Below are 72,089 nucleotides of genomic sequence, written 5' to 3'. Positions count from 1 at the left end.
TTAAGTAGTAGACAGGTTAAAAAAATTGTGGTAATTAATTATTCGATGTATTTTCACTTAATTTAAAATAAAGAAAATTAAGCTAATAACTGCACAAATGAACCCCGAACAAAAAAAAAAAAAAGATAATGACAAAAATTGTATGACATTTGCTTAAGTGGACGAGTAAACTGACCACTCGACCAACCCAAGTTGGTTACAGTATCTTTCAATTTGATAAATTAAAGAGTAATTTATAAAGGGAATTCACTATTTTGTCATTTCATTTTTTCTTTTTTTCGGAGTCATTTCTTTCTTTTCGTGTCTATTTTCAATCATCTATAAATAAAACCCTTTCAGCCTGTTTTTAGGTGATTCGCCAAAAAAGAATGAACAGAGAAAAAAGTTAAAATTAAGCCCATTAAGGCTGAACAGGAAGGTCCAAAAACGTGGTAATATTATTTCCGGGCCGAAACAAAAAGAACGTGGAAGGCCCACTATTACAAGGAGAGCCCAAAAGCCGAAAGAACGTGGAAAAAGCTATGAGATTGAGACACAGGGCCAACTCTGCTGACTTGAACGCTCTTCATACCTTGGACAAATTATAAAAATTTATCAGTGATACTAATTCTACTATATTGATATTTAATTGAGAATACGAATTACAAATCATTACTCGAATAACAGTGAGCAAAAATAGTAAATATTAGTGTTTTTATTCGTGATAATATACGAAATTATAAATTTTTAAAAATTATGTTGACCTAGTCCAAATATCATAGATTATTGCAAAAAGATTCACAAAGTCAAATGACCATTTTTTACAAAAAAAAATTATTGGGATAAAAGTTTTCATGGACCGAAGCGACTAAGTTTTTATAGACAAAAAAAAAGTCAAATAATAAATTTTTTAGATATTTTTTATATAAAATTTTATTGACTTGTTTAATTAAGGTTCAATTTGGGTAACCAAAGCTTCTTTTGATAAAATAACTTAAATAATAAATGACTCTGTTAAAAGTAACTTATAAATAAATTATTTTATGTTTGGATTTTTAACTATAAAAGTACTTATTTTATAGAAATGTGATGAAAAGTAGAAATATTATGAGAGAAGTCATTTTTCTTAACTTCTCTATAAGCTCCTAAATAACTTCTTAGAAAGTTGCAATTTGGTTTTGAAAATTACACCAGACATTAATACTACTACTTTTCATTAGTCAAAAGTTAAAAAAAGTTACTTCTAAAATTTTTCAAACGAGCCGTTATTATCATGTAAAAGATTTTAATTTTTTATTCGCAATTAATTTTAACATTTATTATTAAAAAAAGAATTTAATATATATTTTTTATATTTAGTTAGCTATTAAGTCTATTGTATAAATTAAAATAATTAATTTTTAAATATATTATTTAAAAATATAATTATATATTAGTTTAAAAAAATTTAAATTGATAATTATAAAATTAACTTAGATTTTTTTAGAACAATAATTAAATCTTAAGTTTAATCATAGTATTGGTATTATCTCCAAATTATATGTAGTAAATATATGAAGAAAAAGAAGTGAAAATATAAATTAAAAAATTAAAATTATATTATTTTATTAATTTTATTTTTATAAATGAAAAAACTAAAGAGAGATAGAGGCTAACAGACAAAGAAAGAAAAAAGATTGGAAAAAAGAGGGAAGAATGGAGCTTTTAATTTAAAAAAAAATATTTTAATTGTAATAAAAAATATTTTGTAACATATTTTAGTAGTTCAATTAGTAATATAACATATAAATTATAAGTTACAAAGTGAGAAAAATAGAAAAAAATAAAAAAGAGAAATAGAGAAAAAAATAAAAAGAGAAAACTCATTAATTTTGAAAAAAAAATTTATCTCATATGACATTTTAATTATTAAATTAGTACTACAATAAAATTATATTTTAATTTTAATTTAATTTTAATTATAATTAAAAATATCTTAGTTATAAAATTTAAACTAAAATTTATAATTAATTATTAATAATAATATATAAAAAAATTAAATAAGAGAATAAAAAGAAAAAATAAAATTCCTTAATTTAAAATAAATATTACAATAAAAAATGACATATAAGACATTTTAATTATAAAATTAATAATATATAATAAATAATAGATTCAAACTGACCAAGTACTTCAAGCCTATACACTGCTAGCTACAACTATACTATAAATTGATTAAATTCTGCCTCTGATCGCGAATTAAACACTGTTTTTGAAGCAAAGATATATCAAACCCGATTGCCATTATATATTTGTAAGAAAAATATTGTAAACTATACAAGTTTTGGTGCACAACACCGATACACCATTCTAACAAAAAGCACAACTTAAGATCTCGGCGTCATTGCACCAACAAATGTAACAATTGATGTTGTTACCAATTACCATTTACAGAAAAGAAGAATTTGTCAGGCCATCCATCAGGCTCACTATTCAGAAAAAACCTACCACCAGGAACCATGCAAGCAAGGAATATTAGAAGCCCGACAACAGCATGGTTGCGATTCGGTCATGTTAAGATTAAGTAACCAAAACTTTTTCTCTGCTTCAAAGCTGAAGAATCCTCCCAGGTAGTGCAGCACAACAAATCAACAAAGGTTGCCTTGCCCTACCTTCAAACTCTCAAATTGTGCTCTCGAAAGAAACTTGGAATTGCGCAAGATGCCTGGGTTTTGGATTGGATGAAGAAGCAAGACCCTGAAGTAACTTCACTACATCCAAAGTGTCGTCAAGAAAATACTTCGCCTTGCTCGGCTTCCTACCTACAGTGCAGGCAAAAATCTCTGGAGCCGCCGGTAATGACGGGCAGGATACTGACCTTAAAATGCTCTCAAACATGTCTTCATCAGACCTATCATCGCCAATGCACATAACAAAATCCGGTGGATTACCACCATTAAACATGGTTGATATAACCTTTTCGGCTACCAAACCTTTGCTTATTCCCTGCAGTGAGGATAGTAAAACATTGAAGTTAGTTCCAGATTCCTGCACAATTTAAATACAAGATCATAGGGAAGTAATTTCAAGAAAACATTACCTGTGGCTTAACTTCAACAATATGCTGGCCTCTCGTAACAACTGCTGGTTCATTTGCAAGTACACTTTCCAAGTGATCCAACAATTCCTTGGCTTGGCAGGAACCAAAATCCGGGTCTGCATCTTGATGATGCCACACCAAAGCGCTTTCCTTAATTTCAATGCTGGAACCATCAGTTGCCTCTGTATACAACTGCATGACAGGTTCTGCTATGTTTTTCCAGTCAAGGTCTGCAGACAAGTGACTGCATTCCCATTCAGAATCTCTATTCCACCTGCATGCATTAAGAAGAACATATTAGTGGTTTAGCTTTTATTTATTTTGCACTTCAATTCTTCTGAAATGGGGTTCAAAAGGTTCCCAATATCTGTAAGATTAAAATGATCGACCTTAAAAAGTAACCATGCTCAGCAGCAAGTCCCAGCAATTGGCATGAACTGAACCAATCACTCAGAGAATCTCTTCCCCTCCCACTAACAATGAAAACAATGTTCTTGGGATCACTAGACAGAGCGTTTAGCACAGATATGACTTCCGGGCTGGGGACTTTATTTATAGAAGAGTGCGGTACAACAGTACCATCATAATCAAGAAAGATGGCCCTTCTATTGGTTCGCTTGTAAGCTGAAACAACATGATCAATAGACAACTTCCTAAATCCAGGAGAAAGAGAAACAACTCTAAACCCTAGACCCAAGCCAATTCCCCAGCACCTTTTGGTGTAATGATCTTTGCAGGCTCTCTCCAAATCCTGCATAAAGCTGCGTGCCCAATATGCTACATCATGAGAACTGACATACCGATAGTGTTTCTCATGGCGCAATTGCTTCTCAGAATCATTCATTGTAAGGGCCAAGCTCAGAGCATCAGCAACAGCATCAATGTCCCAGGGATTGACCCTGATAGCCCCACTAAGAGAAGGTGAACAACCAATGAACTCAGACACAACAAGCATGCTTGTTCGAGGAGAATCAACTTTCCTACCCAATGCTTCATCTAGTTTAGCAGTTTGTTGCCTGCAGACAAGATATTTGTATGGGACTAGGTTCATGCCATCCCTTACTGCATTTACAATGCAACATTCAGCTACAGCATAATAAGCACTCTTCTCAAATCGAGGAACATGTCGGTCAATGAGTTTGACAGGCTGATATTCCTCTGAACCATAGGTATCATTAATCCTCTGGGCAATTAAATATGTTTCCTTCTTTGCTTCCTGAACATCCTTCCCTAAACCCCTTGCAGGATTTACAATTTGAACAAGGACAACTTTGCCCTGCATATCTGGATTCTCCTGCAGCAGATGCTCCACAGCTAGAAGTTTCAAACTGATGCCTTTAAAAATATCCATATCATCAACACCAACAATCACCTTCTTACCCTCAAACTCTTCCTGAATCTCTTTTAGTTTAGCAGATGTAGAAGGAAGATTTAATACAGATTCAAGCCTACCCATGTGAATGCCAACCGGCAAAATTTTGATAAATATAGTACGGCCAAAGTAATCAAGTCCTATATGACCTCGCTTAGATTCATAGTCCAGACCTAGCATTCTGCTGCAGCAAGAAAGGAAGTGGCGTGCATAATCAAATGTATGAAAACCAATTAAATCAGCATTCAGAAGTCCCCTCAAAATTTCATCCCTTACAGGTAAAGTTCGATAAATTTCAGATGAAGGAAAAGGACTGTGCAAGAAGAATCCAAGTTTAACTCGATTATATCTCTTCCTCAAGAAAGTAGGCAAAACCATCAGGTGATAATCATGAACCCAGACAAAATCATCATCAGGATTGATTATTTCCATAACCTTGTCGGCAAATATTTTGTTTGCACAAACATAAGCCTGCCATAGTATGCGGTCAAAGCGATCACCATGATCTGGGCACACTGGTAGCATATAATGAAAGAGAGGCCAAAGCTGCTGCTTGCAAAACCCAAGATAGAACTTTTTCTGGAGATCATGGGATAGAAAGGTAGGTACACAATTGAAGTCATCCAGTAATCTCTGGGCAACTTCTTCCTGCTCACTGGCATCTATATCAACCTTAAGTGAACCCACATAAATTACCTCCGTATCAGAAGAAAAACCATCTTTCAATTGTAGTAAAATTGAATCCTCATCCCAACTGAAGCACCACTTAGAATTTTCTGCATCTCTTTTAGCATGCAATGGCAGCATGTTTGCGACAATGATCTTCCGCTCCCGGCAACCAGAGGAGCTTACATCTGAATCCCCATCATTAGCACCACAACTATCAAGGTCAGAGATAATTCCAGGAACAGTCATAATCCTTGGAAGAGCTCTTGGGGTGCGAGGAATATCCAGCAAATCTCCTCCAGAAGCTAAGTCAAAGAGGTTAGCATATGATCTTGATGCCATGGCCAGTCAAGGAGTACCTTTCTTTTATGCCCTTCTCTCCTATCAAATCATAACTAAAATAATAAATAAATAAATTACTTCTTTCTAGGGTCCTAAGAGAAAAACAAGAGGCAAAGAAGCACACAAGTAAGTATTCTAGTGATCCAAACATGATAATGCCCAAAACAATTACTACAAAATACAATCCTCAGGGCATTCATGAACACTGTGATGATATAACTTCATGTAGATGAAGAAACATCCTCACTTTGCAACTTTACCAGTTAGCTAGTTTTCATCTTTTCCACTGACAGTCACTATTACCAGACAACCACTGTGGTTCAATTTTGTTCATGAGATATCCATTCACTCTAACAGCACATCTCAACTCTTAAAACCATCACATAAGGAAGAGAAGATGAATTTAAAAATGATAACATCGTTTGTTCTTATCCATATGCACACACCACCTCCATGAATAAAATTCTATTTCCCCCATAAATTAATTGTGTATAGAAATCATCTTTGCGACATTAACTCCACGGTTAAGAAAAATAAAACTAGTATAATTTTCAGCAGCCACAACCAAAGAGTTCAATCCACAAAATATAAAACCAACATAATCTGCCTTCACAGTTTAAAATACGTGTGAAACAGAGAATAATGATAAACAACCCTTCATTTCACATGATCTCAAATATGATAACCACCTTTCACAAAATACATAATGGTCCAAAAACCTCAATCCAAATCAAATCAAAAGAATCAATCAATTTATCATCTTCCCGTCTAGACCATTCTGCAAAAAAAATGTCACAAAACAGTGAACTTCAATGGATCACCAAAAAAGAGCACAAAAAGTTGAAAAACAAGATAAATAACTTGATCATGTGATGTGTATCCCAAAACCAGCACACACACAAAATAGCAGATTGGGGTTCAAAACGGTTAGATCCTTAAACGACGAAAAACACCGAATCAGCAGTTAGCACTTAGCAGTTCGAGATTCACAACCAGATTCAACCTAATAATCACCACGTTAATACGAGTAACTTCACTTCAAACGACGCCGTCGTTTTAACATCAACAACGATTCACACTGCATTTAACAACCAAGCAAGCAAGCAAAAGCAGAAGACGCAAACCCACTGAACCGGTAAACGATCAGCACCGTTTCGTTCCGGAGACGAAAATAACAAAACACACACAACAGAAAACCGTGTAACTGCCTAAACTTCACAGAACCATCACACCACTCGCACACAAATAAATAAATAATTCAACACACAGATAGGAACGGATCACAGAAAGCAAAATCAAATTCCAAGTAAATAAATAAATAAATAAAAATGGAGATAGAGTCAGAAGTCAAGTGTTCAGGACTCCGAGTCGAACCTTTCCGGCGATGGTGATGAAAAAGAAAGTTAGAGGCTGCGTTTTAGAGAGAGAGAGAGAGAGAGAGAGTCAGTGTTTGGAGAAAGGAAGAAAAAACGAGAACGGAAACTCCCGTAAGAGAGAGAGAGAGAGAGAGAGAGAGAGAGAGATTTTATAATTTTTTTTTTATATTGCATGGGTCACTGTAAAATAAGGAACTCGATGAGTGGATGGATAGAGTTTTTCTTTCTTTAATTTTTCTTTTCAAATTTTTTATTTAAAAAACATTTTGTGTCTGATTGACAAGTTGGATAGAAATATGAACGGATAGGCTGCATGTGTGTCCATTTAGCAGCAAACTTCAACTGCAGTTTGCTTTTCTAACCATGGTTCACAATTCATCCGCTTTTACTGTTTTGCCCTTTTCTTCTGAAAAATAAATATGCCACGTTATTATTTTTAAAATGTTAAATTATTTTATTGGTAATTTGGTATCAAATTTATAATTAAATTTTTATTTTTTCAGTTGAATTTTTATATTATTTTTAATTTTATAATTAAATTTTTTTAGTATAAAAAATTATTAAAATTAATTGAATTTTTTTTATAAATTGAATATATTTATAATTAAAATTTTAATTAGACTTTTGACTGTAAATATTTTGTGTTAATTTTATATTTTAATATAAAAAATTTTAATTATAAAATTAAAATAATATAAAAAATTAATTAAAAATTTAATAAAATTACAGAGACTAATAAATAATTAAACCTTTTACAATTACTAATTTGAAATAAGGTTTTATTATTTATTTATATATATATAACAATAATTAATTCTTTTTTATTTCATTCTTACTTTGTAATAGTTAAATATAATTTTTTTCTCCATACTATAGTTTATTGTGTTTTAAATATGCATGTTAAGATATTTTAAAATTGTTATTACAATGAGAATCAATTTATCTGTTATAATGTAACTTTCAATGGCCAGATTATAACTTTTCCGCTCCAATTAAATTATGATATTTCCATAACACTAAAGCCTAAAAGTGGTCACGGCGTATTACATTCTTTTTAAAGCAGCTTATATTATATTCTTTTTATATTAAAACATGTGTGTGTTTGGGTGTTTTAATTAAGGCAAGTGGGTTCCTTATCACCAAATGTAGTTGAAGTTGAATTATCTTATCCTCAGTTTTCAAGAACATCCAGCACATTTCATTTTGTCAGACCAAGCACCTATGACCTAACTATTCTCACGCTTATACAAGGACTTTTACTCTTTAATAATGGATATATATATATATATATATATATATATATATATATATATTAAACACACACTTTCTCTCTGTAAGTTTAATAATTTATATTTTTTTAGACAAACCCTGAAGGACTAATAGCCCTTAGTCAATGATTAACCAATATTACACTAAATTTTTTACTGAGAAGTGGTAGGAGCAGCAAATTTTGTAAATTATAGTCATTAATTAGTTATTAATAATATATTTAATGGTGTGAGATTTTATTTAATAATAAAAAATCACTTATTTTTATTTTGCTGACTAAGTACAAACTAAATTTTAACAAATCTACTGGCTCTAGACTTTTCATTTTTTATATTCTACGGATTTTTTTTACTCATCTAAATTAATAATTATTTGTATCATTTTTTTTACATCTCTATATTTCTCTTAATTTTTTTTGCAGTGATTGAAATTATATTTTTTAAAATAAAATAATATATTATTTTAATTTTTAATATTTAGATTAAATTTTAATTTAATTTTTAATATTTTAAATATCTAATTTATGTCTTAAAAATTTTAAATAAATTTAATATTATCTTACCGCTAAATTTAATACTAATAATTAACAAAATGAGTGACATAAACATTAATAATATTATTGATTAAATTATATTTTTTTATATATTAAAAAAATATAATCAAAACTTTTTTTGTGACATTTATTTTTTTAATTATTTTTTTTACAAAATTTTAAATTTTAATAATAATTATATATTGAGATAAAAATAATATTTTATTTATATAATAACTGTGTAATCTATTTTTTTCCTTAGATATTTCTGGCTTTCTGCCCTATACAGCATGTGTTGGTCCTTTTAATTATTGATTATTGTGGATTCCTCCTACTTAAATAATTGTCTAATCATCGGGGTCACGTTCGTACAACTTGCACATAATGGTGTTAGTTTCTAATTGCTCCCTTTTTTTATAAAATAAATAAATTTAAGCCAAACAAATACACTTGAAAATTTTGGTATATTATAAATTTATAACTACGTCTAGTTATAAAATATTATTGTTTCACACACGATGTGAATGACCTTTCGAAGTAATTCCGATTCTTGAACACATGAAAAGCCTTGGGCTACTTTCATAGTACTAGCAATTATCAATGAATAAAAACGTTAAATGTGACCCTTCATGGCTAAGATGCCTGAAGAATGTTAACAACTATATAACAAGCCCTTTTCTATTTTAGTTAAACAATCTTTTATCATCATAAATCAATATCACAACAACTAATCCTTATTAATTGTTGTAATTCCATTCCTATATAATAATAATAGTAATAAAATTTGGAAAAAATTGTTGCTTTATGTGTAAGAGTGGAAATGTACTAGAATAATTTCACTCTTAATAAATTAGACCTGTAATAAAATTTATTGGTCTAAACTTATCCTATAATTTATTATAGACTATTTATCATTGAGTATTAGATTGGACCGGTTGATAAATCTAATTTAGTATAAAATATGTTAAAAAAATTTAATAATTTCTAAAAGTAATAAAATAAAATAAAAAAATATTAAATATATTTAATTAAACTATTTCATAAATTTGAGTCTAACCTGTTAAAAAAAATTAAGCTTTTAAAATAATTAAAACTTATTTTTTGTCAGTCCAAAACAAAGCCAGACCAATTTGGATAGGGTTTTTTCACCCGCAGTCATGTGGCTCTTGACACTGCCTGCATGAAATGCATGCTGATTTAACAATGCAGCTGTATACTACTAGATACAGATAGATAGAGAGTATTAATTAATATGGTCCAATTATGGCTGCTGAAGATGGATAAGAGATTGATCCAAGTACTTTTTACCCAAAATATTCATTATTTCATACCAAAGTCATCATCACCATTCACCACCCATACTCATTGTTCATCAATGAAAGTCACATGTCACAGCCTATCTTAATTATTTATGGGTTTAGATAAGGCCTTTGATTATATTTTTTGTTTCAGTTTAAACAAAAAAAAAAATCAAAACAAAAATACCTATTCTAAATCAAAAATGATGATTTGCTGAAAACATCACTAGACTTGAATCAAATCACATGATTAAGATTATTTATAGCTTTATATCTAATTATTTAATCTGTTATCTTATTTACTTTTTTAATTGTCCAATCAAATTATACATACCAAAATCTTGAAAAAAATTCTTAAAATTTTGTTAATTAAGTCAACAACTTTAGACGTATACCTACCACCAAAATTTTGTAAAAAGTACAAAACATTTAAACAAGTTGTTTCACATATATCCTTGATTTAAAATAATAAAACTTAATTATATTATAAAAATATAGATAAATATTATGGTGTCTAAAAGATGGTGTCTATTTATTAAAAAAAATTAAAAATTATTATTTAATTTAAAAAATATAAAAATAAATAATTTTTAAAAAATTAAAATTTATTATCAAAAATAAATTAAGTAAAATTTAAGCAAAAACTCATAAATACATAGAATAGAATGGGCGAAAAATATAACCCCAAACTTAGTTAGCTCTATAGCTGTATATGCCTAAAAGCCTAACGCATCCAAATTAAATGACAAATGACAAAGGCAAGTAGGCAACCCAATTCATTATGAAAGATTTTTAGCATAGACAATAATTTATCATGTTATAGTAATGGCCTAATAGGATTCAAATAACTTTTTTTTTTAAAACAACAAAATTAGAATCAAAATAAATTTATATTTTATATTAATTTAATTTTAATACACTTTTTTCGATAAAAATAAATTTTACTTATAAATTTCATTATATATTATAATATTAATAAAAATAATTATTTTTGACATTTGATACATAAATAAATATTGAAAATAATATAAATAATTGTATAAAATATTTCATATTTTCAATACATAAAAAATAAACTCATTTTATATAAACATAAACATGTCTGGCAAATTTAAACCTACACCTAAGTAAATGAAAATTCGGTAATTGATTTGCCAATATACCGATTATTGTTGTTTTAAATAACTAGTGTATTTAATACTTATTAATTCATTTTATTTATTAAATAAATGTGTGTAATAATAAAAATATCATATTAATTAAAATGATAAGTGTTTTACATGCTAAATTGGGAGATTTTTAGCACAATTTTCAAAAGATTATATATAGTGTATTAGTTATATCATATACTATCTTAACAACTCATAATTCAGTGATTTTGTGACCTTAAAATGACAAACAAACAAATATTTGTCCCTTATAAAAAGCAGATGAATAAAAGTTACTTTTTTCCAAAAAAATATACTATCTTTACCCTAAAAAAAATATAACCTTCTTGTAAGGGCACTTGTGGTAATTATGTACAAATAAAACAGAAAAGGGTTTAATGAATGGAGGAATGAATGAAGTGATGAGCTGGTAGCAAGTAAATGACAGCTAGCTAGTTAGCCTAGGGTGAAAAAAAAAATAATAATAAAATAAAAAAGGAAAGAAAATAAACGAGGACAAAGGGGTTGCAATTGGTAATTACAATGCTGGAAGCTCTTGGAACGAGGGGAAAAAAAAGAAGAGCTTGCTCCTTTTATTTTTTTTAATTCTTGTATATAGTATAAAAATAATTTTTTTATATTGATTTATGACAATAAGTATTTAATAAAAAAATTATAAAATAAATAATTATAAAGTGACTTTGAGTAATTTTTTTTATACTACAAAAAAAATTTGAGTGTTGGGTCATGGAGAGGCTGAGTCAGCTCCAACACACGCCATTTCCTAGCTGGCATTTGTGGATAAGTTCAGGCCACACGCCTCCTACCCTACACACTTTTTCCCATTTTTATTTTCACCTACCTTCTTTCCTCTCTTCTTTTTAAAAGAAAATTAAAAACAGAAATTCCCAACGGATATTGGAATAAGTTGGACACCATTTTTTTTAAAAAAGAATTTAATAAGTATTTTAAAAAAAATTTACAAAATAAAAATAATTATACGTTTGAATATCTCATTTAATTTTTTTAATTTATCAATTATATTTAAATAAAATAAGATAAAAATATTATTTATTCGTTTATTATGTGAAAAAAATTTTAAGAAAAAATTAAAAAAATTAAAATATATATATAATTTATAACTTCTCAAAAAAATATTATTTATTTTTTTAATACTTTTACTTTTATTATTAAAAATTTATCAAATACACTAAAAAATAAAAAAATATTAAAAAATATTATTTTATCAATTTAATGGTATCTAAACAAGTACACTAATTTTAATATTTTTGTTATTATTTAATCAGTATAAATATTAAATTATTTTTAATAAATAAATTTTATTGCATACGTAAATTTTGAAAAATATGATTATAAATTATATTGATTCATGTATATAAAATTCTAATAAATATAAATATAAATATAAACTATATAGTTTTTATGTATACAATATCTATAAATATGAGTATAAATTATTACTAATATTAACAAAATGTAATAATAATTACTAGTCATATAACATTGTTCAAATAAAAAATAAATTATATTAGCCGCAAATTGTTTGGGATAATTGACATTCCGCTAATATTTGGTTTGATGTTATTTGCATCAAGAAGCTAATTGTCCTAATTTCACTTCATAGAGAAGGATTGTTTTAGAGTAATAATATAGTGAAAAAAAGTTGGGTGGAGAGTAAAAAAGCATTCATTTAAAATAAAAAATATATTGAAAAAATAAAAGCATCATATATAATGCATCTTTTTTAAGAATTTAGTTACAATTCGGTTAATTTCACTCCTTACTAAAAAATATTCCCATGTTTTAAATATGATTTCTTTTGTGACTTAAATAATTAGGTAGCTCTTTTAGGTGGAACTACCAAATTATAGTTTTCCTTTCTCCTGTGTAGATAATATGTACCCATTAATCCATTAATAATGCCCAATATCCTAACTTCTGGATCATCTTATTTTAATCCCTTTTATAGTTAAAGGAAATGTCACCAATTGATTGATTACCTTACTACAAGCATGCAAGTAGCTATTGTGCACCAAAGTGCCAATTTTAATGCATTGGCATTCTATCCAAACAAAACCACAATAAGGGGCAAAGTGTCCATTCTCATAAATTTAAAGAATTTAATTAAGTCATTTATTAACAAGACAGAAAAAATATAAATTTTTGTGAAATTAAAAAATAAATTAAATACATAAAATATAAAATTATAATAAGATTTAAATTGTAAATTATCATATTTAGTACAAATTTTATAAAATTGATCAACTTATTTAATTATAATATTATAAATTATAAAAATTAAATTAAAATTTTAGCTACCATGTTATTAAAGTTATTATTAGTGAAAATTTTTTTAATTTTTCACAAATATAATTATATATACATTAAAAATGTTGAGCTTTTTAACTTTGAATTTAGTTATCTTGTGCTTTAAGACACATTTTAGGAGGATAATAATAAAAAGAATTTTACTAATATGTATCTCAAAGGTACGTGATAAGTTTATTATTAATAAAAATTTTAAAATATTTTATTTAATAAATATAAAATAAATATATTAAAACTTTAAATTTTTTATATTTTTAATAAAAATATTTTTAATTTTATAATTTTAACATGTGTCTTAAATGTACAAAATAGATAAATTTTAATAAAAAATATTATATTTTGTATGTATTTAATGTAGTAAAAATATAATATATATATATATATATATATATATTTAATACATTTTAATAAAAAATTTATAATATTTTTAAAATATATTCTTATTTAAACACATGTTAACAAGATCCTTAACTTATTTAAATTTTTTTATTAAGACTTTAATAATTATATTCGAAACATTTATTAGCAAATTGTAAATTTAATTAACTTCTATGGTTAATATTTAAATTCGCCCTTAAAAAATTATTTATTTTTTAAATTAATCCTTTAAAAATTAAATTATTTATATTAGTCCCTAAAAGATATCACGTTAAATAAATCCTTCTATTAAAAATACCAATTAGACAATAATGTGTCACATTAAATAACATATAATATGATGACATAGCATGTTAATATTCCATGTCATAAAACCATTGGTTAATGTTTTACGCCAATAACATCTGACATGTCACTTGTCATTTTAAAATTTGACATATTACAATTTTATATAAAATCAAATTAGTTTCTCGAGTATACACATGAATCATTTTTAAATTTAAAAAATAAAAATAATTCATATGTATCTTTTAGAACTAATTTAACTTTATATAAATTTATGTCACATTATTGATATAACACACCAACTAATTATTTTATGACACATAATATTAACTTGTAATATTATCATATTATGTGTCACTAAATGTGACATGTTATCTGATAAAAAAATTGACTTATGATATATCTTTTGAGATTAATACGACTAATTTAATTTTGAAGGAACCAATTTAAAAGAGTAAACATCTTATCTTATCTTTGTTCATTTTCACGGAAGACAAGGCGCCCCTTGTAAAAAAATAAAACAGCTTTTAACCTTTTTATTTTATGACAATACGATTTATCTGTTAAAAAATCCGATAAATAATAATAAAAATTAGTTTTGTAGGGATTTTATTTGTAATTTATGTGAGTTTTAAAATTTCACAAACTATTAATAAGTTTATTTTTGAAGAATTTCTTCACCAGTGGTGGTTAAGTGGAGAAAGACCATTGTTAAATGATGTCGTAGAAAAAAATAATTATAATACGAAGACTTAAAAAAAGCATAAAATAAGAAATAAAATAATATAATATTAATATTGATGATATTTGTATTAATGATAATGATAGTAGAAGAGATAACGATGATGATAAAATATGATTGCATAATATATAAAAATAATAGAGGTAAAAGTGATAATGATGAGAATAAAAAAATAATGATAGTAATAATTATAATTAGTTATATTGTTAAAAATAATTTTATAAAAATTTAAATTTTTTACAAATTATAAATAAAACTCTCATAAAACTAATTTATATTATTATTTGACGAATAGTTTAACAGAAAAACTGTACTATTTTAAAATAAAAAAAATAAAAATTACAGTAATATTTTTTTAGATAAAAGATATATTATCTTTCATAAAATTAGACAAAAACCAAACTAAATCTTTATTTTTTACAAAAATCTCTCGAATATAAATTTAAATATTAATCCTTTATCTATATACTTTGTTAGACATATAACAACATATATAAATAAAAGTTAGGAGCTCATATTTTAGCATACTTACAGAAAAGAGAACAGATACACGAACCATCTTGCGAGAAAGGGCATGATAGCTAATGCTGGATTTTAATTTATTAATCTTCTTTTTAGTACCCTTAGTTTGATAATCGATGATGGTTGTAGAGAAGTTAGCTTAATCCGAAACATAGTTGTTTAGTTTTTTGTTTTTTTTTTGTTGTTTATTATTATTTGTTTTTTTTTTTTTTTTTTTGGGGCCTAGGTCTCGTTTTTCTATCCAATAAAAAATATTAATCCTTAATTCTTATATATCGATGGCGTCACGGTAATTAAGAGCAACATGGAGCCTGTTGTGTCAAAATAATTTCCCTGAGGTTCACCAAACTCACTAATTTCCTAACATTATTATAAGTAAAATAAAAAATAAATAAAAACAGGGCGTTCACTTTTAGCGCATTCATACTTTCGTTATAGCCTAGCCACTTACCCCATTTTCCTCGTCACACCAAGTCTACTTCATCCAGCGAACCCACGCGCCGTGTGTTTACGTGCTCACGCGCATCACCATCAAACACGAGCCCAAGCGAGTGGGGCCCAGTCACCATCAAACCCAACCCACGTGGCCAGCACGTGATATGAATGCCTTCATGCATCTCAATTTGATATTCTTTCTCATGATTGAAAATGAAATATAGAAGAATTATAACCAACGAAAAATATAAAATCTAAGAAATATATATAGATTTTTTTTCTGTTTAAATGTTTGCAGTTGAGCCAAACTTAATGGTTAATTTTTTTCATTTTTAAAGTTTTTTTATTTAAATTTTATATATTTTTATCTTTTATTATCTTTAAATTTAAACTTTTGATAAAACAAAAAGTACGAGAATAATTTATATTTAAGTTATGTAATAAATTTAAATATATTACTAGAAAATATAAAATATAAGTTGAAAAATAATTAAAAAATTACATTTTTAATAGATAAGAATTTAATTTTAATATGCTAATAATATAAAAAAAATTTATAAAATTATCTAACTATATTTATAATTTGAAATATTCTCGAATTTATGTTCATTGAGACTAGAGGATTGTCCAATTTAGCTTAACTCAAATAGGGCATATCGAGTAAGGATTACCTCTTCGCATCAGAAATATGGTGAATATGAAGGTATTGATGTTATAAGGTTTTTAACTCGAATGAATCTTTGTCAAAGTGACGATGCTAGTTAAAAATATGAGTTTTGATCTTAGACATTTTCATTACAACCTGTTTATCTATTTAGATATTGAGTGAAAATTTAAGTGGGAGCCTTCACCCAACGGTACTTTTAAGGTCAACTGCGATGTTAATGTTCTTCAGGGAGTGCAGTGAGTTGGTTTTGATTGTATTCTAAGAGATGATAGAGAGAGATGAGTACTGGACCATTCAGGTGCTTTTTCTTTCTGATTTATTTATCGTTGTGAGCTGCTAGCATCTTAGTAGGAGCTTATGTTAGTTTGAAAAACCTAATGCACTTAGTGTTATTTGTGAGACGGACTCATTTGATACTTATTTTATGTTGAGTATCATAACCAACCACAAAACAAATGAGGAAAAAGATATTATGTTACAATTCCAAGATCTTTTGTTTAAAGACTGAGAGGTTCGATTTCATCTGATTCGAAGGAAGTTAATAGTATTGTTGATTAATTGGCTAAATCTGAAACAAAAAATGAATCAGCTCATATCTTATAAATCAAGTCTTATATAAATTTGGAATAAATTCTAATAAAAAAAAGCTATTAATTCTAGCTAATTTGATTTGGTTTATGTTTTGTTTTTTGGTCTTTTAATCTTGGAGACATAAAAAAAGATAATAACTTTGTAAATAATAAATTTAAAAATGTATTATTTTAGTGATATAATAATATACGATTAACCATTTATCTAAAACACTTATACTAAATTTTCAAAATTTTGAATAGATAAAATGTCAAAATTGAGATAATTCATACTACTTGACCAAGTGCTGCCTAAAATTTTAAAAATAACAAAGTTAGATTAGGTGTCTTAAATATCAATCCACTATAAATTTATAAAAAACTATTGACAATATCCTGTTCTTAATATAGCAATTGGGAAAGATATTGACTATTATTAAGTAATAATATGTCATAAATTTAATTTTGATATAATATTAATAAAAATAATTTTATATGCATATTTAAGGGTTAAATATTTTTTCGTCCCTAAGATTTTGGGTAAAAATTAAATTCGTCTCCGATCTTTTTTTTGTTATTAAAATTATCATCAGCATTACTAAACGTTTTAAAATCATCATTTTCATAAAAACTAATAATACTTTAACAATTTTGCCTTTAAAACAAAAATATAAAACCTCTTTTCCGTTAGTTCTCTCTGTCTCTCTGCATCTTCATCATCTCTCTCTATCTTTCTCTCTCTCCACCACCATCCACTATCACCACTACCACCACCAATTATCCTTAACTCTTTCCACTTGAATTCCTTACCTAACACAACCCAACACTCAACACAAAATTACGGGTTTAGGGATGCGACGGAAAGTATAACGAGAAGGAAAGCTGCTGCTACTACCAATGGCTCACTATAGAGAAAGAGAGAGAGGGATTATTGCAGCGTTCGCCGCTATTGCTGCTGGTTCATCGCGTTGCCGCTGATTCATCGCTTCTACCATTGGAGCCTATCAAGTGTGGGTGTTATTCCAGTGATACCAAATTTTGCTTGAGACGACGCCAGTATTTGAAGCCATCAAACTCTTCCACACTCAATCAAACTAATTCCACCGCCGTTTAGCCATTTGTGATTCTCATTTTAAAATTAAATTGCTGTTGTCATTTGTTGTTGTTGTTGTTTAGATGAGAGGGTGGCTGACAGTGTCATGTATGAAGAGTTATGATTAGTATTAGAGTTAAGGGTAGTGATAGTGTTAGAGATGAGAAAAAAAAAAGATGTGAATTGATAAGGAACAGGGGATTAGTGGTAAGGGCGAGGAAGAGGGATTTTTTGTTTTTGTTTTAAAGACAAAATCATCAAAGCATTATTATTTTTTATGAAAAGGTTGATTTTAAAACGTTTAATAATGTTGAGAATAATTTTAATAATAAAAAGATTAAAGATAAATTTTATTTTCACTCGAGACCTTAAAAAAAAAATACTTAACTCCATATTCAATTATAAAATTACATTCATAAAAATAATTATTTTTTATATTACATTTATAAATAATTATTTAAATAAATAAATATAACATAGATAATTATATAAAATATTTTATATTATTAATACATTAAAATTAAACTCATATCTAATATATGAAATGTATAACAAAGTATTCTGATAAATAAATGAAATAAAGTACTAGATAAATATTATCTTGTGCTGAAGCAATATTATTATATAAAGAAAATGTACGAAAATAGTTAATATTAATTATATTTTATTATAAAATTAATTTTTAATTATTATTTTTAAATTTTAAAATATAAAATTTAATATTTAAGTTTTAAAATTTCATATTTAAAATTTTGAATTTATTTTTTAAAAAAATTAACTAATGTTAATAAGAAAAATTAATTATCTGCTTCAACTCATATATAAAATAAATATTGGAGAAAATATATTTTATATTATTAAATTTTATTAAAAATTTAAAAAATATTTATTAATTTTATTTTGTTTTAATTTTATTTTAAAAATTTTTATTTATATAAAATTAATTTAATGATAATTTCATGAAGATAACTTTTAAGATAAATAACACAAAAATAAAGTTTTGTCATTAATTCTTAATTACTAAATATTACAGTTAAACTCATCTTAAATTTTAAAAAAATGTAGTGCTCAAAAATATATTTGATGTAAATAAAAATTTAAAATAAAATTAAAATAAAATTTTAGATATTCTAAAATATTTTTGATAAAGTTTAGAAAAAAATATATTATATATAAAAATATTTAAAGAAAACTAAAAAATGTGCGACCCGTCTTATCCGGTCGCCGCGTTTGGTGGAAATGACGGTTAGAGGGAAGTTCTTTTGTTTCTCTGGGCTGATGTTTATCCACAAAAGTAAATGTAAGACTCGAAATTACGGAAATGACATCTTCAATTGCCTCTGTAAAATGTCAAACATACTTAATACCTAGGAGTGAATTTTTGAAAAAAAAATTGAATACTGTTAAGTGTTTAATCTTAACTTTTCATTATTTTTTTAATTTAATTTTGATTTCATTTATAAAATTAAAGATAAAAGATCATATTTTATTCTCTCAAGTATATTTTTTATTAGAAAGGATTCATTTTCCTTAATACTTATAGAATTTTTTTTATGAATAGAATATGTTTATGTAATTTTATGAATAAGAGACACTACTCGTAACTTTAAAAAAGGTTGCTATTCCAATAATGGATTGTATCCTAAAACAACCTAACTCCTCTAGTAATCCTTTTTTTTTATTTAATAATTTTGAATTTTAAGACGGATAAAATGTCCAACGAAAATTAATCTCTACTCAACACTTGAACTGTAGGATATGAATTATGATAGCATACATAGCTCAACAAAAAGTTTCAAATATTTGTCCCATTGACTTTTTTTTTTTTTTTGGTTGGCTTGCACAAATTCAGGACTACAAAAATTTGAAAGGGACAGGTAGAGGAGAAGGAGCCATTGCCTTTTGCATTTGAACAATAGAAAACACTGTTGTTTTGATAGATCATTAATTATTTTGTCCATTTTAGATACCGTTGAAATTGTTAATTAATGGAGTGACATGTGATCTGGGTATAGCTAAGTGGAAAATAGATATGGCGGCCAAAGCCAAATCTTTCTACTTTCTAGCTAGTTTCCATGCCACTTTTCTACTTGTGGTGTTCACAATTTCACATTATTCTCATTAATTATGATATCTGAAAACGATATAAATCTTATTATTTTTATTTACTTCAAAAATGTTTTTTTATATAATTATTTTATCAAAATTGATTCACTCTAAATGATGAAGATACTATATATAGTCGCATGTAGTGGAATCATGTTGATAATTATTTCACAAGTCACAGCATGTATTTATATTTATATTTAGTACGAATATTCTTGGATCTAGATTTGCTAGTTTTAGTATTCAACGAAGGCTAGAGGCTAAGAAATTTATTTGATATTATTTATTTTTTGGTTGTCCCGTTTTTAACTCTTTACTTAACAGTATTTCTTTACTTTTTTTTTTTTTCTTGACAGAAAAGACATTGTTTGCTGAAGAATAGTTATGTGTAGGTTTTGAACATTGGACCCGATGTTAATAGAAGAATTTGATTGGCTTTATACTGTTCGATATGATTTGATTATTTGATACGAATATTTACAAGGAAGGAAAATAAATTAATCAGTATGGTAAGCATATGCTAGTTTATTAACTTAACTAGTGCATGTTCCCGTCCAGGGCACCGAGTAGTAATACATAAAATTATATAAAATTTTTTATTAAAATTTAAATAAAAAATATTTATAATAATAATTATTATAAATATTTAAAATTTAAAAATATTAAAAATAATTAATATTTGTGTTAATCAATTTAAATTTGTTGAATGGTCATTTTATTTGTCTGCTTAAGTAAATATTTGGAGTTTAAATTTGGCACTGTGTGTACAACAATTCATTAGTTAGTGACAAATCCTTAATAAATAGAGTATCAATATGTGGTGGATTAGTCATCGATTTGCCGAGTTAGGAAATCCGTAGAAAAAAAATTGTATTTGTTTTTAAAATAGATTAATTTTTCATTAATAGCAATACTTATGAACTTTTGTCTTTGTTGAAATTTATTTTTGACAATTTTATTTGTTGGTATCATATTCATTCTTGAAATCAAAACAATATGATCAATATTGTTTACCTGTTAAAACTTTATATTTTATGAAATAATTTTTAAATTTTCAAATTCATAAACTTATATCATTACAAAAGTTATTAGATCGATTAATATTTCTTGGTAAAATGGTGTACTGAAATACCATCGTTAAATATTAGTTAGTGTGAAGAGAAACCAATAACAACTTTTGTTATTAAATATATAATTTATTCTATTGAAAAATAAACTAATATTTTTTAAACTCGTAAATATATTCTCTTCTAATTTTTTACACTATTTTATTTGACAATATTTATCATTAAAAATAGCAAATAACCATACTATCCTACAATATATATAATGTACAAAGTAATTTTTTATATTGAAATTAATTCTGGTTAGTGAGATAAAGTTTAAAATATTTTTTTTATTTTTTTACTCAAATTTAAATTTAGAATTGATTAACAACTCATTCTTTTTTAATTTCAATAAAAAAATAAATTGGTTAGCTGCAAAATATTCAGCATTTAATAATTTTAATCATTTAAATTTAATTACCAAAAATTAGGTTAAAAATTAATTAAACTTAATTATCGATAATATATATTATATTAGTACGTAAGTATAATATCCAATGTATTGATTATTTATTTTTTTGACAGAATTAATATATAATCTATTGAGAATTGATTTATTATCAACATATTTTTACAAACTTTGTAATATGTGAAAATAATGATTTTATTTTTTATTATTATTTAAGAATTTTTTCATAATTTTTTAATTATGTAATTAACTTAATCAATAACCTTTATTATTATTTTTAAACTAAAAAAATATCAATTTATACTATTTATATATTTTTTACTACTAATAAATAATAATTATTTATACTATTATACTTATTGTCCTAGAAAATGACTTAAGTTACTTATTTTATATGTTAAATAATATTTTATATGTTAAATTTATTAAATATTAAGATAAAAAAATTATTCAATAAATTATATAAATAGTCATTATAGAAAAAAAAATTATATATCATATATAATAATTCTTTATATATATAGTGTCATGTATATATTAAGATTATCTATTTTAATTATGTGAGTGATTATTGTTATTTTCACTTTTTCATTACATTGAAAAATAATATTTAAAACTACAAAAGAGATAATTAATTTTTTTAATTTGAATTAAAAAATATCTTATAAATATATCTAACTTTTACATATACTAAGTGTTATAATATTAAATAGTATAGTATTTGCTATAACAATGATTCAAAATATTAATCCAAGATATATTTGGGTCTAGTAAGACCTCAATGCAAGCAAGATCAATTAAAATTCATTGTTAGGTTTCTAAATCCGACTTAGGTTCATTACCTTAAAGGCCCAATGCAGATGAAGTCTACGTATCCCCTCTTAAATTGGTGCAGATTAAATCCTGTTGCTAGTTAGATATGGTAATGTGTACTAATCAGGAGAGCATGAGAAGCCCCATTTCCATCCTTCACTCCTATTAAAAAAAAAATGTTCCTATTCTTTCTCCGTCATTGCACATTCCTGTTTAATTATCCATTAGAGAACGCAGATCTTCTCAAGTATCTAGGAATATTCTTTGAAAACTTTTGACATAATATAATAATAATAAGATAATGATTTCAATATAATTCAACACAATTTATAACGTATTCGTTATGAAAAATAACATTTCAAAATAAGAAAACATAAAAATATATTCCAACATAATTATATAACAATTTTTTAGAATGATACTGAACAATGTAGTGACGAACTTGAGAAGCAGAAAAAGTGAGTTAGAGAGAAAAATGATCGAGGTTGAGAATGAGTCTTGAAGAAAAAGGAAGAATTCGAATTGGAGGCAGAAATTAGGGTTACTAAATTCAAGAAATAAATTTATGTATATATAAATTAGAATAAATTAATAATTTTATATTCGCGTATATTTAATAGGTTCTATGGGGTGGATACTTATGTCCATGTCCCCTTTAGGGATGGCAAACGAAAAAGCCCGCCTTGTCTCGCCAAAATCCTGCCATCTGATGGGGTAGCCTGCCCTGCCCCGCCTAGTAAGGCGATTCTGAATTTCTCCCCTGCCCCGTCTAATGGTAGTCTGGCGAGTTGGTAGGATCTTCTTTTTTTTATAAACCATTAAATATTAAATAATATATATAATTTCACAACAATTTCAATAAATTTATAATTTCTAAAAACATAAAAAATGATCATTTTTAAATTCACACACATTAAAGTATTTATAATTATAAATATATAATAAACATAATTATAAACCAATTTTTTTGAAACAAAATAATAAAACTAATATTGTCCAAAGCAAAATAAATATTGTCCAAAATATATAATTAAACATCTTCAAGTTTATAATCAATCAAACATAAAGCATAATCCAGAATATAACTTAGAACATGTTCAATTATTATCTTCATCTTCTTGTAGATCAATAACATCATAGAAATTCATTAAAAAATGGCCCTGACAAAATAAAAGTTTGGCTCAATGGGAAGCCTGTCCCTCCCCATCCCGCCCCGTCGAATCTAGCCAAAGCCCGTGGATTAGGCAGTGCGGGGTAGGTGGGCTTTTTAAATTTGGCGGTCTCAAATTTTTAGCCCAACTTGGCTTTTTGACGGATTATGCGAGCCAGCCCGATGGGTTTTGGCATGTTTGCCACCCCTAGTCCCCATCCATTTTCGCGTGACAGATCGTGAGGATTTTACGAGTCCCCATTTAGCCCCAAAACGCGAGTAATCCCTGCAAATATCTGTTTCAACTGTTTTTGTAATCATCCCTATTGCCAGCATTAATTGGTTTGTGACACAGAGCTATTCTAGTCACTCAATAAATTATCAGATAATCAAAGTTTATGTTATATCATTTTTATAAAGTCACATGTATCCTTATTATGACAATATTAATAGAAGATAAATTGATAAACACTAAGCTATTGTTTGGATATAAGATAGAAAATAAGAGGAAAGAAAATGAAAAGAAAAAAATGAAATAAAAGAAAATAAAAAGAAAAGTATATTTTTTGTGTGTTGTTTAGATGAAAAAAAAAAGAATGGGAAGAAATTAAAGGAAAATTTTTCTTTTGCTTGGATGGAAAAAAAAGTAAGAAGAGAAAAAATTATAATAGAGTAGAATTATATTAATATTTTTATATATTATATATAAATTACAATTTGAATGGTAACTCTGTATTTTTACCCATGTTTACACTTTTACATCAGTTTTTTTTTTTTTTTACAACTTTAAAGAGAAAAAATTTACATGAGCTCCACATACGCTTTTATGTTTTTCATTCAATTTTTTTGTTGATTCAAACAATGAAAAAATGATTTTTTTTTTCATCAATTTTCTTCTCTAGTATTTTATTTTCCTACAAATTCTTCTAATCCAAATAATGCATAAATAAGTCACATTTTTCATATATATAATAATAACTAATATCACATATTAGGTTATTTACGTTGATAAACCAAAGCCACCCCAAAATTATCTGAATCCTCCAAACCTAAAAACGTTACCTAGTTGCCTCCATTTACATTTCTATATAAATTGAATTTAATGAATTCGAATTACTTGAGATTGTGATTCGAAAATAAATTGAATTCAAAGAATTCGAATGATGCCATTCCCTACTAAATCGAATCTATAAATTTCGATTTATATAGTCCATGCTAAATCGAAGTAATAAAGTTCGATTTATACTCACTTAGTAGCAATTCAGCTCATTGTAAATCGAATCTCTTTCATTCGATTTAGTAGCATAGATATGTAAATTGAGACATGCACATAGCCTTTTTTACTTTGAGGAATATACATAAAATTAGTATGCAAATAGTTTATAAAGATGATTTACTCTCATATTATAAAAATTTTAGAAAAAAATATTAAAAAATTACATGTCGATTTATAAGATTTTTTTTTAAATTTGTGCATAGTTTATGATTAATAACTTTAAAATTATATATATTATTTATTTTATATATATTTTTTAATTTTATAGAGATTTATAATTTTGTAATTGGCGATGTTAGTGGTTATAGAGAGATTTTTACCTTTAAATAAATTATAGAGAAATTAAAAACAAAATTAGTTGTTATTTTTCTAATAATTCATTTAATTTTTAGTTTAAATTAAAATTAAATTATATATTCAATTTATATTTGTTTGTTTATCCTAATGATTGTATATAATAGATAATATATTTAAGCATGTTTTGAAAGAAACTATTGAATTTTATATAATTGAAAGTTAACTATGAAATTGAAACTAAGATGAAGTGAATAAACATATGAGTGAAAGTAAAATAAATAGTTAAAAATAAGGTAATAAAATAATTAAAAAAATAAACAAGATAGAAAAACAATGCATGTAGTTGATAAAAATACACTGTAAAAAAAATTAGTATAATTAATGAATATAAAAGATGAAAGACAAAAATCAAGATATATTTTTATTAAAAAATTCAAAAAAATATTGTGAAAAAGAACCTATTAATCAAGTTTTATGAAAATATTATAAAAAATTTAAAATGTTAGTAAATAAAATAATAACTTCTTTAAGAACTATTAATCAAAATACATAAAAATTTTGATTCTTAGATATAGAAAATAATAAGAGAATAATTCAAATTAAATTTATTTATTTTATTTTTTATATTATTTATTAAATAATTTAATATTTCTTTAATTTTGATCAAATCAAACAATATAATTGATTAGTTATAATTAATGTTGTTCACCCTAATGGTATAATTGAAAATATTAAAACTCTAAAAGTAAAATTAAAACTAAATATTAAGGATAAAATTAAAATAAAATTGCATTTGCTATCTTGTAAATTTTTTTAATAAAAATCTCATTTATACACCTTTAAAATACATCACTTTAATACAATGATATTTTTGTTAAAAATAAAAATTATGATAAATATCTCATATATTTGTTAGTAAATTATATATAAATATTTTTTGAAGCATATCATTTTTATTATATGAAAATAACTTAAATACCTTTAAATGTGATTATGATAATTCATTAAGTATTATATTTTTTTACAAATTTATATTTAATAATTTATCTCTAACTTCTAATTATAGTAAAAAATAAAATATGATGCCAAAAAAAAAACTAAAGTGACATAAAACTTCTACTAACAAAAAAAAATATTTTTTTAAATTTTTTAGACATGTATCTATTTTAATTTATATTAATTAATAACAATTAAATGTACAAAAAATACTAATTACTAAAGAAATAAAATTTAAGATAAATTTGTCCTGAAAAAAATTGAAATAAAATAAAAACTTTTAATTATAATCATTAATTATAATCACATATATTTACTTCAAGATTTATACTTTGAAAACTCAGTATATTAATATTTTGTTTTTTTATTTTTTAATTTTAGACTATCGCAAACATTAGTTACTTTTCAATAATGACAATACTTTTAGAAAAATAAACATAATTAAATGATCTTAAAATTATATAATAATGTTCAAAATAACAAAAAAATATATAATTACTTAAAATATAATATTTATGTAGTAACTGAAATTTAATTGTTAATATGAAAGTAACATATAATATCATTTCATAATCAAATAAGTATTTAATCAAAGAATTTAATACTTATATAATAATATTACAAAATAAATTAAAGTTTGAGTTTAACCATAGCAAGCGCTCAAATTTAAATTTTCATAAATTAATTTATTTTTGTTAAAGTGAATCGCGCAATCAAAAATTCATAAATTAAAGTAGAAAACAATTTATTTATAAATACAAAATTAAAAAAATTATTCTTAAAAGTTGAGTATGCAGATAAAAAAATAAATTATAACTTGTAAAAATTATTTCTAAAATTTATTACAATAAATAATAAACTGTAAAAATCATATATCTATATAAATTATATTATATTAAATTATACGATATCTAGACATTTAATCAACATAATTAATTAGTTTGTAACTTATTTGATTTAATAAATTAAAAAAATTGAATAACCCTTTTTAGAAATATGCCAATTTAAATAATATAGATTGAAGATATGAAAAATATAACTAAATTATATAATACAACATAATATTCCTAAAAATTTATTTTATAGCAGATCTAATGCCAAAATATTTATCATCATCTATGGTATAATCTAATTTCACAATTATTTAAACGTTGTTTTTATGAAAAAATCGCATTATTTATTTTGAAAAAATATTTACTCACTATTATAATTTAAATAGAATATAAAATAGATATTAAACCAATTTTTTTAATAATTACTCAATCACAAATATCCATCAAAGACATGAGATTTAAAAGCTTACAAAATAAATATAATACCTACAACTTTTATACACTACTACGATAAAGTGATTATTATAAGTCTTTTTAGCATAAATTAAACAAAACAACATATAATAATAAAGAAACAATCAAATCTAAAAATGTTATAGAACACCTATCATACATTAGGACTGTTAGTATTAAGGAAGCTTTAATATTTGTTCCCGTAATATTTCAGACTATAATATTTGTCAAACAAACAATTAATGAAACACTCGTCAATACCTTCTCATTTTGAGTACATTTATATATAAAAAAAGTTAAAATAGCAAACGCAATAAAAATGATGATTTTTATAATTTTGTGTGGCTATCTATATATAGAAGACCAAAAGACCATGATTCTAACAAAATTAATTTCATTTATTGCATTCAATTTGAATAAGTAAAAAATCATCTTATTTTAGTTTAGTCCTTAATTAACATGATTTAAATTTAGCTCAATAAATATCATTTAATTTGATTTAATTATTAGTACAAAATATCTCGAGAACCTATTTTATTCATAAATTTATAATTTTAATAATTAATTAAAATAATTAATTAATTAATACAGATAATTAGTATAATTAATTTAGTTTAATAAATTAAAAAATACTAATAGAATATTAAAAGAAATAAATTAAAAAATACTACCAAATTAAATTGATATAAATTATAATAAATTATGTGATATTTAAATATCTAATCAAATAAATTAGTTGATATAGTTAATTTATCATAATAAATTGTATTTAATGAGTTAAAAGAAATAATTTGCTAAATACTCTCATAGTCTCATAAGCTTGTCACGTCAACTCCATCATTAAGTGTAGAAACCTAATTTTTATATAATAGAATAGATAATAAATAGAGTATACGAGAATATGATATGTGACATATTTTAATTATAAAATTGGTATTATATAATAGATGAGTAAAGTATCGTTTTTATCCCCAACGTTTGGAATAAGTCCCAAAGTTGTCCCTAACGTTTCAATCATCCTATTTAAGTCCCTAACGTTTTAAAATTGACTCAATGTTCTCCTGCCGTTAGGGATCCGTTGACGGCAGGATAAAATTGAGACGATTTTGAAACGTTAGGGACTTAAATAGGAAGAAAATGTTGGGGACAAAAATGATACATAGAAATAAATTTTAATTTTATCCTTCAATAATATCAATTTTTTACTATACATAGTATTCAATTATTTTTTAATCACATCTAAGTAAATTACACTTAATCATATTACTTTCATTCTAAATAAATTATTTTTTTTTATAATTTTACTCTTAAAGATTTTTAGAAATCATGAAATGTTTATAGAATGACTAGTATATAAACTTTCAGAAAAGAAAAAAATAATATATATACAATAAAATATAAATTATACCTTTTGTCTCTCTAATGTATCAAAATTTCTTAAAATTATAAAAAAATAAATTTATTTAAAATGAAAGTAATGTAATTAAATGTAATTTACTTAGATGTAATAAAAAATAATTGAATACTATGTACAGTAAAAAAATTGATATTATTAAAAGATAAAATTAAATTAAAATTTATTTTTATGTATCATTTTTGTCCCCAATGTTTTCGTCCTATTTAAGTCCCTAACGTTTCAAAATCGTCTCAATTTTGTCCCGCCGTCAATTCTGTTAACGAATCCTTAATGGCAGGACAACATTGAGTCAATTTTGAAACGTTAGGAACTTAAATAGGACGATTGAAACGTTAGGGATAACTTTGGAACTTACTCCAAACGTTGGGGAGAAAAACGATACTTTACTCTATAATAAGTTTATTCTAAATCCTTATTGCTTGTTTGTTGCTAATTTTTACATAATTACTTAATAATTTACGCCTATAAAACTATCAACTACCTAATATTATGATTTAATTAATAAGAATGATGACATTAATATTTTTTCATAAGTCTTATTGTTATTTATAATTAGGAAATAGCCATAAATAAATTTATTTCCTTAATGAATGTTAATTTTGTTGTCAAATTCTATATTACCTTTAAAATTTTAGCATAATTGAGTATACTTTTTACATTTTGAAATGAATTTATTTGAAAAAATTAATATGTAAATTACATTATTACTATTATTATTACAAAATTACCTTTTTAACATAATTAGTGGTGCTTATTTGAACCATTAAATTTAACTTTTAATGATATTAAAGTCAACCTATTTTATTATCTTGTGCCTTAAAAAAATTTACACGATTGACATAAAAATATAACAATTGAAAAAAAATTCATTACAATGAGTATATTCATTTTAACAAATATTCTTCTATATAATACTATAAAAAATACATTGGCCACTTTGAATTGCTACAAGTCTATTGAGTTAAGAAATTAACTAAATTAATTAAGGATGACAAACATTATTTTATTTGGCAAAATAAATAATTAAATATTAATTATTTATAATTATATGCTGCTGATTATTTATGATGATATGTTGTAGGCCAAAAATAAATATAATGCAGCGACAACCCAAGTGAATGAGAGAAACATATAAATAAGGCTTGTGGGCTAAAATGCAAACGAAGCCCAAAAAAAACAAAGAATACAAGGCAACGGTTGAATGAAAAAGATCCGATCCAAGCCCAGTTCGTTGCCTCTCTCATTCAAACTCTTCCATCTTGCTCTCACCCAAAAGCAACGTTAACCTGTCCCCTCTTGGTCAGAACTCAGAAAAAGAAAGAGAGAGCTTCTTCCTTAAGCTATTCACTAAAGAAGCAAGAAAGAGAAGATTAAGCAAATGATAGAAGTCTAATCACCCATCATCAATCTATATCAAGAAGAGGTCAGAAGTTAAAAGTGATTTTCATTTCCTTCTACATGCATCTCATTTTCTTCTCTTCTACCCAACACTGCCATTCCAAAAATGGGTTACAAGAGAAAGTTAATTTCTGCTCTAATCTGATGTGTATTTACGGTCACAAGTGTATCTTGGGGACCAAGTTGATTTTCAATGGCTGAGATAGGGTTTTACCATTAGAAACATCTGATTATGATGTCAAATGTCTTTGGTCAAGTAAAAAGGAGACAACTTAAAAATCCTTAATTTGGGATAAATGAAGAAAGTAATCTCTGTTCACCACTGCTGTACATCAATGGTCAAGATTGTTTCTTGGAGACCAAGAAGTATCTCAAGGGTTCAGATCTGGGTTCACCATTGAAAATAATTTTCTTTGGTTCCCTGAGACTTTCGGTCAAGCAAGAAAAAGTCAGACTCAAATTTCTAATTTGGGGATTAACTGAAAAAGTGATGTGGTAAGCTGGAAGCACACAGCTCAAGAAACTGACCTAAGAAGAGAAAACTAGAGTTTGGTGAGTTGAGTTATGAGAAGAAGTTCCTCTACTTGGATAATGCTTTCTTTCAAAGAAGCATTCAGCCAATACTGAAGAACGGTATCTGAGGTTTGCAAATATGGTTTTACACATAGCGAAGAGGCTGTTGATGAAGTCAATCTCCTTCATGTTTTACAGATTGTGATGTACTTTTCTATGTTTATCTTTCTATAATTTCTTGTGAGAAAAGGCATTGTGAGAAAGCTCAATTAAAAGCCATGAGTAGAAAAAGGTTGAGTGATACACTTGAGAGAAAATGCTAGAGTTATTTTCTGATTTCTTTAGGTATGTCTATATCTTGTATCTTGTACCTGTAAGGTATCCCTTTCTTAATTGGGTTAGCACTAAGAGTGAAGAGTTAGATATTAGCATAGCCAATGTCAAGTTAGGTTAGAACTTGAGCGTGAAATTGGTGTATGTAATACTTTTAACTATAGTGGAAATTCCTCCATTGTTGTGGAGGAGACTGGACGTAGGTTGATGCTGGTGTTGGCTTTTATCTTCTCTGTTGTGTTTTGTTTTCTGATATTTATGAGATAAATTGTCTCATAAATTTTTGCTGCTGAGTACAATCAGAATCAGAATTGAAATTTTGTTTAAAAGTATCATAACAGCAACTTAAAAGGAAGGCATAGATTCAACCCCTTCTCTAAGAGCCTACCACAACCTTCAAAGTCAACTTCCATTCATAGTAGTAGAATGTCTAAATTGAGATATATTCATCAAATAAACAATTAATAAAATACACATTCATACTTTCTCATTTTGGATACATTTATACATAAAAGAAATTATACATAAATAAAAAAAAAGAAAAGAAGAGTTAAAATAGCAAGAGCTATAAAAATCACGATCCTTATAATTTTGTGTGGCCATTTATATATAGTAAATCAGACAACTATGATTATCTAACAAAATTAATTTGTATTTATTCACTCAACTTGAATAAGTAAGAAATTATCTTATTTTAATTTAGTTCTTAATGCATATGATTTGAATTTAGCTTAATATATATGATATAATTTGATTTGATTTGATTTAATTATTAGTTGAAAATATCTCAGTTACCTATTTTATTCATAGATTTATTATTTTAATGACTAATAAATTAATCAAATTAATTAATTAGTACATACAATAAATTTGGTTTAATAAATTAAAAGAAATAAAATAAAAATACTAACAGAATATTAAAATAAATAAATTAAAAAATACTACCAAATCAAACTGATATGAATTATAATAAATTATATGATATTTAAATATCTAATCAAATTAATTAGTTAATATAGTTAGTTTATCATAATAACTTATACTTAATGAATTAAAAAAAAAACAGAAAATATTATCAGAAACATACCACATTAGCTACATCCTTAAATGCAGATCTTTATATAATAGAATAAATTAAAAAATAATGACCCAAGTATGAAAAGTCCAACAAAATTAATGTTCCTCATGTGATCATTAGCATAGTAGTCATCTAGATAGTTGATACACCTATATTTTAGGTGTATATTATCTGCTTACATTTTTTTTTTAGTATTTTTTATTTTTAAAAATTTATAAAATTTTTTTATTGTTTTCATAATATATTTTACAAAAATTAAAAATAAAAATACAAACTAAACACATTCCTTTTAAAGTTATTCTATCTAAAAAACAAAAATTTTATATTTTATTCAAAATATTTTGTTTTTCAAAAAATTTTATCTTTTAGTTATACGAAATTTGTTTTGTTTAATTTGATGTAAATTACAAAAATGATAGTTAATAGTTACTAGTTAGCATTTAAATATTCCTATTTAGTGGTGAAGTATGCATGAATATTATTAATACTTTTAATACTTTTTTTTAATGGGTATTATATAACATTAGTAGATGACAGTTGTATAATAAAATATGAAGAGGCAGTTATTATAATTTTTATTTTTTATTTTTTTATATATAAAAGGTAAAAACTGCATTTAAGTTTGAGCTGAATACAGCTCTGATTAATTCCATTGTCTCATGAATCAGTTTGAAAACTTACATCAGATCAGTGCAATTTTTGATCCAGTGAATTCAATTGAATGTCTGCATCAAAATATCCTACCAGATTAACGAACAAAATTAAACAAATCATACTAGGCACTGCTAAATTCTATTCCCCAAGAATTTAACACTTACTCCATCAATGACAAGCAGAAGAGCTCACACATGAAAATTGTAGTAGATTTCTCAACATATTAGCTATTATACATAAAAAAACTATATGACAGCATTTCTCTCTGTCTAACCCTAGCTTTCTCAGCATCAATAATAGATTCCACAAGCTTCACCGCATTCTCAAGCTTTCCCTGCGAATTCACTGCACAATAATCAAGATTCTTCACGTGCTTCACCTCCTCCTTTGCCGTCACTATCCTCACAAGCAGCGACTCCACCGTCTCCGTCTTTCGATCCACCAGCCTTTCCACTGTCGCTACCTCACTCTCCGCCACCAGAAAAATAAACACCAGCACCTTCCTCAGCATCTGCGCACCCTGTATATCAACCCTAAGCACAATATCATAACCCTTTGCCATGAACTCTCTGATCTGCTGTTTCGGCACGCCTTATAGTCACTGTACACCAGTGCGTATTCGAGAAGCTCGTCGTCCTCCACCATGGAGAGAAACTCCTCCTTCGAGACGAAGTAGCAGTCCTGGCCGTAAACTTCCGTAGCGCGCTTCGGCTCGTGGTGGCGGTTATGACGTTCCGAGGCATTGGATGAGTGCATCCTTACCAACGCCACTGGGACCTCAGATGACGATTATGAGCGGATTCGGTTCGGGTCGGAAGGGTTCGGAGCTGAATGAGGATCCGAGTGAGGATTCGAGGGAGCGGAGGAGTTTCGGAGTGGTGGGCTTTGTAGATGGAAGGGATTCGGTTGGTGTCGCCCATTCTAGATGAGTAAGAGTGGGCGCGTGGGTATGGAGAGGCGCCTGAGGGAGTTGAGGAGGGTGGGTTTGGGTTTGGCAGTTATTAGTGGGAAGATGGGGAGGGAGTGAGGGAGAGAAGTACACAACCACCTTCCGAACATGGGATTAGGACTTAGGAGAGTGAAGGGCAAAATTATCACTCACTGTAAAGAGCAGCAAATATGATGCTTGCTTGGTTGTCTCCCTCCCTCACAGGTAATAATACTCACACAATACTAATGTCACAGAATACTCAATAAAAGAGAGAGTACTGAGAGTACTAGTAATACTTTAATTATGCGAGGAACTTTCTTAGCATAGGAATATTTTGATGTTGATTTTTCTTTTATTACCGTTATTGAAAGGTTAAGTTTGGAGGAAGTCCACCCTTCATGAGTGGAACGTAAAATATTCGAGAATTATTTATTAAATATTCGTATCCGATCTTTTGTCAATTTTATTTTTTTATTTTATTAATAAAATATATATTAGTTAGTTTAAAATTGTATTTATTATTAAATATATTTAATCTATATATATATATATGTATAGTTCTTATAATTTTATTTTATTTTTAAAAAAAAAAAGAAAGACAGAAAAAAGGAAAATTATGTGAACGAGTGCAAATTAATCAAAAACAATCTCCATGATCTTTACTTAAAGATTAAGAAATTTAAAGCTAAGGAGGGCGTACATTATTTAATGCCCCTTTAATTGAAGAATATGTTTCTTAATATATACTGCCATTCATGCGATTCATACGGCAGAAATGAAATAATTCCAATACATATATATAAGAGATGATTTATCTTAGAGTAAAATCGGTGCAACACTATATTGATAGAATTATACGGAGGTGACAATGGAACGATAGGAGCGGATTTTTACTTTATCCGATTCTGTTCTACTGTATAACAAGTCGTATAAAATTTGTTTCGTTTTTATTTATGAATAGTAAAACGTTGAATTTTAATCCGTCTTTGCAGATATTTGTCCCGCTCCTACTCATCCCTATAATTATTAAAATCTAATAAATAAAATTAAATTTCAAAATTTATATAACTATCATCACATACATATAAAAATTTAAATATGATACAATATTATTAATTATTTACTAATTATTTTACATATATTATACATATTATATATTAAAATGATATATTATATATATAGCGGGGCGGGTATTATCTAAACTCGACCTGCTCCGCCCCTCTCAAGAACCCTCTCTAGTGCAGGACGGATAATTACCTGTCTCGAATGGATAGGAACGGAGTAAGTACCCGCAAGTTCGGGTGGTATTGCCATTCCTAAAATTATAAATAATATAGTTTTTATTTATTGTATTTAAAATATATTAGACTTTTTTTTTGTGAGCGAAGTATATTAGACTTATACAAACATAAGTGAATATATGTATAGAATAAAATTAAATTGAAAAAAATTGACTTATGATATATTTATACATGTAATTATTTTTGTCATTATATATGGGTTTCTTTTGTCATCATATATGTAATGTGTTAAATTTGTCAGTATGCAAAATTATCCCATACTCTCTTTTTCTTATTGGGTTGTAGACAACGTGCATCAAGCCCATAACTTTATTGTTGATGTGAGAGTTACGTTGAACCTAACTAATCATATATTGTATGTAGTGAAAAAAAAAAACCTAATCATATATTGTATGCGAATAAATAGTTATTTTTTATCATAAAAAATCTAAAAGTTGACAAAATTAATTATAAAAAAATAAATAAATTTTATATTCATAAAAGATAAATTATGTTCAACAAAAATATTCAATCGTTAAATTTTTATTAACTTTATTTAAAAAATACATTAAATTCTAAAATTAATCTTATTACTAATCATTTTCAACTTTTAACCTCATGTTATTTTTCATGAATATAAAGTTTATTTAGTTTTTCTGTGTTCAATTTTGTTGATGTTCGAATTTTTTATGGTCAGAAATAGCTATTTACTCATTGTATGTTGATATCTACTACACATTTTTAAATTTTAATATTTAACTTCGCTTTCTCTCCTAATCCTTAAATTTTATCAAGTGTCTTTAACACCTAAATTTAGATATTTAAATAAGAGTTAAGTGATAACTAGATCATCAAAATTGTAACTTAGTATTTGTTCATACCATGGCCCAATAATAAAGGCCCAAGATCAAGCAAAAGACCTAATCCAAAGGGTTGGGCCTCACCAGTACCAATCTTCATCCCATGAAGTCGGTACTCACTACGACTTGTTCTAAAGAAGTCGGGCACGAGAGTTAGCTGGCGGATAAGCACTCATTCAAATGAGTAACTGCCCTTAGAATCTCTCTAACCACTTCTACGAGCCATATCCTAACCTCCCTAAGATAATGGGACGGTTACCACCCTAAAAATATGGCACTACTCCAACGGTAGTTATTGGTTCACCACTATAAATACACTGACACCCCTCAGGTATCTCTAAGTCCAATACTCTCTAGACCTGCTCACACTCTTACTAACTTAGGCATCGAAGTGTCTTTGCAGGTACCACCCCCATCTCCTCACAGAAACAAGTCGGACGGAGGCCCCCGAATCGCAGACCCATTCGGAATCCTCCTCCTTCACACATTTGGGCCAACCAACGCCATTTAGCCCATCAACCTCCGGTTACCCACCGTAACATTGGCGCCGTTGCCGGGGACCCGAGAGATCAACCACTAATGGCGGACAGATTCCCTGAGGAGGGTCATGTGGAGACAGATTCTGAACAAGAGAATCTGGACACAGGCAATAATGATGCAGACTTCACCCTCCACCAGGGAACTAATGATCAACACAGGGAAGGTACCTTCGGAGTAAAAAACCCGAAGGTAAACTCTTCAGAAGGGCGCGAATCAGAGAAAGAGGGATCATCCCATGTAACTGAACTCATGGGATTAGTCCACAGTCGCCTGGAACAGTTAGAACAAGAACGGGAGCGACAAAAGGAAACTGAAAAGAACCTAAAAGAGGAGATGGAACGACGAAAAGAGTTAGAAAGAAAACTCTTAAAGTTAGAATCCTCCCTCAAAGGTCGCAACTCCCGTGACGAACGAGAAGAGCCACCCTTAGGAGCGGAGGATCCTTTCAGCGAGGACATAATGAGGGCAAAAGTTTCGAGGAACTTCAAAAGCCCCGATATGGACCTCTATGACGGAACCACGGATCCAAAGCATCACCTGAGCAATTTCAAAAGTCGGATGTACCTAGCTGATGCTTCCGACGCTACGCGATGCAAAGCTTTCCCGACCACTCTATCGAAGGCAGCGATGAAGTGGTTCGACAGTGGTGCACGAAATTGTGATCATCAATGGCGCCATCAACATGGTACGCACAATTGCAATCTCAACTCTTTATCACAACTTCGCACAACTAACCAGCAAGTGTACTGGGTCGTCCAAGTAATAAACCTTACACGAGTAAGGGTCAATCCCCCAGAGATTGTTGGTATGAAGCAAGCTATGGTCACCTTTAAATCTTAGTCAGGCAGACTCAAATGGGTATAGATGATGAATAAAACATAAAGATAAAGATAGAGATACTTATGCAATTCATTGGTGAGAACTTCAGATAAGCGAATGGAGATGCTTTGTCCCTTCCGTCTCTCTGCTTTCCTACTGTCTTCATCCAATCATTCTTACTCCTTTCCATGGCAAGCTGTATGCTAGGGTTTCACCGTTGTCAGTGGCTACCTCCCATCCTCTCAGTGGAAATGTTCAACGCACCCTGTCACGGCACGGCTATCCAGCTGTCGGTTCTCGATCATGTCGGAATAGAATCCAGTGATTCTTTTGCGTCTGTCACTAACGCCCCACAATCGCGAGTTTGAAGCTCGTCACAGTCATTCAATCATTGAATCCTACTCAGAATACCACAGACAAGGTTTAGACCTTCCAGATTCTCTTGAATGCCGCCATCAATTCTAGCTTATACCACGAAGACTCTGATCTCACGGAATGGCTGGCTCGGTTGTCAGGCGAGCGCTCGGTTGTCAGGCGATCAACTATGCGTCGTGTATCAGGAATCCAAGAGATATTCGCCCAATCTAAGGTAGAACGGAGGTGGTTGTCAGTCACACGTTCATAGGTGAGAATGATGATGAGTGTCACGGATCATCACATTCATCAAGTTGAGGAACAAGTGATATCTTGGAACAAGAACAAGCGGAATTGAATAGAAGAAAAATAGTAATTGCATTAATACTCGAGGTACAGCAGAGCTCCACACCTTAATCTATGGTGTGTAGAAACTCCACCGTTGAAAATACATAAAAACAAGGTCTAGGCATGGCCGTGAGGCCAGCCTCCCAATGATCTAAGATAGCATAAAACTAAAGGTAGCTACCAAGATATCAAATACAATAGTAAAAGGTCCTATTTATAGGGAACTAGTAGCTTAAGAATTACAAAGATGAGTAAATGACATAAAAATCCACTTCCGGGCCCACTTGGTGTGTGCTTGGGCTGAGCAATGAAGCATTTTCGTGTAGAGACTTCTCTTGGAGTTAAACGCCAGCTTTTGTGCCAGTTTGGGCGTTTAACTCCCACTTTGGTGCCAGTTCCGGCGTTTAACGCTGGAAATTCTGAAGGTGACTTTGAACGCCGGTTTGGGCCATCAAATCTTGGGCAAAGTATGGACTATCATATATTGCTGAAAAGCCCAGGATGTCTACTTTCCAACGCCGTTGAGAGCGCGCCAATTGGGCTTCTGTAGCTCCAGAAAATCCACTTCGAGTGCAGGGAGATCAGAATCCAACAGCATCTGCAGTCCTTTTCAGTCTCTGAATCAGATTTTTGCTCAGGTCCCTCAATTTCAGCCAGAAAATACCTGAAATCACAGAAAAACACACAAACTCATAGTAAAGTCCAAAAAAGTGAATTTTAACTAAAAACTAAAAAATATACTAAAAACTAACTAAAATATACTAGAAACATACTAAAAACAATGCCAAAAAGCGTACAAATTATCCGCTCATCACAACACCAAACTTAAATTGTTGCTTGTCCCCAAGCAACTGAAAATCAAATAAGATAAAAAGAAGAGAATATACAATGAACTCCAAAAATATCTATGAAGATCAGTATTAATTAGATGAGCGGGGCTTTTAGCTTTTTGCCTCTGAACAGTTTTGGCATCTCACTTTATCCTTTGAAATTCAGAATGATTGGCTTCTTTAGGAACTCAGAATCCAGATAGTGTTATTGATTCTCCTAGTTAAGTATGATGATTCTTGAACACAGCTACTTTATGAGTCTTGGCCGTGGCCCAAAGCACTCTGTCTTCCAGTATTACCACCGGATACATACACGCCACAGACACATAATTGGGTGAACCTTTTCAGATTGTGACTCAGCTTTGCTAGAGTCCCCAATTAGAGGTGTCCAGGGTTCTTAAGCACACTCTTTTTTTTGCCTTGGATCACAACTTTATTTCTTTCTTTTTCTTTCTTTTTCTTTTTCTCCCTTTTTTTTCGTTTTTTTTGTTATTCACTGCTTTTTCTTGCTTCAAGAATCATTTTATGATTTTTCAGATCCTCAGTAACATGTCTCCTTTTCCATCATTCTTTCAAGAGCCAACAATTTTAACATTCATGAACCACAAATTCAAAAGACATATGCACTGTTCAAGCATACATTCAGAAAACAAAAGTATTGCCACCACATCAAAATAATTAATCTGTTATAAAATTCAAAATTCATGCAATTCTTCTCTTTTTCAATTAAGAACATTTTTCATTTAAGAGAGGTGATGGATTCATAGGACACTCATAACTTTAAGGCATAGACACTAAGACACTAATGATCACAAGACACAAACATGGATAACACAAGCATGATTTTCGAAAAACAGAAAAATAAAGAACAAGGAGATTAAAGAACGGGTCCACCTTAGTAATGGCGGCTTGTTCTTCCTCTTGAAGGTCTTATGGAGTGCTTGAACTCCTCAATGTCTCTTCCTTGCCTTTGTTGCTCCTCTCTCATGATTCTTTGATCTTCTCTAATTTCATGGAGGATGATGGAGTGTTCTTAGTACTCCACCCTTAGTTGTCCCATGTTGGAACTCAATTCTTCTAGGGAGGTGTTGATTTGCTCCCAATAGTTTTATGGAGGAAAGTGCATCCCTTGAGGCATCTCAGGGATTTCATGATGAGTGGGATCTCTTGTTTGCTCCATCCTTTTCTTAGTGATGGGCTTGTCCTCATCAATGGGGATGTCTCCCTCTATGTCAACTCCAACTGAATAACAGAGGTGACAGATGAGATGAGGAAAGGCTAACCTTGCCAAGGTAGAGGACTTGTCCGCCACCTTATAGAGTTCTTGGGCTATAACCTCATGAACTTCTACTTCTTCTCCAATCATGATGCTATGAATCATGATGGCCCGTTCTAGAGTAACTTCAGACCGGTTGCTAGTGGGAATGATTGAGCGTTGAATAAACTCCGACCATCCCCTAGCCACGGGCTTGAGGTCATGCCTTCTTAGTTGAACCGGCTTCCCTCTTGAATCTCTCTTCCATTGGGCGCCCTCTTCACAAATGACTGTGAGGACTTGGTCCAACCTTTGATCAAAGTTGACCCTTCTAGTGTAAGGGTGTTCATCTCCTTGCATCATGGGCAAGTTGAATGCCAACCTTACATTTTCCGGACTAAAATCTAAGTATTTCCCCCGAACCATGTGAGCCAATTCTTTGGGTCTGGGTTCACACTTTGATCATGGTTCTTGGTGATCCATGCATTGGCATAGAACTCTTGAATCATCAAGATTCTGACTTGTTGAATGGGGTTGGTAAGAACTTCCCAACCTCCTCTTCGAATCTCATGTCGGATCTCCGGATATTCACTCTTTTTGAGTTTGAAAGGGACCTCGGGGATCACCTTCTTCAAGGCCACAACTTCATAGAAGTGGTCTTGATGCACCCTTGAGATGAATCTCTCCATCTCCCATGACTCGGAGGTGGAAGCTTTTGCCTTCCCTTTCCTCTTTCTAGAGGTTTCTCCGGCCTTAGATGCCATAAATGGTTATGAAAAAACAAAAAGCAATGCTTTTACCACACCAAACTTAAAAGGTTTGCTCGTCCTCGAGCAAAAGAAGAAAGAATAGAGTAGAAGAAGAAGAAAATGGAGGAGATGGAGGAGGCTTATGGTTCGGCCAAAGGGGAAGAAGTGGTGTTTAGGGTGTGTGAAAATGAGGGAGTGAAGATGGGTTTATATAGGGGTGGAGAGAGGGATAGGGTTCGGTCATGTAAGGGTGGGTTTGGGAGGGAAAGTGGTTTGAATTTGAATGGTGAGGTAGGTGGGGTTTTATGAAGGATGGATGTGAGTGGTGAAGAGAATAGTGGGATTTGATAGGTGAGGGGTTTTTGGGGAAGAGTGGTAGAGGTGATTGGTGAATGGGTGAAGAAGAAGAGAGAGGGTGGTGGGGTAGGTGGGGATCCTGTGGGGTCCACAGATCCTGAGGTGTCAAGGAAAAGTCATCCCTGCACCAAATGGCATGCAAAAATGCATTCTGAGCCAATTCTGGCGTTAAACGCCGGGCTGGTGCCCATTTCTGGCGTTTAACGCCAAGTGCTTGCCCATTTCTGGCGTTTAACGCCAGTCTGGTGCCCTTTTCTGGCGTTAAACGCCCAGAATGGTGCCAGACTGGGCGTTAAACGCCCATCTGCTAGCCTTACTGGCGTTTAAACGCCAGTAGGTTCTTCCTCCAGGGTGTGCTGTTTTTCTTCCTGTTTTTCATTCTGTTTTTGCTTTTTCAATTGATTTTGTGACTTCTCATGATCATCAACCTACAGAAAACATAAAATAGCAAAAGAAAATAGATAAAATATAACATTGGGTTGCCTCCCAACAAGCGCTTCTTTAATGTCAGTAGCTTGACAGAGGGCTCTCATGGAGCCTCACAGATACTCAGAGCAATGTTGGAACCTCCCAACACCAAACTTAGAGTTTGAATGTGGGGGTTCAACACCAAACTTAGAAGTTGGTTGTGGCCTCCCAACACCAAACTTAGAGTTTGACTGTGGGGGCTCTGTTTGACTCTGTTTTGAGAGAAGCTCTTCGTGCTTCCTCTCCATGGTGACAGAGGGATATCCTTGAGCCTTAAACACGAAGGATTCTTCATTTACTTGAATGATCAATTCTCCTCTGTCCACATCAATCACAGCCTTTGCTGTGGCTAGGAAGGGTCTGCCAAGGATGATAGATTCATCCATGCACCTCCCAGTCTCTAGGACTATGAAATCAGCAGGGATGTAATGGTCTTCAATCTTAACCAGAACATCCTCTACAAGTCCATAAGCTTGTTTTCTTGAATTGTCTGCCATCTCTAGTGAGATTCTTGCAGCTTGTACCTCAAAGATCCCTAGCTTCTCCATTACAGAGAGAGGCATGAGGTTTATACTTGATCCTAAGTCACACAGAGCCTTCTTGAAGGTCATGGTGCCTATGGTATAAGGTATTGAAAACTTCCCAGGTTCTTGTCTCTTTTGAGGTAATTTCCGCCTAGACAAGTCACCCAGTTCTTTGGTGAGCAAAAGAGGTTCATTCTCCCAATTCTCATTACCAAATAACTTGTCATTTAGCTTCATGATTTCTCCAAGGTATTTAGCAACTTGCTCTTCAGTGACATACTCATCCTCTTCAGAGGAAGAATACTCATCAGAGCTCATGAAAGGCAGAAGTAAGTCCAATGGAATCTCTATGGTCTCATTTTGAGCCTCAGATTCCCATGGTTCCTCATTAGGGAACTCATTGGAGGCCAGTGGACGTCCATTGAGGTCTTCCTCAGTGGCGTTCACTGCCTCTTCCTCCTCTCCAAATTCGGCCATGTTGATGGCCTTGCACTCTCCTTTTGGATTTTCTTCTGTATTGCTTGGAAGAGTACTAGGAGGGAGTTCAGTAATTTTCTTGCTCAGATGTCCCACTTGTGCCTCCAAGTTTCTAATAGAGGATCTTGTTTCATTCATGAAACTTTGAGTGGTTTTGATTAGATCAGAGACCATGGTTGCTAAGTCAGAGTGGTTCTGCTTAGAACTCTCTGTCTGTTGCTGAGAAGATGATGGAAAAGGCTTGCCATTGCTAAACCTGTTTCTTCCACCATTATTGTTGTTGAAACCTTGTTGAGGTCTCTGTTGATCCTTCCATGAGAGATTTGGATGATTTCTCCATGAAGAATTGTAGGTGTTTCCATAGGGTTCTCCCATGTAATTCACCTCTTCCATTGAAGGGTTCTCAGGATCATAAGCTTCTTCTTCAGATGAAGCGTCCTTAGTACTGCCTGGTGCATTTTGCATTCCAGACAGACTTTGAGAAATCAAATTGACTTGCTGAGTCAATATTTTGTTCTGAGCCAGTATGGCATTCAGAGTATCAATCTCAAGAACTCCTTTCTTCTGATTTGTCCCACTGTTCACAGGATTCCTTTCAGAAGTGTACATGAATTGGTTATTTGCAACCATTTCAATTAGTTCTTGGGCTTCTGCAGGCGTCTTCTTCAGATGAAGAGATCCTCCAGCAGAGCTATCAAATGACATCTTGGATAGTTCAGAGAGACCATCATAGAAAATACCTATGATGCTCCATTCAGAAAGCATGTCAGAGGGACACTTTCTGATTAATTGTTTGTATCCCTCCCAAGCTTCATAGAGGGATTCTCCTTCCTTCTGTCTGAAGGTTTGGACTTCCACTCTAAGCTTACTCAATTTTTGAGGTGGAAAGAACTTTGCCAAGAAGGCATTGACTAGCTTTTCCCAAGAGTTCAGGCTTTCTTTAGGTTGTGAGTCCAACCATATCCTAGCTCTGTCTCTTACAGCAAAAGGGAATAGCATAAGTCTGTAGACCTCAGGGTCAACCCCATTAGTCTTGACAGTGTCACAGATTTGCAAGAATTCAGCTAAAAACTGATGAGGATCTTCCAATGGAAGTCCATGGAACTTGCAATTCTGTTGCATTAGAGAAACTAATTGAGGCTTAAGCTCAAAGTTGTTTGCTCCAATGGCAGGGATAGAGATGCTTCTCCCATAGAAGTCGGGAGTAGGTGCAGTAAAGTCACCAAGCACCTTCCTTGCATTGTTGGCATTGTTGTTATTTTCGGCTGCCATGGGTTCTTCTTCTTTGAAGATTTCTGTTAGGTCCTCTACAGAGAGTTGTGCCTTAGCTTCTCTTAGCTTTCGCTTCAAGGTCCTTTCAGGTTCAGGGTCAGTTTCAACAAGAATGCCTTTGTCTTTGCTCCTGCTCATATGAAAGAGAAGAGAACAAGAAAATATGAAATCCTCTATGTCACAGTATAGAGATTCCTTGAGGTGTCAGAGGAACAGAAAAATAGAAGGAAGAGGTAGAAGAATTCGAACTTAGTGAGATAGAGTTCGAATTGTGCATTGAGGAGAAGTAATACTCCATAAATAGAAGGATGTGAGAAGAGAGGAAGAGTTTTTCGAAAAAAAAATTTAAAATCATTTTGAAAAAGATTTTGAAGAAGATATGATTGAAAACTTAATTTTGAAAAAGATATGATTAAAAAGATATGATTGAAAAGATATGATTTGAAAAACAATTTAAAAAAGATTTGATTTTAAAAATTAATGACTTGGCTAACAAGAAAAGATATGATTCAAACATTAAACCTTTCTCAACAGAAAAGGCAACTTACTTGAAATGTTGAACCAAATCATTAATTGATAGCAAGTATCTTTGAAAAAGGAAAGAAATTGATTTTGAAAAAGATTTGATTGAAAAGATATGATTTGAAAAAGATTTGATTTTGAAAAATTTTGAAAACCTAAAAAAAATTTGCATTAAAAACAAAATCTTCCCTCTTGTGCCATCCTGGCGTTAAACGCCCAGAATGGTGCACATTCTGGCGTTTAACGCCCAAAGCTCTACCCTTTTGGGCGTTAAACGCCCAGCCAGGCACCCTGGCTGGCGTTTAAATGCCAGTTTTCCTTCTTCACAGGGCGTTTCGGACGCCCAGCTTTTTCTGTATAATTCCTCTGCTGCATGTACTGAATCTTCAGTTCTCTGTATTATTGACTTGAAAATAGAACCAAGATCAAATAAACAATGCATGCAAGACACCAAACTTAAAATAAGACACTAGACTCAAACAAGAAACATAAAGTATTTTTTTGTTTTTATGATTTTGTAATTAATTTTTTTATGCTTTTTCAAAAATTATATGAAAAAAAAAATAAAGGTTTCAGAATTCTTAATTAGAATTCCAGGAATCATTGCAATGCTAGTCTAAGACTCCGGTCCAAGAATTAGACATGGCTTCACAGCCAGCCAAGCTTTCAAAGAAAGCTCCGGTCCAAAATACTAGACATGGCCAATGGCCAGCCAAGCCTTAGCAGATCATTACTTCAATAGCAAGGTTGATAGAAATCAACAAGCTCTTGTGATGATAAGTTGAAACCTCGGTCCAATAAGATTAGACATGGCTTCACAGCCAGCCAGATTTCAACAGATCATCATGAAACTCTAGAATTCATTCTTAAAGAAATTCTGAAAAAAATACCTAATCTAAGCAACAAGATGAACCGTCAGTTGTCCAAACTCAACAATCCCCGGCAACGGCGCCAAAAACTTGGTGCACGAAATTGTGATCATCAATGGCGCCATCAACATGGTACGCACAATTACAATCTCAACTCTTTATCACAACTTCGCACAACTAACCAGCAAGTGTACTGGGTCGTCCAAGTAATAAACCTTACGCGAGTAAGGGTCGATCCCACAGAGATTGTTGGTATAAAGCAAGCTATGGTCACCTTGTAAATCTTAGTCAGACAGACTCAAATGGGTATAGATGATGAATAAAACATAAAGATAAAGATAGAGATACTTATGCAATTCATTGGTGAGAACTTCAGATAAGCGAATGGAGATGCTTTGTCCCTTCCGTCTCTCTGCTTTCCTACTGTCTTCATCCAATCCTTCTTACTCATTTCCATGGCAAGCTATATGCAAGGGTTTCACCGTTGTCAGTGGCTACCTCCCATCCTCTCAGTGGAAATGTTCAACGCACCCTGTCACGGCACGGCTATCCAGCTGTCGGTTCACGATCATGTCAGAATAGAATCCAGTGATTCTTTTGCGTCTGTCACTAACGCCCCACAATCGCGAGTTTGAAGCTCGTCACAATCATTCAATCATTGAATCCTACTCAGAATACCACAGACAAGGTTTAGACCTTCCGGATTCTCTTGAATGCCGCCATCAATTCTAGCTTATACCACGAAGACTCTGATCTCATGGAATGGCTGGCTCGGTTGTCAGGCGAGCGCTCGGTTGTCAGGCGATCAACCATGCGTCGTGTATCAGGAATCCAAGAGATATTCACCCAATCTAAGGTAGAACGGAGGTGGTTGTCAGTCACACGTTCATAGGTGAGAATGATGATGAGTGTCACGGATCATCACATTCATCAAGTTGAGGAACAAGTGATATCTTGGAACAAGAACAAGCGGAATTGAATAGAAGAATAATAGTAATTGCATTAATACTCGAGGTACAGCAGAGCTCTACACCTTAATCTATGGTGTGTAGAAACTCCACCATTGAAAATACATAAGAACAAGGTCTAGGCATGGCCGTGAGGCCAGCCTCCCAATGATCTAAGATAGCATAAAACTAAAGATAGCTACCAAGATATCAAATACAATAGTAAAAGATCCTATTTATAGGGAACTAGTAGCTTAAGAATTACAAAGATGAGTAAATGACATAAAAATCCACTTCCGGGCCCACTTGGTGTGTGCTTGGGCTGAGCAATGAAGCATTTTCGTGTAGAGACTTCTCTTGGAGTTAAACGCCAGCTTTTGTGCCAGTTTGGGCGTTTAACTCCCACTTTGGTGCCAGTTCCGGCGTTTAACGCTGGGAATTCTGAAGGTGACTTTGAACGCCAGTTTGGGCCATCAAATCTTGGGCAAAGTATGGACTATCATATATTGCTGGAAAGCCCAGGATGTCTACTTTCCAACGCCGTTGAGAGCACGCCAATTGGGCTTCTGTAGCTCCAGAAAATCTACTTCGAGTGCAGGGAGGTCAGAATCCAACAGCATCTGTAGTCCTTTTCAGTCTCTGAATCAGATTTTTGCTCAGGTCCCTCAATTTCAGCCACAAAATACCTGAAATCACAGAAAAACACACAAACTCATAGTAAAGTCCAGAAAAGTGAATTTTAACTAAAAACTAATAAAAATATACTAAAAACTAACTAAAATATACTAGAAACATACTAAAAACAATGCCAAAAAGCGTACAAATTATCCGCTCATCAGACAGCCTCCCCCCGAGGTCGGTTACCAGTTTTGAAGACCTCTCAAGGAAGTTTTTGATGAGGTTCTCTATCCAGAAAGACAAAGTGAAACATGCACCGAGCCTCCTGGGAATAAAACAGGAGGTCGGAGAATCCTTACGAGCCTATATGGAAAGGTTCAACAAAGCATGTTTAGAGATTCAAGACCTGCCCACAGAGGCAGTCATAATGGGGTTAGTCAATGGACTCAGAGAAGGTCCCTTCTCACAGTCCATATCTAAAAGACACCCCGTTTCTCTAAGTGATGTACAGGAAAGAGCTGAAAAGTACATCAATATGGAGAAAAACGCTAAGCTGAGAGACCTGAGTTGGCGACCTAGGCTCCCTCCCTCAACAAAAGAGAGGGAAAGGGAAACCAAGAAAAAGTAGGAACTCGGTTTCGAGAGACCAAGAAAATACCACTCTTATACTCCTCTAAAAGTTTCTATAGTGGATGTATACAGAGAGATTTGTAACACTGAAAGACTGCCACCCCCTAGACCCATTAAAAATAAAAAGGGGGGAGCCACAGCGACTACTGTGAGTATCATAAAATATATGGTCACTCCACAAACGACTGTTACGACCTTAAAAATGTGATAGAAAAGCTGGCTAGAGAAGGTCGGCTTGATAGATATCTCATAGAAAGGTCGGACGGTTATGGAAAGAGAAAGCGAGACGATATCGATAGAAGAGACCCACCGTCGCAGACTCCGGAGAGACATATCCATATGATCTCAGGAGGGTTCGCAGGAGGGGGACTCACCAAATCCTCTCGCAAAAGACATCTCAAAAGAGTCTACCAGGTCGAAGAGGAGTCATCCGACCTCCCTACCATTTCATTCACAAAAGAAGATGGGCAAGGAATAATCCCTGGACATGATGATCCAGTAGTAATAACTATGATCCTGGCAAATGCCCATCTCCACAGAACCCTAGTAGACCAAGGAAGCTCAGCGAACATCCTTTTTAAGCCCGCTTTTGACAAACTAGGGTTGGATGAGAAAGAATTAAGAGCTTACCCCGACACCTTGTATGGATTAGGTGACACGCCAATAAAATCACTGGGATTTTTGCCCCTCCACACCACCTTTGGAAAAGGGGAAAAATCAAAGACTCTGAGTATAGACTTCATAGTCATTGATGTGGGGTCAGCATATAACGCTTTAATCGGCAGAGCTACCCTTAATCGACTCGGAGCAGTGGTATCCACTCCCCACCTTTGCATGAAATTCCCGACTTCAGCGGGGATAGCAACGGTAAGGGGAGACCAAAAGTTGGCAAGAAAATGCTACAATGAAAGCCTAAATCTGAGAGGAAAGGGCGGAGAAGTTCACACAATAGAGCTCGGCGGTGCAAGGGCTAGAGAAGAGCTGCGACCACAACCAGGAGGAAAAACTGAGGAGATACAGGTCGGCAAAGAGGAAGGGAAAAATACTCATATAGGAGCCAACCTAGGGGAAACCCTAAAGCAAGGGTTGACTAAGCTCCTAAGAGATAACTCCGATCTCTTCGCCTGGAAGGCCTCCGACATGCTTGGGATAGACCCCGAGCTCATGTCCCACAAGCTCTCGGTTTATCCGGGATCCCGACCTGTACAACAAAGAAGACGCAAGCTCGGCCCAGAACGAGCCCTAATAGTAGAAGAACAAGTGCAGGCGCTCCTGGAAGCTGGCTTCATCAGGGAAGTCAAGTACCCAACATGGCTAGCCAATGTAGTGCTAGTCAAAAAACAAAATGGCAAATGGAGAATGTGTGTCGACTATACCGACTTAAATAAGGCATGTCCCAAGGACCCTTATCCACTGCCAAGTATTGATACCCTAGTGGACTCCAGCTCGGGGTATCAATACTTATCATTCATGGACGCCTACTCGGGATATAATCAAATCCCAATGTACGAGCCAGACCAGGAGAAGACATCATTCATCACACCCAGAGCTAATTTCTGCTACGTGGTCATGCCATTCGGATTAAAAAATGCAGGAGCCACATATCAAAGGTTGATGAATAAAGTGTTTGCCTCTCACCTTGGGAGCCTAATGGAAGTATACGTCGACGACATGCTGGTAAAGACCAAGAAAGAAGTCGACCTCTTGTCAGACCTCTAACAAGTCTTTGACACCATAAGGCTGCACGGGATGAGACTAAATCCCGCAAAGTGCGCCTTCGCGGTGGAGGCAGGGAAATTTCTAGGATTTATGCTAACACAAAGAGGGATCGAAGCCAATCCCGATAAGTGTAGAGCCATCCTAGAGATGAAAAGCCCGACTTGTTTGAGAGAGGTCCAGCAGCTGAATGGCCGACTTGCAGTCCTCTCCAGATTTTTGGCAGGATCAGCACTAAAATCCCTTCCACTGTTCTCCTTATTGAGAAAGGGATGTCAGTTTGAATGGACCCCTGAATGCGAGGAGGCGTTCCAGGAGTTCAAAAAGTTCTTAAGCCAACCTCCTATTCTGACCCGACCCGTATCTGGAAAAGACCTCGTCCTATACTTATCTGTAGCAGACAAGGCTGTCTCATCAGCCCTGATAAGAGAAGATGAGGTCAGACAACATCCAGTATATTTCATCAGCAAAGTTCTACAAGGCCCTGAGCTAAGGTACCACAAACTAGAGAAGTTTGCCTACTCCTCACGAAGGCTACGGCCTTACTTTCAAGCTCACACAATAAGAGTTCGTACGAACCAACCCATGAAGCAAATCCTCCAAAAGACGGATGTTGCAGGAAGAATGGTTCAATGGGCAATAGAGCTTTTCGAGTTCGACTTAAGATACGAAACTCGGACGGCGATTAAAGCCCAATGCCTCACCGATTTCATTGCAGAATAAGCAGGAGATCAGGAGGAAAAACCAACTACATGGAAACTCTATGTAGATGGATCCTCCAACAAAACAGGAAACGGTGCAGGCATAATATTGGTAGATGAAAGAGGAACCCAGATAGAGGTTTCCCTAAAATTTGAATTCCCAGCTTCAAATAATCAGGCAGAGTATGAAGCCTTGATTGCTGGATTAAAGCTGGCAGAAGAAGTCGGTGCTACAAAGGTGATGATATACAGCGACTCACAAGTGGTGACCTCCCAGATAAACAGAGAGTATCAGGCAAAGGACCCAAATATGAAGAGGTACTTGGAGAAAACTCTGGAGCACCTTGGGCGCTTTGCAGAAACCGAGGTTAAACACATAACTCGGGATCTAAACAGCAGAGCGGACGCCCTATCCACTGGGAGGGAACAACAGAAGCCTGATCCAAGAAACCCTTCAGGAACCCTCAGTGGTAAAAATAGAAGACAAACAAGAAGTCCTTGAGGTAGTCGGTTTAAACCTCGGATGGATAAACCCCTTGGTCGAATACATAAAATTTGACATCCTTCCAAAAGAGGAAAAAGAGGCCAGGAAAATCTGGAGGGAAGCACAACATTACACTTTGGTGAGAAATATTCTCTACAGAAGGGGGATATCAACACCACTGTTAAAGTGTGTACCGACCTCAAAAATCACCGAGGTGTTAGAGGAAATCCACAGTGGAATCTGCGGAAATCATCTCGGAGCAAGGTCACTAGCCAGGAAAGTAATTAGAGCTGGATTCTACTGGCCGACCTTGCAGAAAGATGCCACAGAATTTGTGAAAAAGTGCCAACCATGTCAAATGTATGCAAATTTCTACGTGGCTCCCCCAGAGGAGCTCATCAGTATCACTTCTCCATGGCCCTTTGCAAAATGGGGAATGGATTTGTTAGGTCCTTTTCCCCAAGCGCCAGGACAAGTCAAATACCTGATCGTGGAAATAGATTACTTCACAAAATGGATAGAAGCAGAACCATTGGCCACCATCACTGCTCAAAGAAGTCGGAGGTTCCGCTACAAAAATATCATCACAAGATATGGGATACCTTATTCCATTACTACAGACAATGGAACCCAATTCACCGATTCTACCTTTAGAAGCCTAGTAGCCAGTATGAAAATAAAACACCAGTTCACCTCGGTGAAACACCCACAAGCTAATGGGCAGGCCGAGGCAGCCAACAAAGTCATACTGGCAGGGCTAAAAAGAAGATTACAAGAGGCAAAAGGAGCCTGGGCCGAAGAGCTTCCCCAAGTGCTATGGGCTTACAGGATAACGCCCCAATCCGCCACTGGAGAAACGCCCTTCCGACTAGTCTATGGCGTAGAAGCAATGATACCAATAGAAATCAATGAACAAAGCCCAAGGGTAATTCTCCATGACGAGATCGGAAACATACATAGGCACAAAGAGGAGCTCGACTTGCTCCCCGAAGTCCGAGAAGATGCCCAGATAAGAGAAGCAGCATTGAAGCAAAGGATGACTACAAGGTACAATAAAAAAGTCATTCGAAGAACATTTTCCCCAAATGACTTGATCCTAATCAGAAACGACATTGGAGTCAACAAATCAGGGGAAGAAAAACTCGCTGCTAATTGGAAGGGACCATACAAAGTCAATGAAGTCTTAGGAAAAGGTTATTATCAAGTGACCGACCTGAACGGCACTGAGTTCCCGAGATCGTGGCATGCTTGTAATATGAAAAGGTACTACAGCTAAAAGCGAACTCTACTCCCTGATGTACTCTTTTCCCAACTTCATGATTTTTTCCCAAAATCAAAGGGTTTTTTCTGGAGGAGGGTTTTTAACGAGGCATCATAGTAGAGGCTAAGGGAAAATAGGCTATTAAAACCCTTAGTAGCAAGAAGGTACCTCCCCAATTAATAAAGATCTTTTTTCATTTACAATATCTCTTATAAACTCCTTTCTATTTTCTAAGTCTTTCTACGAAATGCGCCGACTTAAGCTCGACAAAACGTGAAAATCCCATGAACCGACCTAGATGGTTGTCAGGATAAAACGACGAGGTACAAGTCGGTATAATGAGGTTATAAAAGTTGATCGTAAAAAACTCGGAAACATCCCGACTCATAAGTCGAAAGGGAAAAACCGAGTAGAAAAGAAAACGAATCGCAAAAATGACCTAAGTCATAAGAACTCAATAAAGCAAAGTTGAGTATAAGGAATAACAAAAAAGAGATTGAAAAATCCTAGGAAAAAGTTTAAAGGCTGTCCTAAAGTCCTTAAACAAAAAGGCCCAGAAAAATAGACAAGCTAAAGGGAAAGGTTTTCAGAAAAAGATCAAGGGGATTTCAAAAAATTAAAATCAGAAAAGCATGCACGCATAAGGTAACTTAAACCCTTATCCAAAAAAGGGTATTTTGTTAATTTAAAACCCTTATTAAACAAGGGTATTTTTAATATTTTGTTGACGGCCTTAAAAGGCCAAAAGAAATTGTTCAAACACCACCAACAAACAAGATATAAAGAGTTTAAAAAAGGGGGGCTCACAGGCCGAGCCCCCATATAGCCATATAAAGTTATTTCTACAGAGGAGTAGACGGATCACCACCACCAGAGTCAGGAAGAGCGCCACCAGGACCGGGAAGAGAGGCAACCACAGGAGATGAAGAGGAAGTCGGAGGAACAACAGAAGAGCTCGGAGCGTCTTTAGAACGAGGAGGGGACTCAATATTCCTCTGCCCCCGAGTCTTCAATTCTGACTCGGAAACGATTACGGGGGCAGGAGGATCCACAATAGCACCATCGATGACGACTTTGTCAGGATCCAAAGGAGAAAAATCCAAGTCAGGAGCAATGACTCTGACTTGCTCCTTAAAGATCCTCCAAGCCTCCTCTGCACCATCAGCAATAGAGTCCTCCAACTCGGTATATGTCTTCCGAGAATTCAGCAGATTATTCTTTACAGACACAAGATCTTCAAATAAACTTTGATAGCTAGCCTGCGCTGTCTTCCTCAAGTCCATCTCCATGTTGCATCGAGCTTGCAACTTCCTCTCCTTTTCCCGGAGGTTATCTCTCTCCCCCTTCAACTTGGCAACTTCCTCCTTCAACTCCCTCTCATGCTCTTGAAACATAAGAAGCCTCCCTTCCAGCTCTTCGACCTTCGAGGTCATTCCCAAAGAGCTGAGGGGAACCTTCTCAAAAATGTCTAAGAGTTTACCGCAAACACCCGCCGCCTTAAGGCTCTCCTCAACCAGAGTGGTAAGGTGGCTCCGAACAGAAACATCATCCATGCTTATGCGAACATGGGGGTAGATGTTCTTTCGGACGAATACAAGAGCATCCGCCTTAACCTTGGAAGAGCCAGACTCTAAAGTCTTGTGCTTCTTCTTCTCTGGCTCAGGGGAAGGTCGGGCGGAGGGGGGCGGCTGAGAGAAAACCGAAGAAGAAATCACAATGGGCTGGGAAGGAGTCCCAACGTTCCGAGGAGGAGGATGAGAAGAGATAACCGCCTTAGCACCACCAGTCCTGGCGCGAAACCTTGCTCTAGCCTTCTGGACTCTCTGATAAGACTCTTGAGCATTTGTCTTCGCCATCTCTGAAAAAACAATAGATGATAGATTAAGCCAAGTCGGAAAAGTCAGTCAGACAAGTCGGAACCCTAAACAAACAAATGAAAACTACCTAGCTGTGCCTGAACAAAGGTCGGAGACCCCTGGAGAAACTTTTTAGTGTCCAAATATGGGGCCCTCCCCCACGCTTCTCGGAGGAACCCCACAATGGCTGCTTCTACCTCATCCAGGTCGTCCAGACCATATTTCTCGCAGGGAGAGGCCTCCAGCCAGTATAAAGGAAAACAGGGAGAAGAATTATCATCCAGAAAAAAGGGATGGTGACCCTCTACAGCTTGCACTTTGAAGAAATAATTTTTGAAGTCATGGAAAGATTCATCAAAAAGGGTGAAAACTCTCCGACCTTGTATGGCTCAGAAAGACACCCACTGTTGCTTATTGTTTAGCCCACTAAAGGGTTTGGTCATATGAAAAAGATAGAAAAAAATCTTCAAAGAGGTCGGGAACTCCAAAGCACGGCTAATAAATTGATAAATTTTCAAAAAACCCCAAGAGTTGGGGTGAAGCTGAGTAGGGGCAACTCGATAGTGATGCAAAACAAACATCTCGAAATCCGAAAAAGGAAGAAAAACACCCAAACGGGTGATCATACACTCATACATAAAGAAAAAAGGAGGGGTCGCCTCGTCGTCCCTTCCAAAACAAACCCGGTCTTCTGGACCCGGGACCACCAACTCATACTTCGGCTCATCTTCCTCAGAGGTACAAATTCTGTGGCGAGTACGAAGATGAGTGATAAACTCGGTATCGACCAAAGGTTCCTCCCCTAGGACCGTGACATCAACCCACAGAGAAAGAACATCTACGGAAGCCATTTCTTTTCTTAAAAAGGGTGACAAAAACCTACAAAGGAAAAGAAAAGAAAAATAAAAAACACGGTCTCTAAAGGGAGGGAATACGGAACTAAAGTCCACAAACCAACCTATCTATCTACAAATAAAAGCATGCAAATATAAGGCATGTTACGAAAGAAGAAAAGCTAACCTTTATCCAAAAATGAAGGTTGGAAGAAGCAGAAGTCTCCGAAACACAAGAGCACAGCACGAACGAGGGAGGAGGAAATTTGAAAAATCGCAGAAACGAAAAAATGAAAGAGAGGGAAAGTATTTATAAACATGCTAAGGGGTATAATGGTAAAAGCGGGGCAGTCATTAATGAGAATGCACTGTTACCAAGACCTACGCACATCCCTAACGGACACGACGCTTGATTAGACGTAACTGTCAGAACCAAAAGGACACGGAAAGTCACGTCGGTTTCAAACCATCACGTCGGTCCGCGGACAAGTCGGCTACGACCCCGAGCAGAATACTCGAACCCAAATCTTGAAAAAATTGGGCTCGAGTAGGGGCACTGTTCATACCCTGGCCCAATAATAAAGGCCCAGGATCAAGCAAAAGACCTAATCCAAAGGGTTGGGCCTCACCAGTACCAATCTTCATCCCATGAAGTCGGTACTCACTACGACTTGTTCTAAAAAAGTCGGGCACGAGGGTTAGCTGGCGGATAAGCACTCATTCAAATGAGTAACTGCCCCTAGAATCTCTCTAACTACTTCTACGAGCCATATCCTAACCTCCCTAAGATAATGGGACGGTTACCACCCTAAAAATATGGCACTACTCCAACGGTGGTTATTGGTTCACCACTATAAATACACTGACACCCCTCAAGTATCTCTAAGTCCAATACTCTCTAGACCTGCTCACACTCTTGCTAACTTAGGCATCGGAGTGTCTTTACAGGTACCACCCCCATCTCCTCACAGAAACAAGTCGGACGGAGGCCCCCGAGTCGCAGACCCATTCAGAATCCTCCTCCTTCACACATTTGGGTCAACCAACGCCATTTAGCCCATCAATCTCCGGTTACCCACCGTAACAGTATTAATTAGTTTTTTGAAAGAAAAAAAAGTATCAATTAGATCCTTCATGATAATAAATAATAGATATGTATGTCATTCCATTAATAGATAATGTAAAACGAAATAAAATTATCTATGTATTTCGTAATGGGGAGTGCTAGGTACCCCTATTAATTCATATTGTTCAAAAATGTTGTTAGTTACCTATACTTTTCCTTTCGTTATTTATAGTGGTGTGTGTCCCCTTACTATCACATGAGAATAGAAACAATGTAGTTTTAGACAATAAAATATTTATTATCTTTGAAGTTTGTATATAACATTTATCAACCGCTATCAATTTATTAAAATTTTTTCTAAAGCATGTGAAGTTTCGCTCCAAAAATTATTATTTATATAACAATCTTTCATAAATAGATATGTCACAATAATTAATAATACATATAAGTATCACCGTTAAATTTTATGTGATAAATTGATAGAAAAATACAACGTGTCTATCCTTTATTATTATAGAGAACTAAATTAATATTTCTTTTCTTAAAAAATTAACTATTCTAAAGTCAAAATCTTTAGGAATTTAATTGTCTCTTTACTCTCTAAATCATTTTCATTTTAAACATTGGACTCCAACTCAAAAAAAAGGGTATGGCATTATACTGACAAGTAAATCCCATTACTATGCTCAGTATCTTCAAAGCTTAGTGATTGTATGAGTTGCATACTTTCCTCTAAAGCTAGGGATATAAACATGTACAAATATATATGTATATATATAAGATAATAATACATGAAGTTTATTAAACATAGTACATCATGGAAACCTCTAAAGCTGATGCATGAGGTACACTATGTACATAGGAGGGTGCCCTGCTATTTTTCCTTAACAATTCATAACCAAAATTAACCAACAATTTTTTCAAAGTGCTGGAACCTGGTTTGGCTCTCATGTATGAATGTCCTATAATGTATGCCACCCCAGCTTCCCTAGCTTCCATTAGATCCTTCAACTCCTCCATTGCATCACTCTCCATCTTCTGCTTCTCCGGCACAATAAACCGTACCTTTTTCTTTTGTCCCTTATGTTCTAACGTTCCATTCTCATCACTCATAATAATGTGATGAGTAGAACTAGAACATGTGCCTACAACTGCCATCACATCATGATGATCATCCTTCTCACCCTCATTGCTTGAATTCCCGGTTCTTATGAACTCAGCTATGCTGCATACAAGGTCTTTCTCGAACTCATCGTCGTCTTTGTGGATGTCACGGTATCCATATCGGACGATACACCGGTAGATTCTGAAGTTTCTTGGCCCTACTCTGCCTACTAGAAACCGCTCCTGGGGTCTAACATGTGGAATTGGAACATGCTTGATGCAGAGGAACACCAGCACTTGGTGGAAAGCAGGTAAATTGGTTACAAAGTGTGAGAATATTGCTGGAATGCCGGAAACTAGCTCTGTGTGGACAAGCCCAATGCCGCCAACTCGGACAAAGCCTAAGCTTGGTCCAAGGCTCAGTAGCCAGTTCACTGAAACCTTGTTTTGGACATCCAATTCATACTTCTTTACAGTTCCATAGTGCCAGCTATACATTACTGAAAGAAACACAACTGACATAACAATTGGTACCCATGCTCCTTCAAAGAATTTCATAATGGAAGCTGAGAAGAACACAGCCTCAATTGTTCCAAAGAAAACAACAAAGGCCAGTGCTAGCAAAACATTCTGCTTCCAGCACAGTATAATTACCAGTGACATCAAGCAGGTAGTTACCAGCATGACTGAGATGACAGCCAAACCTGTCATGAGTTTAGTTGTTATGACTTATGAGTTTAGTTCACTGTTTTTTCTAAAAGCTTAAGCTGATAGGAGAAGGCACGTTTACCTGATGCATTGCCGAGACGCCTTATGTCTCCGAAACCAATAGTTACAGCCAAACACATCAGCATCAATAGCCAATTTATCTCAGGGATGTAAACTTGGCCATGAATCTTTGAAGATGTGTGAACCACTTTAACCCTTGGGAAGCAGTTTAGTGCTGAGCATTGCTTGATAATTGAGAAAGTTCCTGTGATGATGGATTGGCTGCCAACAACTGCGGCTAGTATTGCTATCACCACAACAGGCCACCTCAACTTCCCTGCAAAAACACAAGAAACTGAGACTTCCTTCCACTCTCTTCTTGTTCAGAATGAAAACACTTGTGTTGTGTTACCTACCTGGGACAGATACATAGAACCCAAACTCATACTCGTGTTTGATGTCGTGATGTCTCGAAAAATATGCAGCTTGTCCCATGTATGCTAGAGTTAAGCATGGATAAACCACAGCAGTGAAGGCAATCTACACAATTGCAAATGTATCAAACTTTGAATGAAGGTTGTACAGAAAAATATGATGGTAAGGTAGACATACCTTGATGGATAATGGCGAAAAGTGTCCAAGATCGGCAAACATGGCCTCTGATCCTGTCAAAATTGAAAGAGTTCGTTACAGCACAGGATAGATCTTTAGGATTACTTTATTACTTCCGCTACATGTTATAAAAACATAGTAATACTTCAAAACTCTGCATGAAGAAAAGAAACTAACCTGTTATGCATAGTAAAATTCCACCAAGGGACATCCACCCTGCTGTCTTTGTTTTCTTTATGAACTGGAAAACATAATATGGGGAGAGTGCTTTGTATACATGAGGGTTCCAGTAGTAAATGTTGTATATGCCGATGGCGGCGATGCAGAGAAGCCATGTAAGAACTATGGGGGCGAAGATGAAGCCAACCCTGTGTGTACCATAACGTTGAAGTGCAAACAAGCCTATCAATATCAAACATGCAGCTGGAACTTCTACATCTGCAAATTACCAAAGGCAAGGTGTAAAGTAACAATACAAATGCCTTATCATTCTTGAGAAATTGAGACCATAAAAGTAAATGATGATGAACTCACATCTGTGATGCTCCTTGGACACTGAAAGCTCAAGGCCAGACACAGCTGAGAAAACTGCATTCAATTCACGAAACCACTCATTTCAAAAACTTAATCTGGCCGGAGAAAAAAATATTAATGGTTATATCTCTAACACTCCCTTTCAAACAAAAACCTCTTCTGGGTTTGTTTGATTTACCATGTAATGAAACCACTTATCTCAAAAACTTAAGTTGATAGGAGAAAGCAATATTAATGGTTATATTCTACCAGAGACAAACACACTTACACCCCCCAAAATTTTCAATTTCTGATTCCCAAAAATAAAAAGAAAACTTGTCATAGTTACCAGAAATAGCAGGTTTAAGCACCCCAACAGCAACGACCATGCAACTTCCAATGAGAGCAAGAACCAACAGAACACCCTGCAAGAACTTGTGCTTCTCCAAGGTGTTCTTCACCTTACAGTTAAGGCTTCTCTCCGGCACATCGACGCCGAAGCAGCGGCTACTCCGGTACTCGGAGAGCTCCTCATCCTCCAGCTGGCAATTATGGAATGATCGAAGCCTGGCATGGCGGCAGAGCAAAGAGTAGAGTGCAAATGTGCCTCCTTCACCATTGTCATCAGCTCTAAGCACTATGAACACATACTTAACAAGAGTAACCAATGTTAAAGTCCAGAACACCAAAGACAGAACACCAAAAATCTCTTCATTGGTGTCAGTGTGACCAATGTCTTCAGAGAATGTGTTTCTGTACACAAAAAGTGGTGAAGTGCTTATTTCACCATACACCACTCCAAGGCTCTGATATGCCAGTGTCAGAACTGATCTCCATGATTCTTTCTGCTTCAAAGTTCAAACAAACAAACATGCTTGTTATACACTACTGATAACATTCTTCCAAAAAAAAAAAACTTGAACTTGTTTTAGGGTGCCCAATTACCTTATTAGAGTTTTGAAAAATCCTACTTTCCAGATCCATGATATGTAGTCTTACAAATCTAAAAGAGGCATCGCATTGTTCTTCTTCTAACTGAGTTTAAAAGGTCAAAAGAATTAAAGAAGGCCCCAGTATCAAGTACTTTGGAAAAATCGATGTATATATATAGGTATATACATAAAATTGAGATAATTTGATCTGAATATTAGTCTCTCACTCTCTCCTATTTGTTCTAAACTTATTCTCTTTAAATTATATTTCTACGAATTTTCAATTATTAATTTATAACATTTTTTATTATGTTAAATAAAAAATAATAAATGAAAAAGTAAATTCAGAACATCTAACAAGAAGATAATATATGTAAAATAATTAAAAAAATGTAGCAGAATAATTTTACAGGCAAAAGAAAAAAGCTGTCTTGTTTATAGTATTTGAGTTAATATTATTGTTTTGTGTAGGAAGGTACTTTCCAGATCCATGATTCGAATTTGAGGGTTCAAATTGCAGAGTGGTGTGAGTGCATGTGTTTCAAGAATAAGGAAGGAAGATACATAGGAAACATCATTCTGAATATTTTAATATTAATTAATATTATGGATTGGAAAAAGAAAAACACACAAATTATCTAAGCTTAGATGACCAGCCACCACCATCCTTGTTCTGTTCCTCTACATTGGTTGGACAGGACAACCATTAATTTATATACATACCAACATATGGTTCCATAATAATCAACATTTATTTACTTTATCAATATCTATATAGTAAGAATTGCCTTTTATAATGTAAAAACTCAGGTGAAGTCAGACTTCACGTGAAATTGATATCTGAGAGTCGATAGATGAAAATTTAATTAAATCAGTCAAATCATCTAACGGCTTTCACGTATCAACTTCACGTGAAATTTACTAAGTTTTTACTATATTTATATTTTAGTAGAGAATGAAAGTTAATGTTTTCATGCTATAAAAGTTGTTTACATATTTTGACGTATAAATTATAATTGATTTTGTATTTTTATAAAGATTTTAATTTTCATAAATTATTAATATAAAATAATTATCTTTTACATTGATTGATTGAATAATTATAAAAAATTAGACGACTCTATAAAATATTTTTACATGATCATTTCGAAATTAAACTTGGGACTTTAAGCATAGCAGGTAGTTAGATAAACTCTACATGCAGTTAAAACAGTTACTTACTTTTCAAGTTAATAACCGTTCGTTATTTTCAATTTTTTTACTGACTTAAATATTAGAATTCTCTCCTGTACACTTTATCTCACTTTATTTCGTTTGTTTTTTAGAAATATTTTCATTCAGAATGACTTTTATATCAAGTAGATTCAAATTGCTTGGATCATATTTAGGTGCATGTAGATTTTATGACGTCATTTTCTCTTTAATTGCTGATATGATCATATTCTGTAGCGGAGTTCCTCCGTTGCCAATATTGTTGGCTGGTCCAAGCTTAGCGTTTTTCAAACCTAATTAAACTGCATATTTCAGCAAAGAAAATTTGGCATTGCAACAATTAACACTATTTAATATTAATAACTATTTATTTATGATTGATACACACTGGATCAGAAGAGATGCAAAGATTGGACTCAACAAACACCTAGTTTAAAATTAGAAAGGATCATACTAACATTATTTCAGGTTTATCATTCACAAGCCCACTTATATATATATAGTAATTATCAGTATAAATATTTTATAAAATTACAATTAAAATCAAGGATTAACGATTTTTAATTTTAAAAACATTAAAATTATTGTCTCAAATAATTTGGGTTGGTTGAGTATTTATATCACTTATCCACTTAAGTAAAGTGTCAAGAATTTGAATTTTATCTTGTGTGCAGTAATTCACTTGTTTGCAGTAGACCCCTTGAATAGAGTTGACAGTCCATGTTAAATTAGTCTTTGGTTTGCCAAGTTAAAAAATACCATAAAAAATAATATTTGTCTTTAAAGTAGAATAATTTCTCATCGATAGCATACTTATAGTAATATTCATTTTTAAAATCAAAACAATATGATCAACGTTGTTATCGGTTAAAATTTCATATTTTATGACATAATTTTCAAACTTATAAATTTAAAAACTTATGTTTAAGCTATTAGATATTTAGATTGGTTTATATTTCTTGATAATATTAATAGAATACCATCTTTAAATATTAATTTGTGTAAAAAAATATAATAACTTTTATTATTTAATAATTTATTTTATTAAAAAATAAATTATTATTTCTTAGATTGGTAAACACATTTTTCTTGAATTTCTTATAATATTTTAATCGACAAAGTTGCATTAAAGAAAAGCAAACAATCACACTATTCTACAATAATATATATATATATATATTATATAAAGATGATCTATTTTAATTATAGGAGTGTATTGATATTTTTACTTTTTTATTATATTAATAAATAATCTTTAAAATTAAAATAGAAAAAACGATAATTAAATAAAACAAATTGAAACAATCTTTAAAGTTATATTTGACTCCAAAATCTACGTGAAAAATTAGTTTTGACGAAAGCAAACTAAAACAAAATCAATTTATTTATTTTAGTCAAGTTAAATAATTAATATAATTAATTAGTTATAATTAATATGGTCAAATAAAATATTAAATAATTTAATAGTTATCTCAATTAAATTAAATAAATAATTAATTAAAACACAAGACAAAAAATTAATACAAATTAAAATAAAATTTATTTATTTATTTTAATCAAATCAAATAATTAATACAATTGATTAATTATAATTAATGTAGTCAAATAAAATAATAAATAATTTAATATTTATTTTAATTTAATTAATTAATACATTTATATAAAACAAAAAATATTTTAAAAATATGTGACGTCAATTATATTATTACTTAAAAAATTTTATTTGAATAATATATGATAGATAGATAATAAATAATAAAATACTAAGGAAGAGGTAAAATAACTTTTATATGGTGATATTCTTGTTAAACCATAGTATAAAAGACAGTGTTAATTTAATGTCTACGATTATCATTCCGTTTGATGTCTATATTTTTGTAGAGTCTAATTAATATGTATTTTTAGAATATATGATAAATTTATTATTAGTAAAATTTTATAAAAAAAAATTAATTAATAAAAAAGCTTTATTTATAATTTTAATATGTACCTAGCTAAAAACACAAAATAGATAACTTCACTAAGATATACATCCATTAATTAATTATGATTTAATATAATTAATTATTTTTTTAAATAACTTGTCACGTACACCAATCAATTATTAACACTAAACAAAATCTAAAAATGTGTTGAAGCTGGATCAAATGTTAGGCCAGATCAAATCAAACAGTATTTAGTATATCTGTATGCATAATTGCATATGTTATTATGCTGTGTGGTCAGCGTTCAATGTAACACAAGATCTTTCATGTTTCCTTGTGTTGCTATTCTGCCGACCTATATTAATATAATTAATTTCTATAGGCTGCTTCCATTCTACTGCACCATTGATCTATTAAGTAATAACTTTTTATTATTAAATATAATTATTGTATTTATTTTTCCTTCTTTAAAAAAAAAAATACTTGAGCATAAGTAACTATAAGACAATTTCACGGTTTATTTTTTGAACAATAATCTGAATTTTGATTACACCTATAGTTAGTTATTTTTTAATAATAAACACTTTATATTGCGGATTGAAAAAAAAAAAATACCTCCGATCCTTGATACATGTAATTTTTCGCCCAACAAATTAAATAGCATACAAACAGTCAAACACTAAAAAAGTTGCCTCACTCCACAGAAAACAAAATTACAATATATATCAACTACTCATTTATTAAACACCTACAACTAAAACAATTATTTTCCTATTTAATTTTATAGAAAAAGAAAATATACAAAATTTCACATTAAAAATAGACAGATAACGAGTGCCCCTTTTTTTCCTTATCCTTTTTGTTCCCCACCAACCCTATTCTTATTTATACACACTGACACTAACATGAATGTGGTTTTCATAAAAAATTCTTGGTTCAACTTCTGATGAATTATGAGAAATGGGGCACAAGACCCAAGACCAAGTTCATAGGGTAAATACATCCCTTTCTTCATGAACATTAGCAGACAAAGGGACCAAATTATTCGGGGAGTTTCCCTATCTTGTTCCAATATTTTTCCCACAAAATTTTATCTATTATTAAAACAAAAGTTTTAAAGATAATGCTTCAGTATATAATACTCAATAACTGTATATAATTTTTATTTAAAATAATAAAATTGATTTTTAATTAAAATGATACATTATGATGTTTAATCACTAGTTGATTGATGTTAGCCCCTACTTTGGCCAAAATGAAAGAAGAATCAAATTTTTACATCATCATTATAATTATTATTTCATGTTTTGGGGCTGGAGCTATGGACTAGTTCAAGCATCTCTAAAGAAGATTTGAACAAGAATATGAGTCTTCTCTCATAAATTACAGATTCTGAAACAATTTCAATTTCAGACATAAATCTAACTTGTGTACACAAATTGCAAGGCAACACATACAATGAAAACTTCATCAGCAATCACCATTGATAGAGAAGAAAAGAAGAATAGGAAAAATACCAAACAACATTGCACTTGACAATTATCAGAAAGAAACAGCAAGGATCATCAGTCTCAGACCATGTATGTCATCCCAACTTGAATGATATTGGTGTGAGGGACTTTCATGTTCGCCGTGCCGCCTCTACAGTTCTTCCTAAGAAATCCATAGAAATAGTTTATCACTAACTTCTTAAAGAAGAAAGAGTTCTTCTTTGCCCTCACATCTCCATGTCCAAGCAAATAGGTGCATCCTGATTCCATTGCTTCTCTTAGGGCCGAGAGCTCATACTCGAGACCAGGATCTTCGGCCGAAGATGACATATAACTGGAAGGTAATGCTAATGGCAATGCTAATGATGCAGGTTCCTTAGAGGTAGAAGTAGTTCCTTCTCCTTCTAAATTTTGACCTTGCATAAGTGGAATCCGAAGCTCATCTGTATCAGGATGATGTTCAGTATCCATTGATTTCACCGAGACATTATCCGTTTCTTCGGTTAATGCACCCTCCAATTCTAAGGCAGCTTCTTGAGCTTCCCTTCTCAAGAATTTCTCAAGGCTCTCAATGAGAAGTTGCTCGAATGCGTGGTGATCTTCTTTCCTTACATCTTTGTAACCATACCTTGCAACACACCGGAACATATGGTAATCTTTCGGGCAAACTCTTCGAAACAGAAACCTTTCCTCCTGAGGAACCACAGGGATTGGAACATATTTAATGCAGACAAAAACTATGGTAGAGTGAAGAGCAGGAAGGCTCAGCAAGAACTGCAAGAAAATGGAGGGAATGCCTTGGACAAGCTCATTATATAACAATCCAATTCCGGGAACTCTTAGTGTTCCAAGATTGGAGCCAAGATCAAGCATCAAGTCTGATGAGACTTTCTCTCTGACTTCGCTCCGGTACTTCAATACACTGCCATAGTTCCATGTGTACATCACAGAGAGGAAGAAAGTAGCAAAGGCAAGAGGAAGCCAGCCGCCTTCAAAGAGCTTCGAGAGGACAGCAGACATGTAAATCAGCTCCACGGAACCAAATAGTAATGGGAAACACAGCGCCAAAAACAGATTAGTCTGCCAAATCAGAAGCATTACAAGTGTCACCAAGGCAGTGCTAACCATCATGACACCAACTTCAGCAATGCCTGCAACAATTACATGAGATGCATTAGCACAGATTAACCACAAATTTTCTTCAGCATAACATATTATATAAATATCATTTGGTTAGTTTTAGTATTTGTTGAGTATTTGATACTATCCATTGCATAAAAGATGCTGATAACAGTGATACTACAAAATTATGAATCCCATGATCAAGCTAAAAAAAAAGAAAAGAAAAAGATAGAAGATTCCTAGAGAATAGAAGCAGGGAACACTTTACCATATGCATTTGCAATATCAGTAGTGCTTTGGAAGATTGAAACAACAATTATGCACATGATCATTAGAAACCAGTTCATTACAGGGATGTAAATTTGTCCCATGAACTTTCTCGAGGTATGAATTATCTTGAGCCTGGGGAAGCATCCTAAAGCCATAGATTGCTTTACACACGAAAATGTAGCCGATATCATTGCTTGACTGGCAATCATAGCAGCTAGTGTGGCTACAACAAACACTGGCCAGAAGAGACTTTCTGTTGCACACACAAAGTACAAACAACAGGTACAACATGATTACTACACTTAAAATGAAAATCAATTTTCCACCCAAAAAGTACAGTGATTTTGTGTGCATAGAAGCAGTAATCATTTCATTGAATATCACCTGGAACAGAATCATAGAATATCCTTGAATAAGAATGAGGATTCTTCATCAAATAAGCAGCTTGGCCCATATAAGCTAGGAGGAGACAAGGAAATACCACACTAGTGAAAGCAATCTGTATAAGCATGAGACTCAGTTAAGAACAAAACAACAAACTAAGCCTTGTTTCACCGCAGATCAGGTGACGCCACAATGTTCTATCATAACCATATTCGTTTTAATTATGTTCAAACTATGAAACATGCGATGATGCAAACTTAAATGCTTCACTTTTCAAAACCAAACAATTAAAGGATTCACAAACCTGTATTGCTGGTACAGAAAAATGACCCAGGTCTGCAAACATTGCTTCTGCACCTGTGGTGAGGACAAACATACATCAATTATGTTCTTAATGAATGAATTATTAACTTCCAAGTCCTGTAAAAGTTTTGTGGTATTTTTCATCATGTTCAGTTTAATGCAACATATCGTGGCATGCGAAAATAATGAAAAGAAATGCAAACTTGCTATTGACTAAAATGTTCTTTAAAGAACTAAACTTACTAGACAAACAAAAGAAAAAAAAGGTATAAATAAATAAATAATATATACCTGTAATACACAAAACACAACCACCAAGAGCTGACCATGCACCTTTGCCATTTTTATTGAAGAAATAATATACATAAGCTGGATTGATAGCTCTTAGAACCGTAACATCATAATTAAATATGTTATATAGTCCAATAGAACCCAGAGAAAAGAACCATAAAGCAAGAACTGGAGCAAACATGAAACCCACTTTACTGGTACCAAACCGTTGGATGCTGAACAAAGCTACTAGGACTGCAATTGAAACACCAACCAAAGCACCTGCAAGTAAGAACAGAAAACAAATATCTGACCCTTTTTGTGCAAAATGCTAATCTCTGCATCCATAGTTCCATAAGCAAAAACATGTTTTCTCAGGATAGATTGTTATATTTCTACTATTGATTTTCTACTTCCAATTAAGACTATTAGAAAGAAGAGGAAAGTATACTCACCTGTACCAAATCCTTTTACTTGACCTTGTAGACCACTTATGGCAGACATTACTGCAACAGAAAAACATACCATGAATATTCTTAAGTTAGAACAAAGCAAAACTTCTCTCAACATCAGTCTTAATAAGACAAAAAAAATTGTAAATGTTCCGAGAAAGAGGTGTGATGGTATGTTGACTACTAATAGGAACAGCAGGAGAAAACTGCAAATTCAACTAGTTCAGCTCAAAGATAAGTTGTTACAGTCACACCTCAAGTTATCATTTGATCATCATATGATGGAAACAAAGAATTTGCAACAGGATTTCATGACAAAAATTTGATTTTACATGTACCTGATATTGCTGGGGTTAGAATACCATCTCCAATAATCATGGAAGTTCCCAACAAAACCAAAACCAACAAAATATTTTTCAAAGTTGCTCTTCTTTCCAAGGTCTCCTTTATTTTCAAAGCCCTTTCTAGCTCTGGAGTAGGTAGTTTGAGCTTAAAACTAGATATGTGCTCATCAGCTTGTTGACGATTTGGTAGCATATTCACATTTGCATACCTACAAATCAGCGAGTATAGCGCAAACGTTCCTCCTATAATTTAACAATCATAAGAAGATTACAATAAAATACAAGTGTGAAATGAAAAGATTACAGAAGTGAATTATTCTGAGTGGGAAAGAGAATACTAACCTTCTCCATTATCATTTGCTTTGAGCACTATAAAAACATACTTGGCTAGTGGAACAAGAGCTATTGTGTACATTACCAATGATAAAGCCCCCAAGACATCAACATCTGATTCAATTGGAACCTTGCTGAAGACATCAGAAAAAACATATAGAGGACTCGTTCCCATATCGCCATATACAACACCAAGAGTCTTAAATGCTAATAGAAGGGTGGGCCAAAGGGTCATATCCTGATTCACATAAGTAGAATAGATTATAAAGAGTGAGGTAGCTCTATTTCAGGACACTTTTCAAACATTTTGTGTGTGATGATTACAAGTATTTCGTTAAATATACAAGACCATGCAACATTGTACATCCAAATAGGATCCCCCTCCCCTATTGAGCATAGAGTCATACTTGCTCTCCCAATTAGTGTTCTCTCCAAAAATGTTTCTCCGAGGCCGTAGCATGGCTTTACTGCTACATCAACACCCTTCTTGGTCTTGTGCATTTTTTTTATCTTTCAATACAATAATACTAATGGGTCATATAATCCCATGCCAATGATAACCAGTGAGAGTCTTCTAAAGTAAGGATTTCACTTTGGCAGGTAAAGTGGAAGATTTTTCCAGTTGGATCAATAAAATGAATTGAGTTCCATTTTTAATTTTATTGATCTAATAGTAAAAAATCCTCGTACTTTAGAGGACCTAAATTCTATCATAACCTCTTTCAATGTGCAAAGAACCTTAAAATAATCTAATTGGTGCCTTTTTCCTTCACAAACTACAGGCATAAAGTACAATGAAATACCTAGAGAACAAGCTCAACAAAAAAACTAATCTGGAACAAGTGGATTTCAATATGTACAATTAATAAAATTTAATTAGATCTAAAGCACCAATATAATTATAGCACTAAGTAGTTCTTGTTTCCAAGAGCTTGTAAGAAGAAATGAAAACTGAAAATTATAGCACTGACAACAATAGTAAAATAATAATAATATACCTTAGTGTGGTGACCATGAGCTCCACCAATTTCCATGGCTTCAACATCAAAGGAATCAACCCTTTTGGGCTTCTTAACAAGCCTTCTCCTAATTGTTGTTCCATACCCTTCTCTACCATCACCATCATGGAGCCTTGACCATGGAGGAACCTCATCCCAATCCACCACTTCACTCCCATCAACCCACCTTGAAGATTCACTGCTCCCACCACTGCTGTTGCTCCCTTTTCTTGCCAACAACCTCACACTCCCACTACTCTCCTCAATCCTATCCACCTTCATTCTTCAAGCACCACAAAAACCAACAACAGAGAAAGAACTTAAAAACCCAGATACCAAATTGGATCAGCTTCTGAAAGTGTGAAACTTTATCAGCAGATTTTCATGATTTTTCAGGAAAAAGTTCATTTTTTTTTTCCTGGGTAGTGTTGAATCATATAGGACTGTGTCTGTGAAGTACACTGCAGACCCTAACTGCTGTTACAGTTGAAACATCAGAAGAGCCAGTTTAGTTTGGCCCCCAAAGTGACACATTACAATTTACAAGTCATCAATCAATGGATCAGGATAATTCATTTTTGGGTGCATATAAATTTTTATTTTCTTTTCTTTAATATTTAGTTTGATGTCAACTTAATTTCCCCTCTTGTAAATTAATTAGGCATGGATATTGTTGATTACTTAATTGATTAATTGTTTTCACCAAAATTAGTATATTGAGTTAACAACTTCACATGACAAAGTCTGCAAGAGAGAGAGTGTCATCTTTGTCGTTATTATTGATGAACACAAACTTATGGAATAAATTATGATTGCTTTTTTGTATATTATTATTAAAAGAAAGCAACTAAACAAGTACTAGCTATTATCATATTAATTAAGACGTTAAAAATAAAAAGCAACCCAATAATACACTAATAATACAACTAAAAATTAAATATATTTTTAAACTCTTCAGAAGATTAATTTGATATTTGTATTTATCTATAGCTATAAATTATCTGTAAAAAGTTCTCGGTTTATAATGAAAATCAAACTGAGATATTTGTGAAAATCAAATACGGTTAATATGCAATGGTGCTTACAAATTTGTCTTCTTGTTTGAACGCTTGACCATTGAGCTTGCATAATTATGAAGAAGATGGAACATGTACCAAAACAACAGCGACACTACCGTGAAGTGTCCCCACAACAATTTCATTTTCCTGGTATTCTATTAATTTAAGTTTAACGGGATCATCTTGATCAATTGTTAGTATAATGCGTAACTTATTCATGCCTTAGTTTTATACTTTTATATATTTCTGAACTTACAAATTAGTTTTTGTTGTGATAAAGCATGAGGTGGATGTCCATTAATGTTTGTGGCTAATTTTTTTAAGTGAAAAGTTTAGACTATTAAAGAAAGACAGAAGTTAATTCCTTTTGACAATTTACCTTTTGCATGTCTATAAATACGCTGCTAAACCTCAAGCAAATACACAGCAATATAAAAATAGGGTAAAGTATACCTTTTGTCCCTGAAGTTTACTAAAAGTTTCAAAATTACCCCTAAGTTTCAATTTGTTTCAATTTTATCCCAGAAATTTTCGAATTGCATCAATTTTACCCCTGAATGTTAACAGCGTTGAAATCACTAACAGACGTTAATGACGTGGCAACAAGGAATTCCATGTGGCAACTATGTGTGTGACTCATTTGTAAAACGTTTTTTTAAATAATTTTTAATTTTTGTTTAAAAATTTATATTAAAAAAATAAAATAGGTAAAAATCCCATCATGAAACCCTAAAATTAACTTCTTCATTTACGTCTGCGTCTTCGTCTTCTTCATTCTCTGTAAGAATCAGAAACCCTAAGGAATGGCTTCCCAAGGCTCTGTATCATCACAAAAAAGTAGTCGGCGACGACGAACGCTGACGTGCAACTGTGGTGAACCCCCTGTACTGAGATGGTCGAAGACACCAGACAATCCCGGCCGGAGATTTTGGGGCTGTGTATACTTTGATGTAAGTTTGAGTGCTTTCTCATTTTGATGTCTTCCTGAGTATCTTTAATTTCTTTTTTTTTTGTGTGTTTATGTTGCAGATTGGGAAGGAGTGCACATTTTTTTCCTGGGCGGATGGAGTTGCAGAGATAGAAGAGGCTGAGGTTGCAAGGTTGAAGATGAAGATTTCCACCTTGAAGGCTAAATTAGTTTATGCCAAATGCAAACTGTTGGTGGCTGTAATTTTTGGTATGTTGGGTTGGTTTATGGTGATTCTAATGGTTTATCTGTGGGTGAAGAATGGAACCCATTTGAGGTTAGGGTACTAATGCGTTTGGGACAGATGAAAATAGTAGAGTAAGAATAGGATGGCTGTTTGTAAACAGTTACAAAACTGTACTCAAGTCGAAAACTTGTTAATGTTGTTGTCCTTGAAGTTTAATTTATGTTTCAAAAGTATTCCTAAAAAGATTAAAATAGTTTGGCACTAAAATTGGCATTAAGAACCTGTTGTGACAAAGACAAACTCTAATTAAAATTTGCATGACATAAGTTGTTAATCATAAGCAAAATAACATAAGTTGTTAATCAACATAATCTCCAATTAACATAAGTCATAACCGAAGTAAAAACTGAATTACATAATCTCCAATTAACATAAGTCATAACCAAAGTAAAAACTGAATTACATAATTCGTAAGCAAAATAATTCAGCAACAAAAAAAGAGTTGGAGTCATAGGTCATAAGTCATAATACAAAATGCCAACATTGTTCAAGCTTTCAAAAGAAACACCAATTACAAGATTTGACACAACTAAGACCCTGTGAGAGTACTCTGAGTTTGACTCCCTTGTGATGAGGGTTGTCCATGTGCAGTTGAAGTGGAGTTGCTCCTAAGGATTCTAGTTGGTCTTGGTGGCTGGAATTTTTTGTGTGCAGTTGGTTGGGTATTAGGCCTTGCTGCAACATTGGCCAACCTGGTCCTCTTATGCGCTGAGCCAGTAGATCCAGCTTTCTTAGCAGTGCTGTGCTGGGATGGTGATGATGTAGCAGTTCCAGCATTATTGTTTTGGGCCGACGATGTAGCAGCAGTAGTTTCCTATGATGGACATGAACAAAAAACAGCCAGTTACAGTTTAAAAAAGGTAAATAGCATCAGAAACAGTCTTATGTATGGAAAAGGGAACAATAGACAAGTACTTACGGTTGGTCTTCTAAGAGGGTAGCCTCGCTTGTTGTGACCCAATTTTAGACAATGAGAGCATTTTTGTTGTAACCCCAGCCTAGAAGTGCTTGGGCCGTGTGGTTCTTCACCCTCCCCTCTTGCTCTTTTCTTCTTAGGCCTCCCAATTGGCACTCTGTGTGGTGGAGGAACCACATCTGGATGAATAGTTCTCTCCCACATTGTATGTCCATTGCAAGGGTTAATCATGGGGGCATAACAAGCCACATAAGCAGCTTTAGTGTAACAGCTGGCAACATATTTTCTAATATCATCTTTAGCACAATTAATTGCACTAACTGCATGTGGACAAGGTAAACATGTCATTTGAAACTTTCTACAAGTACATTCTTTTTTCAGAAGATCTACTACAAATTTGTCCCTACCTCTTATGACTTCAAATTTTGA

The 72,089-nt window shown here is 32.3% G+C and overlaps 4 protein-coding genes across 8 annotated transcripts; 1 reads left to right on the top strand and 3 right to left on the bottom strand.

The window, feature by feature from the left end:
* Positions 1 to 2,137: 2,137 nt before the first annotated feature.
* Positions 2,138 to 7,003, bottom strand: LOC130968461 (probable alpha,alpha-trehalose-phosphate synthase [UDP-forming] 9). Of its 3 annotated transcripts, XM_057893742.1 has the most exons (5): positions 6,813 to 6,943; positions 6,128 to 6,216; positions 3,448 to 5,477; positions 3,059 to 3,332; positions 2,138 to 2,964 (listed from the first exon to the last, which is right to left on the bottom strand). In XM_057893742.1, the coding sequence occupies exons 3-5, from the start codon at positions 5,436 to 5,438 to the stop codon at positions 2,641 to 2,643; spliced, it is 2,589 nt and encodes an 862-aa protein (XP_057749725.1). In that variant the 5' UTR covers positions 5,439 to 5,477; positions 6,128 to 6,216; positions 6,813 to 6,943; the 3' UTR covers positions 2,138 to 2,640. The 3 variants fall into 3 exon arrangements, with proteins under 3 accessions (XP_057749725.1, XP_057749726.1, XP_057749727.1); XM_057893743.1 differs by lacking the exon at positions 6,128 to 6,216 and having other exon boundaries at positions 6,813 to 7,003; XM_057893744.1 differs by lacking the exon at positions 6,128 to 6,216 and having other exon boundaries at positions 3,448 to 5,491; positions 6,813 to 6,937.
* Positions 7,004 to 56,253: 49,250 nt separating this feature from the next.
* LOC130969877 (potassium transporter 6-like) lies at positions 56,254 to 59,962 on the bottom strand. 3 transcript variants are annotated; one of them, XM_057895781.1, is made up of 8 exons: positions 59,383 to 59,962; positions 58,787 to 59,282; positions 58,459 to 58,512; positions 58,102 to 58,362; positions 57,925 to 57,977; positions 57,729 to 57,852; positions 57,395 to 57,649; positions 56,254 to 57,308 (listed from the first exon to the last, which is right to left on the bottom strand). In XM_057895781.1, the coding sequence occupies exons 1-8, from the start codon at positions 59,419 to 59,421 to the stop codon at positions 56,302 to 56,304; spliced, it is 2,289 nt and encodes a 762-aa protein (XP_057751764.1). In that variant the 5' UTR covers positions 59,422 to 59,962; the 3' UTR covers positions 56,254 to 56,301. The 3 variants fall into 3 exon arrangements, with proteins under 3 accessions (XP_057751764.1, XP_057751763.1, XP_057751765.1); XM_057895780.1 differs by having other exon boundaries at positions 58,787 to 59,285; positions 59,383 to 59,477; XM_057895782.1 differs by having other exon boundaries at positions 56,254 to 57,104; positions 58,787 to 59,285; positions 59,383 to 59,477.
* A 3,895-nt stretch (positions 59,963 to 63,857) lies between these two features.
* LOC130969002 (putative potassium transporter 12) lies at positions 63,858 to 69,032 on the bottom strand. Its single transcript, XM_057894544.1, has 9 exons — positions 68,473 to 69,032; positions 67,484 to 67,712; positions 67,136 to 67,384; positions 66,801 to 66,851; positions 66,367 to 66,627; positions 66,077 to 66,129; positions 65,773 to 65,887; positions 65,387 to 65,641; positions 63,858 to 65,147 (listed from the first exon to the last, which is right to left on the bottom strand). The coding sequence occupies exons 1-9, from the start codon at positions 68,752 to 68,754 to the stop codon at positions 64,078 to 64,080; spliced, it is 2,565 nt and encodes an 854-aa protein (XP_057750527.1). The 5' UTR covers positions 68,755 to 69,032; the 3' UTR covers positions 63,858 to 64,077.
* A 1,301-nt stretch (positions 69,033 to 70,333) lies between these two features.
* LOC130967130 (uncharacterized) lies at positions 70,334 to 70,787 on the top strand. The gene is made up of 2 exons (XM_057891952.1): positions 70,334 to 70,480; positions 70,560 to 70,787. Exons 1-2 carry the CDS (start codon positions 70,334 to 70,336, stop codon positions 70,785 to 70,787), a joined length of 375 nt encoding a protein of 124 aa, XP_057747935.1.
* Positions 70,788 to 72,089: the final 1,302 nt, after the last annotated feature.

Source organism: Arachis stenosperma, chromosome 3, assembly GCF_014773155.1.
Source record: "Arachis stenosperma cultivar V10309 chromosome 3, arast.V10309.gnm1.PFL2, whole genome shotgun sequence".
Lineage (NCBI taxonomy): Eukaryota > Viridiplantae > Streptophyta > Magnoliopsida > Fabales > Fabaceae > Arachis > Arachis stenosperma.
Note: the sequence above shows the minus strand (reverse complement) of the source record. Positions and strands in the feature narration are given on the sequence as shown.

Bases quoted from the DNA above. Each gene is read 5' to 3' on its own strand.
- LOC130968461 (XM_057893743.1), bottom strand. From the start codon at position 5,438: ATGGCATCAAGATCATATGCTAACCTCTTTGACTTAGCTTCTGGAGGA. The intron at 3,333-3,447 runs GTCGATCATTTT...TAATGCATGCAG, and splicing joins GAGCATGGTTACTTTTTAAG to GTGGAATAGAGATTCTGAAT. The intron at 2,965-3,058 runs GTAATGTTTTCT...TCCTCACTGCAG, and splicing joins TTGTTGAAGTTAAGCCACAG to GGAATAAGCAAAGGTTTGGT.
- LOC130969877 (XM_057895780.1), bottom strand. From the start codon at position 59,421: ATGGATCTGGAAAGTAGGATTTTTCAAAACTCTAATAAG. The intron at 58,513-58,786 runs GTAACTATGACA...AATTGAATGCAG, and splicing joins GCTTAAACCTGCTATTTCTG to TTTTCTCAGCTGTGTCTGGC. The intron at 57,309-57,394 runs GTAAACGTGCCT...AACTCATGACAG, and splicing joins GCGTCTCGGCAATGCATCAG to GTTTGGCTGTCATCTCAGTC.
- LOC130969002 (XM_057894544.1), bottom strand. From the start codon at position 68,754: ATGAAGGTGGATAGGATTGAGGAGAGTAGTGGGAGTGTGAGGTTGTTG. The intron at 67,385-67,483 runs GTTAGTATTCTC...GTTAAATTATAG, and splicing joins AGCAAATGATAATGGAGAAG to GAGGAACGTTTGCGCTATAC. The intron at 65,642-65,772 runs GTGATATTCAAT...TGTGTGCAACAG, and splicing joins ATTCTATGATTCTGTTCCAG to AAAGTCTCTTCTGGCCAGTG.
- LOC130967130 (XM_057891952.1), top strand. From the start codon at position 70,334: ATGGCTTCCCAAGGCTCTGTATCATCACAAAAAAGTAGTCGGCGACGA. The intron at 70,481-70,559 runs GTAAGTTTGAGT...TTTATGTTGCAG, and splicing joins GGGGCTGTGTATACTTTGAT to ATTGGGAAGGAGTGCACATT.